At 35.3% G+C, this 72,089-nt stretch overlaps 2 protein-coding genes and 1 long non-coding RNA gene across 4 annotated transcripts in view; 1 reads left to right on the forward strand and 2 right to left on the reverse strand.

Annotated features, from left to right (window-relative positions):
* Nucleotides 1-4,485: 4,485 nt before the first annotated feature.
* LOC127803308 (uncharacterized) lies at nt 4,486-10,126 on the reverse strand. The gene is made up of 3 exons (XR_008023491.1): nt 7,098-10,126; nt 6,850-6,995; nt 4,486-5,527 (listed from the first exon to the last, which is right to left on the reverse strand). It is a non-coding gene; the product is annotated as an uncharacterized LOC127803308 (long non-coding RNA).
* A 514-nt stretch (nt 10,127-10,640) lies between these two features.
* Nucleotides 10,641-45,470, reverse strand: LOC127803305 (carbamoyl-phosphate synthase small chain, chloroplastic). Its single transcript, XM_052339430.1, has 10 exons — nt 45,236-45,470; nt 44,558-44,690; nt 15,100-15,188; nt 14,958-15,018; nt 14,362-14,429; nt 14,125-14,253; nt 13,933-14,042; nt 13,493-13,840; nt 12,054-12,219; nt 10,641-11,042 (listed from the first exon to the last, which is right to left on the reverse strand). Exons 1-10 carry the CDS (start codon nt 45,378-45,380, stop codon nt 10,993-10,995), a joined length of 1,299 nt encoding a protein of 432 aa, XP_052195390.1. The 5' UTR covers nt 45,381-45,470; the 3' UTR covers nt 10,641-10,992.
* Nucleotides 45,471-70,867: 25,397 nt separating this feature from the next.
* Nucleotides 70,868-72,089, forward strand: part of LOC127804260 (trihelix transcription factor DF1-like) — a 2,651-nt gene continuing 1,429 nt past the window's right edge. The window contains exons 1-2 of one of the 2 annotated variants that reach the window (XM_052341086.1): nt 70,868-71,381; nt 71,817-72,089. The exon at nt 71,817-72,089 is cut by the window's right edge and continues 1,429 nt beyond it. In XM_052341086.1, coding sequence (XP_052197046.1) covers nt 71,110-71,381; nt 71,817-72,089 — 545 coding nt within the window. In that variant the 5' untranslated portion in view covers nt 70,868-71,109. Of the gene's footprint in view, nt 71,382-71,558 lie in introns of both variants that reach the window. The other variant, XM_052341087.1, reaches the window with a different exon arrangement.

The raw sequence follows: 72,089 nt of genomic DNA on the forward strand, positions 1-72,089 counted from the left end.
ATCACGATGGCCAGGCCCTTTTACTATCACTTGAATTTTTTCTCATGGTGCAATTGAAGTTCAACATGGTGATAAAGTTTTCAAAGTTAATGGGCAGCATTTGAAGTCATACATCAATGGAAGTCTAATTCCACAAAAGACTTCCATTCAACTCACTTGAAAGCCAAAGCTCCAAAAGTCTAGCTTTAGACTATAAATTAAGCATATTTTTTTTTTTGTTTATTTGTTTCTTTGTTTTGTCTCTTGATTTTGTCTCCTTGTTATTATTTCTTTTCTCATTGATTTTTTTTTTTTGGTAGGTTTGAAAGTAGGAGACAAAAAGAATTTTTGCGGGCATTTCTTCGCATTTCAAGGGAGTATTTCTTTCATGTTCTTTTGGTTGACATTGAAGACAATGTGTTAAATAAGTTTGGGGGGGGGGGGGGTAACATTATTAATTGTTATGTATTATTTTTGTTACATATGTGTGTTTTGATGTGAAAATTTTGGTGGAGCTTATATCAAGTGCACATTTGGCCAATCCCAACCCCAAGCCTAAAAAAAAAAAAAAATAATAATAATAATAATAATAATAATAATAATAATAAATAAAAAAAATGAAAGATAAAATAAACAAAACTTGTTATTTGAAATCATGATTTGCATTTGGGTTCTTTATTGTGTTTAACATTGACTCTTTGATTTGGAATGAACAATATCTTATAAAGCAAGATTAAGCATACTTAGATTTTTATGATCGTTAAAATGCATGTTCTTTGCGAAGTTGTGTAAGTTGTGTGACTAGGCATGAAAGATAAATGCAATTCTTTTCTTGTGATTGTTCCCTTTGAGCTAGGCCTAAACAGGGTTTAAGTAAATAGGAAGAATAATGCTGAGCGAGATGGAGCATAAAATGCACTCGTTCGACGATTAAAAAAAAAAATGAGAAAGCGAGATGGAGCATAAAATGCACTCGTCAATAGTTAAAAAAAAAAACGAGATGGAGCATAAAATGCCCTCGTTAAAAATATATATATATATATATAAAACCCTAATTTGCTACCTTTGTTTATAGTAGTAAGACAGGACGGTTACAAAAATGAGTGTTGCATTATTCGATTGTGCTGGGTACATGACAAAACATGATTGAGTTGAGAATTTTGTATGAATTCTTGAGCTAGGAAATGTGAGTATGCTCAATTTCTCTTTATTTGCTATTGTTGCATTCTCGATTGAGGATTTAGATGTGGACATAAAACAGGCTTTTAATGTGATGAATAATTTCAAATACATGTTTTGTTTTCTTGAGTATGGAGTTTCTCTACTTTGCTTGAGGACAAGCAAAAGGTTAAGTGTAGGAGTATTTGATAGGGTTTAATTGTATGCATATTTTTATCTACTTTTCATCTTAATCTTGTGCTACTTTTTTTACAAAAAATGTGTGTTTACATAAATTTTATATCATTTTAATCTCTTTTTGTAGGAACCCAATGAAGGATATTATTTCGAAGATTCGGGCATAAAAAGAAAAAAATATTAAAAAATTAATTTCAAAATTAATATTTTAAATTAATATTATAATAAAAAATAAAAAATAAATATTTTATAATTATAGTTATTATAATTAATAATATATTAAATATTATATATTAAATTATAATATATATGTATTTTATTATATATTATCTTATATTATTTATTTATATAATATATGTGAAGATGGCGTGAACATGGAGGAGTAGGGTTGGCAGTGCCTTGCATTTGTATATATATATAATATAATATATGAGGAGAAAGGAAGGAAGGAGGGCAGCCGCCGTGCATGACATATATATATATATATATATATTTATAATAGGTGATAGAAAAATTGGAGACTTGGGGATGCGAGAGGACACAAGGCGGTGAGAATAAGACATTGAAAAGGAGAAATTGAGAAGGAGGCGCTTGAATAGAAGATGACGGACACAAGACAGTGGGCTAAATTGGCTGAGGATTCGTTGGAGCAGCAAGCACCCAGATCTGGAACAGATTTAGGCAGGGAGCTTCATCTATTTCTTTTTCTTCATTGTTTAATTAATTTTTTTTATGCTGCCACTATTATTTTAGATTTTAATTAATTTTATAATAAATTAATTTTATTTAACTAGGGGTTGAGATGAAGCTTGTTATGAATTATTGATTTTTATTGATTGAATTTTCTATCGTGATTTTAATTATTTATTACTTATTTTTAATGCGATTGAGTGATTTCATCATTATTTAATTGATTTTGTATTATGATTTGAGACCGAGAGGTGATTTTCATAACAGATTGAATTAATAAATTCCATAAGATAGATAGTTGATAAGGGATTTGATACTTGAATCTTATGAGGGATAATAAATTGAAACTTAACAATGAATTTCGGTTTGTTATAACTATTGGGAAATATGTTGATTGTTAACAAATTGAGATTTAATTAGGTTAGTAAATCTTGGAAAAAAAATTAACCAATTTAGATATTTATCCCATTGAATTGATAGAAACCCAATTAATTGAAAATTAAGACAAATTAATAAGTGGATTCAAAATACCCTGGTTGCCTCCATTTTATCTAAGTTAAGTTATTTTTTAATTTGTGTTTAATTTTAGTTTTCATTATTTTAATTTATTCAAATTCATCTCTTTTTATAGTCTAAATAATATTAAAGTTAATCTAATTTTAGTACTTAATCCAATCCTCGTGGGATGACACTCTACTCATTCATTATATTATTTGCGCAATTCGTACGCTTGCGAATTAGCCTAACACGCACGACCTCGGTTTGCGTGCCAAAATCACAAACACCTGAACTTATACTCAACCTTAAGCCACGATACTCCCTAAACACCATATTTAATTAAAGGAGCATTAAAATCCATTTTTCTTCAATTTTCCATAATTTTCTCTATTTTTCTCCTAATTTTCACCTCTATAATTCAAAAATAATTTTCTCCTCAAACTTTTTCCCACTTTTTTCAACACAATAATTCCTAAAGTAAATTTAGAAAAATACTGAAATGAAATAACAGGAATACCCCTATCGTACGCGCCATGCGCGTGAAAACTGGCACGTCCAGACATGCACCGGTCTTCTTCTTTGCTTCCGGCCGCCGGCGACGGCTTTGATTCCCAATTCGAGTACACCTCCTTGAAGCCCTCGACTAGTCGTTCCTAATGGCACCAATTTTTGGCCAAAAGGCCATCGAAAAATGCCCTAAATGGGCAGTTACAAGCAACCCTAGGTGGTCCACCTCGTGTCTCTGGCCAAGCTTCGAATGGCCTCCAAACTCGATGAAAACTCTCATAAAAACTCCAGAAATCTTCCCCTTGATGCAAGGATCAAAAGCCCCTTAACAAATCCCTCAAAAACATCCAAAATTGCGGCCAATTTGATGCCAAAATTTTGAAACCCTCGGCCCCCTTTTATACCAAAAAATCGGCCACCTCTCAGCCAATCACCGACCAAGCCTTGGCCACCAAGCTTGCCCACACCGTATACCACCTCCCCCAGTTCTCCCTCAGCTGTCCCATCACCGAAAACAGCAGCCACGTGCGATGGAAAGCGGCAGCCGATTTCTTTCTTGTATTCACACCAGATTTTCATTTATTACACTTTGGCCCCTAACTAATTTCCAACATCAGTTTACCCCTATCCTTGAGGCCCCTAATCTTTCCAACAATACCACTAAGGCCCACAAGTTTGGTACTCTTCATTTCATCCTCAAGATTTTTGAAAACTATCCTTTTGACCTCCCTCGGGCAAGATTAGAAAATTGTATTTAGGCTCGACTGATCCTTTTGACCATAAATCCCTTCTTTTCAACCCGAATTCGCTCAAGAGTTGTTCTACACGTAAAATATTGATCCTCAACACATTCTGTTGGCTCTTTGGAGGTTTCCTACATTGATTTGGTTTTCTCAGCCTGGTCGACAGGTATACCGAAAACTGTTCCCGATCTAACTTCTTATGATACCTTAAAGTATGCCTCGAATCACTCGTCGGTACTATCCCATTTTCCTTAGCTATCTAGGGTCCGGGGTACTCCATTCTGCTGATTCGATCGCTTAAGACTGAGATAGTGTACCCTACAATCTCTTTCTTTCGAAATTCCATTTATACCCTTAAGAATTTCCCTGATTTTACAGCGACCACACACAAGGATAGAGGCATCGAGGCCATTACCTACACATGCAAATACTACCAACATCATAGCATAGAACTTGCGAACATTCTTAACATAACCCACACACAGCCACCATGAACACATTAAACGTGCATGAATAGATTACATGGGTAAAATTTGTTATTCTATTGGGGTGCATCTTGTTATAACCATTTACAACTTCAAGGTTGCATGGCATTTCAAATGAAATATTTAACTGGCTTTCAATGTTACTATGAGCCAACCATTACCTTATCAAGGGATCAAAAATCAAAACCCCATTTTTTTATCCTGTATCTTACGCAAGCTAAGGTGATCTTCACACACTAACCCATGGAAAAAAAAAAAAAGTATTGCATCTTGGGGTTTGAATGTACAGATCACAATATTTGGTTTGGATACATTTACATTTGGATTCAATATTTTATTTGTATCTTTAGCTTCTGACCATCATGTGATAACCATGTAAGATAAATCGAAGTGACCATACATGAATACTATAACTTCAAAATTAATAAGAGTTACTTACATGTTTAATGTATTGTCATTGATAACTAAAAACTAAATATCTTTTAAGACTATGAATAATAACCTGCAATGGACTAGATCTTACTCTCATTTCTAACCCTAATTATCATGGCATGAAGAGGACCAGTCAGATATGACCATTGTTGTAAAGTGAAAAGGGAACCTATCATTTTTTTTATAATAACCCCATAAGATTCTCTCATCATGGACTCCGAATAAGATAAGAATTGACCTACATTCACCTTCTATCTACATATTTAAATTAAACATTTATCTTAAATAAATGGTGCCATAAGCTTTATCAAATACCAGAGTCAATAGCCAACAGTAACAAAATCTAAGAGTAAAATCAAAGCCGCGACAAAGCCTACCTACAATAAAGCCCCTAAGAGACTCAAACAGGATGCTCAGCCAAAAGAACAGATTTAACAAAACCTCTTAGCAGAGTACAAGCAAGTGATGGCAAAATAAAATGGGACGCATTAGGTCAAAAATAAAATGTGAAGTCTAGCACTTCCACACAACTTTAAATGAAATAAAAAATGGAAAATGAAAGGAGCAACCAGGGGAAAGAGATTAAACCTAATGATTTTGTCAATGGAAGAAAACAAGGAGAGAGACGGAGACAATGTGACTTTTGTGGTCAGGTTGATGGAGCCTAGCTACAACATCAAGAGACTTCTCCAATTAGAACTCACCTTTTCTGCAATAATATGTTGTTACAAGCTGAAGCTGTTGTGTACCGCTCTCCTGAGTACTGCCTCGATGCTTTTCTCCAATCTGTGCCAGCCTTCATCATTATGGCAAACGCATAACTTATACATGCCCTTCCTGCAAATGCATATCTGGAACTAAGAAATTATCCGAGGTAGGACAATGTGGTAAGATCTAAATGAACAGGTTTCTACTAACACTAGAAAATCCACAGTTCCAATCAATAACCATAAAGAAACGCGAACAGTAAGTGTGCCCTAGCACACAACACTCTTTGTTTTGCAATGGTAGGGAGGGTCGATTTGCAAAGATTTATTTCTGCAACTTAAACATGCGAATTTCAATCACAAAGCAACAACCTTATCCGTGTTTTGCAAAGAAACAAACCATGTAATAGTATTTCACTAATAAGGAAACAAATCCAGGATCTAGAATATAAGTGAACTTTGTGGTCGGCCCATTTATCCTAAGTTCTGCCATTGTGTAAAGCCTCGAGAGTTGGAAATTAGCTCTTTTGATGGGAATAATAACCCTTAGACCAAATCAAATCAACCTTTTCGGTCATAACCCAAAGCTTGAGCAACAGCTGGTTCAGTTTCTACATGGCAGAAAACAAAATGGTCTTAGTAGGCCAAAAAAATGGTCTTAGCAATATATATAGCTGCAATTATATAAACCCTAGAAAATGGAAATTCTCAATGGTGCATCCATTTATCGATGAAGAGGCTCATTCCATAAGGATAGATAGCCTGCAAGTAATAATCCTATTTAAGTGAAAAAAATTAAATTATTTATCATCATCTCATCTAAAAGTTTGAACTATATATTATATAGAAAATTAACTTTATCTTTTATATTATTATTTTACTCTAAAAAAAATCTAATTATACTACTATCACTAAAACACTTATCTGTCATCCTAAAAAAAAGGCATTCCATAAACGTCTCTGATACTTGGAATGGATGGTGTCCTTATTCTTCCCAAATCAGACTTCCAAAGACTCCATATCTACTTCTCTATGGAGGCCGGGGGAAAAGAGGGGAGGAAGCTATATGCCTTTTACTTCTTGCTGCTCATATCTTAAAGACAGCACAACATAAAATACAAAGCAACCCCACAATATGTCATCCCTTTAAGACTAACAAAAGCTACTGCCCTGGTTAGTCCACTTTATGGGATACAGGAAGCTGCATGTACTACATTCTATATCCACCCATTCTTCTGCAGAATTATCAAGCTGAAAGTTAATATAAAAATGGTCTTGCTTGAGTGCTTTGAACTATAAAGGCCTTGTATAACTCAGACGTACATTTTATTAACTCGGGCACAAAATTTTGTAACTTGCAAGTAATAATGTCTGCTGCAGAAACCATACTTTTTAGACCTGTATACCCAGGGAAGTGAAAAACACCATTAAATCTTTGGATCGCATACCGACCTGCCCAAAAAGGTGGGAAGCCACAAAGTAAGAGATACAAATGATTACTCCAACACTCCAGACATCTATTTCTGGACTATAGTTTCGTTTCAGCACCTCAGGAGCCATGTAGTATGGACTTCCTACAATCTCAAGAAATCTCACACCTGCAAAAATTAGAAAGTTTCAGCCAATGGTAAATGGAGAAGTCATTTACTGTTGGTGATAACAAGCATATAATTCAAGAAATGGATATTAAAAGGCAGTACTAGGCTTAAAGAAGACTGACAGCCCAAAATCAATTGCTTTCATAGGTGCCTGTTCCTTCTGGTCTGCAAACAGAACGTTCTCAGGCTTTAGATCCCGATGCATAACCACATGCTTTTGACACGTAAAAGAAAGAAAGGAAAGAAAAGAATATAGAAAAATCAATTTCTTTTTATAGCATTGTAGAAGCCAAAGTGAAACAACCCCTTAATGCAATTTTGACTACATTATTAGAAGAGAAACTACCCATGAGATGCACTGTTTTGATGTTTTCAAAATGTTCGTACTCCGAAATTTCAAGAAACTCTAAAACTATGATTCAAGACTGCTTCAATAATTTTAAAAACATTTTAAAGTCGTTTTTAAAATTTTGAAAAAATTAAAAACACGTTTCTATTTTGAAATGTGTTTCCCATATTTAGCTACTGCTGTTAGAGAATGATAATGAAGTGGAGGAACTTTCTTAAATTGTATTATATTTGATTTTTTTTATTTTTTTTTATTTTTTTAATTATTAAGTTATGATTCATAGATAATAGAATTTGCAGTTATCTTTATCTGGATAGATGATGAAACTTATGTTTATATTTGATTAAATAATTATTTTTTATAATTTTTATATTAAAAATTATATTTAAAAAAAGACTCCTATATTTTTTAATTTATAGATTTTTTTCACATACCTATTCTTACTTTTTTGAAAAATGTCATTTTTTGTTTCCATTCCCTATTGTATTTATATTTTATTTCTATTTCTAAAAAAACTAATACAAGAAAAACAGAATGAATTAGATGACATAAATTAAGAATAAAAAATAACCAATTTAACATCTAGCTTCACAAGAGTAAATAAAGTAGCCAATAGATGAACAAACCAAAGCCACTCGACATTTCCCCCTACCCATGCTATGCAATAATCGGACTTAAATTATAGAATACATTTTTGTTTCCAAGAAAACTACAATGAATTGGATGACATAAATTAGCTTCACAAGAGTAAATAAACTAGAAAATAGAAGAACATACCAAAATCACTCGACAAAACTCCCAACCCATGCTATGCAGTAATCTGACTTAAATCATTCAATACATTTAATAGATCAAAAGTAGATAAGATTTCAAGCTTCATGATATTGGCACAGAAATCCAACTTCTCAAAACCTTACCATGGATATAAGAATCTGGAATTTGGAGTGAGACTAAGATAGCCCAAATATGGGAGGTCACAAACTTATTTTCATATGGACAGGACAGAGCAGGATTGAAATTGTACTTCCAATAACCTAAGTTCCCATATACCAACAACCAATCCACAACACTAAATAAAAGCTAAAATCTACCGGTCAAAAACATTACTGTGAAAACAAATGAAACCAAATTAGAAAAAAATCCTAATGCATTCCCATCATGGCAGATGGAATTGAACTTTTCATGTCATAGCATTAGGATTCCCTTCATAGTCTCCTTGCTGCAAGAAAGTGTGCATATATATCTTAGATATGTTTATGTACATTTATCACCTTTATGCCATTAATCATGTCGACTTATTTATACACTACATATGTAAGGAAATGTTTATCAGAATATCAATTATTCTTCTAAATGCCATACTGTTAGTAACATGGATACGTACGGATCCAGGTCATGGATCCGAGTTAAACATTGTAGTCTGCAGACCCGCCTATAAGGACTCATGGGTTGTAGAAACCACCCTCAACTTCTACTTTCTGCAAATGGAGAAGTGGGGAGATTGGAAGTTATTTGTATATATTTAGTACATATATATATATATATATATAGATGAAGGCGAATTATATGACTCTCAAAACGAAATACAAAAAAGTTCTCAGGTCTTTTTCTGTATTAGCTTTTAGGTTGTAAAAATGCTATTGATATATCATGGGTTACACCTTGAACTACATAATGTAGCTAAAATATCTAAAATACTCCTTACCCTATGCGATGAAGTGAGATTGTGAGGTACATGATTAAAATATCCCTCACCCAAGGCGGTGAGGTGCGAGGAATATTTTTATCATTTATGATGCATTATGTAATTCAAGGTGTAGCTCAAGAAATACCAATAGCATGGTCCTTTAGATTGTGACTCATAATCGATTTTTAAAAGTGTGATTCTGTTTCTAATCGGTAATTCAAACGAGTCGAACATCCATGTTTCTTCCACGGGAAAAATCTCCAAATGCTCACTGTTTTTCAGCTACGTATTTACATGTTACATTTTTTAACACATACCCCAAACGACAAGATGCAATATTACATTAAGCAAATCTTCACCTGAATGACTTCAACAACTGTGAGTCACCACCACAGCTGCCCTTTCCATGTAATGCCTCCTCTCAACAGTTGAGAAAACAGCTTATTTGCAAAGCATCAAGCAGCACTAACCCTTTTTATTGACATGTCGTTGCTGGAGGCATTGTCCAATCATGTAATCTATATCTTCTGTCCATTGCTATTTAGGTCTCCAAGAAGAGACAATGGTGCTCAACAAAGGTTCAGAATACTTCCCCAATTTGAGTGGGAATTCAACGTATTTCACAGGAATTAAACGCAGGCCAGGAAGGTGAAAAATAGAAGCTACGAATGATAATGAGCCTTAAAAACCACAACTACATCTATTAAGCCTTTTTTTCTTTTCTTTTTATTTTTTTTGGCACTAATAGACCGTTCAATTATTTAATTCCAATTTCCAAAAACGAAACTCCACAACAAAGGGGATAATCAACTAATTACTAATTAAGTCAGAGTGATATAAGACCTTCAATATCCAATTCCCAAAAGCACCAACCACCGAAAGGCCTTCATATGCAAAGCCGAGAACATCAACAACCAAAATTGAAGTCCAAAACAACATAAAGAACACCTACAACCATCGGAATCTCCCTGGAACCAAGCTCTTCCAATCAAATCTAAGCAAAATTTGAGGCAGGCACAAGCAAGTGTAGGTCAAATAAAGAATGAAAGTAAACAAAAACCAGAGACTACCATCAAATAGCAGCAAAGGAATGAAAACTTACAGTGTAAATGCAAGAGCCAAAGACAGTCAAAATCCTAAATCGAAGATGGATTTGGATAAATGGAATATATATATATATATATGTATATATATATATATATAGAGAGAGAGAGAGAGAGAGAGAGTGGGGGGGAGCCAAAACCCTAAGTTGAGGATGAGAGATGGAAAAGGATTTGGGGAAATGGAACGCGAGACAAAAAGAGTATTTACAATTGCCAAATGACTGAATGTAAGAGAAATATCAGTGTGGGCCCTGGCAAATTTTTATTGAGTTTTTATACCTTTAATTTTAGCCAGTCGAACAAGTTTCCTTTCCATACAATTCAAAGGCTAGGATCGAGCATCACTAATCTAACGGTTAAAAGGATGGAGGTACCTGTACCCATAGCGTACTATAGAAAGCCCTATCAATTAGCATTTGTCATTCCCCAGACAACAAGATGGCCAGCTACAACACTAATAATGCATCATTCCAAGTCCAAACCCTACCAATTTTATGGAAAAGATCTCAGAACACCACATAGACGTTTATATAGATTTCCCAGTTGGTCTTGCATTCCAAGCATAAAAGTTAGACAAGATGCCAGCTTGAAGGTTTTACAAGGAGAAATGTAAGTTCTCAGTCGTATTCCTTGGTGCAATCAAGTAGTGTTTTATTCTTGCTGATTAGATGACCACACAAACTAGTTCTGATCAACAACTCAACAGCCAACAGTAGCATCCATTGAAACAATTTCCAGCCTATATGGTAGTTTTTCCTTTCACTGTCACCATCCCTTGATGTTTAACCAGGCTTTTATCACCACTGAATTGTATCCTACATGCATATCACCGACTGAATTAACCTGGAGAAGACTTTTCTATGCGCCTTGTTTTTCTTGTCGCATCAGCAGAATAAAATCCGCAAAAGCTGCACACAAGACAACAATACCTCAACATTCAGATGGAAGAAATTGTATAACAAATCTACACATCCTGTGTACTAATCTAGACAACAAATATGTTACAAACTTAAAATAGGAAGTGAAATGTGCTTGTAAGAGTGAATTTCCAGAATGGGTATGAAACCAAATTTTGGAGAAGCGCACCAGAAACTCAAGGGGGCAGCTCATGAAACTTCAGGAACATGTTTAGGATACATTCATGACACAAAAAACTGAAGAGAAGTTTGTAAAGAACCCTGCAAAAATTATTTGCACGCTTGATCTACTCCTTTTTATGTTTTTTTTTTTTTAGTTTCAATTAAACATATGTTATGACGTATCAAAATATTTATTAAAGCATTATCATGAGTTCAAATAAGATTGGCTAAGTGTTCATGTTGTACCATAGAAGTTCTACATAAGATTTATATTGAGTTTCTCCATTTGCTTCTTAATCATTTTCTCATATCTCATTTTCTTTTATCTTTTCTAGTCTAGATAGCTTCCCCCTTCCTATTCTGGCAACATGAACAAACGTAAAAAGGAATAATTACACGTGAACTTTAACAATTGTAATTATTTTGACAAATTGAATATAAAAGGACCTTGCATGACATCTAAGAATATTTTAACCACTGCTCTTCAAAATTTCATTTTCATAGGCATTTAAAAACTATCAATAGAACTGGCTCACCAAATAGATTGGTAAATTAAGAAATCAGTTAGGCAAGTCAATGCTTCAGGTAAGAATGCTCCCTCCCTCCCATTCTTTTCATAAATTAAGAAATTAGTTCATATACGTATCTTTTGCTCCATGCAGCAGTATATGTATCTTTTACATCTATATGCACTTCTAATAGTATTTTTTTTTTTTTAATCATCATATATGCAAATATAAATGTACCAAGTTTTGCAAAGAAATAATAAAATGTTCACATTGCATCAAACATTAGCATTTGTGAAAAGATCTTGTCCACGGGTTAAAAGAATTCAATTACCAAGATCTGAATCATGAGGTCCTGGGGATGCTTCCGGATGGTATTGAAGAGACATGAGTTTTAGTTGAGGGAAAGCAAGTCCAGCACAGCTTCCATCATTGAGATTAACATGAGTTACTTCCACGCCCTCGGGAAGTGATGCAGGGTCAACAGCATAGTTGTGATTCTGCCACATGACAAATTGAAGGTGAAAATAAATGAATATTTGGAGGAAAATGTGTGTTTTTCTCCTTTTCTTTAAGAAATTGAAAGAAAAGAACTAGTGAACATCACGAGAGTGATTTTCAATGAGCTAAATTTAGACACCACATCATAAACATCAGTAAATGGATATCAATCATAGCATAAAGAAAGGGTGTCTTCAAAGCAAAGGGCTCTCCACTTTGCGAGGATTAGGAGGAGCAACCCTATCATTACTACCAACACTCCCACTCATATTAGTCATAGCATAGTAATGAAAATCAAAATTGGGTTAAAAATATAATGCATCAACTAGAAGATTATGACAATTAAACTTTATGACTCAAGAAAAAGAGTCAGAATAGAAACTACCACTAGTGGAATTTAAAAGAATTTAGGTGCTCAACCTGTAACTGGATAAGATTCTCCTTTTTAAATAAATAAAGATAGCATGAAAAAGAAATTACCATACAGGGAGATGAAACCTGTACAAAAAATCACTCACCTAAAAGTAGGGTGGGGGAGGAGAGAAAGAAAATCTCTCAGAAACAGAGAAAAATGAAATCTTTTTATGTACTACATATTCTAACATCCTGGCAAGATAAGATGAGCAAGAGACATTTAAAAAGATTTGGACACGTGAAGAGAAGACGAATGGTTGCACCTATAAAAAAAGGGGATGGGGAGAGAGAGAGAGAGAGATGGAACAGTCCAGACAAGCAACTCAAAATTGAAAAGTTGCAGTATTGCTTATTGAGTATAACTAATAGCTGGTGATCCCAATTCATAAACAAGGAGAAACCATAGTTATAGTCATTCCATATCAACAGACAACAGTTGGAACTTTTGGAACTTTGACATTGCATTTATTTTATACAATTGGAATACCTCAAGTGAGCAATTTCCAATCAGACCAAGGATGATATATTACAATTGATCACAACTGGAATGCCAAGCCAAAACTCCCTGCCATAAATGGTGGACCTCCTAATCAAGTACATGGTTGTTCACGCATGGGTGAATGAAATCATTCAAGTTAAAAAGAAGTTAATTTAGAAATGGAAGAAACATGGGCATTTTTGAATCAGACCAAGGATGATCTATCACTTAATCATAATTGGAATGCTGAAGATAAGCTCCCTTACCATATACAGAGGGCCTAGGTTTAAACTTTAATCCATTGGCATGGTTGGTTGTTCACACATGGATAAATGAAATCATTCAAGTTAAATAAAAAGTTATTTTAAAATGGAACAAACCTGTGCACTGATCTCTACATGGCCACTTCGAAAGTTACGCACAGGATGATTCCCTCCATGGTGGCCAAATTTCATCTTAAAGGTTTTACCACCCAAAGCCTGACCAAGCAATTGGTGGCCCATGCAAATTCCAAAAACAGGAACCTTTCCAATTATTTGCTGGACTGTTTCTACAGCATAAGGAACTGCAGATGGATCTCCTGGACCATTGCTAAAAAGAACTCCATCCGGTTTCATCTTGAGAGTCTCAGATGCTGGCCACATTGAAGGGACCACAGTAATTTTACAACCATATGATGCCAAGCGCCTTAATATATTTTGCTTGATTCCAAAATCATACGCAATAACCTTCATTGAAATAAAAGCCAGATATAAATAAGCTTTCTTCTGCAAATATGTTTATAGACATTACAGCACATACTTAGCATACTCCTACTAACATGAAAAGTCTCTCCAAACTTCCTATTTGAGCTAAACTCCCACTCTGAATCTGTTTTGTCAATCCATTCATAGGGGGCATTACAGGACACCCCACTTATTAAATCCACACCTGCAAAATCATGTCAAGAAAGCTAAGCACTGGAATGTACTATGTTACCAAAATCCATTTAAAAGGTAAAAGGGATACTAACCAACAATGTCCCATTTACGAGACATTTCTAACAGCTCGTCATCTGTTTTACTTTCTTCTGTGCTCAATACACCTATAAGACTTCCATCTTGTCTTAATCTACGAGTGATTGCACGTGTGTCTACATCATCTGTTGCAGAAGCAACAAAAAAACAACTAAGAGCTTAGAAGCCATCCTGAGGTTAATGTTAATAAAATTAACAATGCTGATATACTTATAAAGCATAGCATAACTTACATATTCCCATAATATTCCGCTCTACCAGATAATCTTCAAGTGTTCTTGTGCATCTCCAATTTGAAGTGCTGAAAAACACGTGTTCACTAACTATTTTAATCCATAACAATATTTAAAAGTGAAGGTGGTCACTGGCCAGTTCTTTAAGCTACAATAAAGCGCATATAGCAAAATGGGTCAGATAGGGAGTCAGATTAAAAATTGCCCTTTCCTATGCTTTCCATGAAGGGAAACGTAAAGGAATTAGACAGAGGAACATGGTCTGGGTTTCCATCAAAAAGATGTCCATCCCAAGATTGATATGATTTGATGGGATAGAGAACAAATACATAATAGTTTATTTATCTTCATACTAAATTCTATCCATCCATCTTAAACAAAGTTTTCAGAAGGATACATGGTTCTAACTAATTTCTTTTCATTTCCTTTCTTAAACCCTACTACAGAAATAATATGCTGATTTAACCCATACCTTTTCCAAACAAAGGAAAAGAAATGATTCATGTACTGTTTTCCTTTTGGTAATTTTCATTATTCTCTTTCTAATTCCCTCATCTTCAGCCTGCAAAACGCAATTTTAACAGAAGGCAGCATACCTGATACTTAGGCTTCTAATTACTAAACCTGCTAGGAAACATTGTCTTGACTCTTCATCATCTGCAGATGAAGCCTTCCTAATTCAGGATTTAGGCATCCAATAAAGTAACATAATAGATGACAAATGAAGATATTACCCACCAAAATTAACACCGGTATTCCCAATATGTGGGTTTGTCATCAGGACAAACTGGCCAGCATAACTAGGGTCAGTAAGAATCTCCTGATACCTGCAATATAACAAGCATACCAGATAATGTTTGTTTTACTTGTGAACTCCTCCACCAGGCTGTTTGATGAATGTGGATGCTAAGTTTGCTTTGCCAGGACATGAAATACATTTACTCTATACTGTGAAAAGAAAGCAAAGATAAAAAAGTAGTTGCTAGAACAATTTCAGTTTATGTCACTAATATGGAAAAATATGCCACTAATACACTCAAACATTCAACCAGATACGCAAAAGCAAAACTAGTTCAAATTTGCTTTGATTACTGATAAAAACTAAGAACAAATGTCCTGGCTAATAAATAGATATTGCTCGACCTGAAAAAGTTGAGGAATAGGAACAGAAAATTTGACGTCAGAACTTAACCTGAATGATCCAGATTCCACAGTGGTGTCTGTTGAGAAAATAAAGCTAACGTACTCTAGCAATTATTTTAATTTTCTGAGTATTAAATTCCAAAAAGGATATAATATAAGTGTAACAGAGGTGCATTTGACTTTCCTTCACAAAACAGATTTATGTTGTCAAGAACTAAAACACAAAAGCTTACTTGTCAAAGAGAAGGAAAAAGGGGAGGAGGAACACAACAAAATGTGGAAACTTGCATGGAAATTTTGCTTGGTTAACTTTACAGGAAACTGTTTTGGACAAAATTTTCCTTGAAACGCCACTTTAGCAAATGAATTTAGGTTTTTTTTCAGAATCCTTGAAATCCATTCTCATAAAAGAAAAGAGGCAATTAAGTCCCATTTCTGCCTATTGCTTGATATATGTTACCATCACAATATAAGCTAGTGAAATTTTCATGTTCTAGGAGCTTGCCGGAGCTTGCCCAATATCTGTCTATCAGCAAACAAAAAACTACTATTTGAAATTGAAGAGTGCAGAAAACATAACTTTCACTTGACAAGATGCAACCAAAGGCAGTAGTCTCTCAACTTCTAAACCATGATTATAATAACTTGCAATTCAGAGTAGAGATAAGTGAAGGCTGCCAATTCTATTTCAAGTTGCAAACTATTATTGTCAACGAGAGAAGGAGGAGCCGAGAGCTTAGAGACTAAGAAGATAAGGATGCATACTACTATATCTAAGTTATTATTTTATTTATTTATCTGTTTGAAAATTAGTTGTAATCTAGTCCTAGTTCTTAGGAATGTAATCTAATCCTAAAACTTAGGAGAATTCTTAGGAATTTGTATAGGCTTAGGAGATTGTATTGTATCTATAAGTATGTGTACATCTCGATATGAATTCCCTGGAAGAATTATTCTGATTTTTACTACATGGTATCAGAGCCACTCGATTCCGACCTGATATACCAGCAACCCTAGTGCTTTTATTGCACAGCTTCTTACTCCATTCATCAAAACCTTCATTGTTCTTCTGTTTTCCGGAGATCATGTCAGAGTCTTCCAATGTCACTCCCCCTACCACCACAACTGAAGAGATAAATCCAATTGATCAATCCCCTATAGCTAGTGAATTGCCTAGTGTTCACTAGTCCTATCGGTTAGACAGTAGGAATTACCTTCAACGGACTCAACTGATCAAAACACTCCTCAAAGGACGTCAGAAAGGCAACCACTTAATTGGGATACCTCTGAAGGAAGCAGATCTAGCCTTCACAGCCTGGGATGTGGAAGATTCCTGCATCATGTCCTAGTTATGGAGTACAATGCAGCCAGATATTAGTAAGAATTTTATGTTCCTAAGCACAACAAGGGAGATATGGGAGACTGTCCAGCAAACCTATTCCAAAGTCAAGGATGCTTCGATGATCTCTGAGGTTAAAACAAAGATCAATTCCACCAAGCAAGGCCAGTTGACAGTCATGGAATATTACAATCAGATGAAAGAATTATGGTTAACGCTTGATCACTATCAAGCTATCAAAATGGTGTGCCAAGAGGATGCTGCTACTCTCAATCAAATTGTTGAAAGACACCGAATAATTGAGTTTCTAGCCGACCTAAACCCAAAATTTGATCAAGTGAGGATACAAGTTCTTGGTAAGGACAAACTCCCTAATTTAAATGAAGTGTTTGCTATCATTAAGAGTGAGGAAAATCGAACATGCGCCATGCTTACAGAGCATAACACCGAAGGGTCAGCACTACTAATTCGCAAACAAGGAGAGGGAATCAAGTCTGAAAAACTCGGAGTTCAAAACCCTAGAAAACCTAGATTTCATAATCATGGCCCCCTAACCATGAAGGGCAATGGCGCACTTTTTGTAAAAAGCCACGGCAAACTAGTAAAATATGCTTTAAACCATAGTTCTGAAAGGCGCGAGGCGCAGCGAGGCGCAAAGGGTCCTGGAGCCTGAGGCGCGAGGCGCACGAGGCGAGGCGCGCCTTTGCGAAGCGAGGCGCACCTTTTAGAAAAAAAACTAAAAATCTTGTAAAATCATAAAAAACTATCAAATTATCAATAATAACACATGCATATCATTAATGTTTCATTATCTTCAAATTCTAAACTAACAACATCAAAGTTAATTCATTCATCATACAATTTCTAAACTAGAAACATCATCAAAGTTCAAACTTAAAGTCTCAAACTCAAACAAGTACCAACCATCGTGCAAAGTTCTAAACAAACATATAAACACTACAAGTCCACAATCAATAAAGAAGTTTTAATCATCATCATCATCATACCCTTCACCAAATTGAAAATCATCATCTTACGGTGCCATATTTTGCTCATCCCTGATTCCCTGTTATTTTTCTTCTTTTGCATGTACTCTCCAATCTCTTGTTTTGTTGATGGAGGACATTTTGGAATAGCTTTAGTATTCTCCACAATCAATAAACACTACAAGTCCACAATCAAGAAAATGCTTTCATTTTGAAAAATGCTATTTTTCTAGGTCTGGAAGATTAGCGCATTTTTTCTAAGTCTGGAAGATTAGGGCATTATAAGGAGACATATAAGAAAATGTTTTCATTTTGAAAAACTAACTCCTGGTATTTTGATAGTTAATATTCATTGTTGTTAAAATGATTTTTAATGAATTTTTCAAGAAATAGTAGGTATGTATTTTGGGGGTGGTAAAATCGCTAAATCCTGAATTTGTACTAAAATCAAAATTCTATTTTCTTATTGTTATGGATTTTGATTTTTTAGATATTTTTATTGAATCCAAATGGGGGGTACTTTCTTATTTACATTTATGTATTAAAGTAAATGGAAGGTAAAATATAAATAAAAGAAAATGTGGACATTTACTTAAACTAAAGAAATGTAAATAAGTAGTGATGTATACATGCTGAAACTGAGAAGAGGGGATGCTGGAGAGGAGAGAAAAAAGTGATGCAGGCAGGATGCAGGCGCAATTTTCATAAGGCGCGCCTAGGCGCGCCTCAGCGCCTCACCTTGCAAGGCGCGCGCCTTGCAGAAACCGCCTTGCAGAAACCGCCTCGCCTCAGCCCAGGCGAGGCGCCAAACTGGCGCCTTAAGGCGCCTTGCGCCTAGGCGCGCCTTTAATAACTATGCTTTAAACTACATGGGAAAGAAGTAGTCTTGAGCAGGATTGGAGGTTTCAAAAATATGAAGCACCAAAGCTACTTATCCAATAAAGATCCAGAAGAAGAGGCTGATAAAGGGGACTCAATAGAGGCTGATCTTACCCAGTTAAACTAGGCAAACTAAAGGCCGTCCTTCGGACATTCCAAGATGGGCATCCTGCTCCCAAGTACAACAAGGTAACACTCTGTCCTATGAGACTTTCACAGCTTCTAAAACTGATAAGAACAGCATATGGATCCTTGATTCAAGAGGCATGGATCATATGACCCCTAATCTCCACTATTTTGAAACCTATGACATCCTTGAACCCACTAAACAAATCACCATTGCAAACGGAACCTCTGTCCCTATTTCTGGAAAAGGCAGAGTGTTTCTAAACCCTTGGCTGCCACTTAACCAGGTTCTCCATGTCCCAAGTTTAACTACAAGTTTGATATCTATTCATAAACTAACCAAAGACTTGAATTGTTTGGCTATTTTCTCACCTCACATGTATAAGTTTCAGGACAAGGACACGAGGAAGATGATTAGTGTGGCTAAGGTTCACAATGGGCTCTATATCTTGGAAGGGAAGAGTAATTATTCTACAAGGAGACAACACAAAATAGCCTACTCCTCCTAGTCAACTTCTAATCTTTTTGCTTTTTGGTTGCACCACTTTAGATTGGGTCATCCTCCATTTGGTTTGTTTCTTTCTGCTTTTTGGTTGCACCACTTTAGATTAGGTCATCCTACATTTGGTTTGTTAAAACAAATGTTTCCAGATTTGTTCAACTCTTTAGATCCTAGTAATTTTAAGTGTGATGAATGTATTATTACTAAACATTATCGAGTCTCTTATCCTATCAGCAATAAATTTTCTTCTAAACCATTTAATTTGATTCACTCTGATGTTTGGGGGCCATCCAAAATACCTAGCTGTTATGGGGTAAAGTGATTCATATCGTTTCATTGATAATTGTACTCGTATGTGTTGGGTATTCATTCTAAAGGATAAGGCTACCATTGGGTCCATGTTACCCTCATTTTGTAAAATGATTCACACCCAATTCAGTACCTCTATCAAAAAGTTTAGAACTGATAATGCAAGGGATTATTTCAACAATCACTTGCAAAATTACTTTCAACAAGAGGGCATTATCCATGAGTCATCTTGCATTGATACGCCTCAACAGAATGGGGTGGCTAAAAGGAAGATGAAGCATCTTCTCAATGTCACCCGAACTATCCTACATCATCATCACATGCCAAAACAATTTTAGGGTGAACTAGTGTTAACAGCCACCTATGTTATCAACAGGGTGCCATCTAGGATTCTTAATGGTCAAAGTCCTTTCCAAAATCTAGCATCATTTTACCCTGATCTCAATCTCCATACACCATTACCTCTAAAAGTGTTCGGGTGTGTTTGTTTTGTCCATATACTCAAAATACATAGAGACAAATTGGATCATTGGGCTCTTAAATGTGTTTTTCTTGGATATTCTCCTACCCAAAAGGGGTATAAATGCTATCACCCTGTAACCGTAAGTTCTTTGTCTCAAAGGATGTAACTTTCATTGAATCCCAACCATTCTTTGATCCTATTCCAGCCAGGCAAGACATCATTGGACAAGCTGATATAGACTAGGAATACCTTAGTCCTATTCTTGAAATAGTACCATCAGGTTCTGGTCAAGCCCATCAGAATACTAATTCTAGTCTCTCTCCTCACCCAATGCATGCCTCCCTGATGCCATACGTTTCTCTCACTGAGCAGGAAGACTCTAAGCTCATCTCCCCTATTAGATACAAGGGCTCTCCCTATGTTTACAATCATCCACACTTAACATTAGCCCCAAATCCTAGTTTGGAAATAACACACTATGAGGACTCTCCCAACACTTCTAACCCATCTCAAACCCGACCTAAGCCTACAGATTTGGACTTACCAATTGCTATCCGAAAAAGGGTTAGAACTTGTACCAAACACCCATTGGCCAATTACTTATCTTATCATCGTCTATCACCTATCCATAAAAGCTTCCTGACTTCATTGGATGCAATTGCTATTCCTAAATCAATAGATGATGCAATAAAAGATCTCAACTGGAAAGAAGCCATGTTTGAAGAGATGAGAGCCCTAGAAAAGAATCATACATGGGAGTTGGTACCCAAACCAAAAGGGATAAAACTGGTAGGCTGCAGGTGGATTTTTAATGTAAATACAAAGCTGATGGGACACTTGACAGGTATAAGCCACAGCTTGCTACAAAGGGTTATACACAATCCAATGGCATAGATTATCTAAAAACATTCACACTTGTAGCCAAAATGACTACTATTAGAGTTCTCCTAGCATTGGCAGCTACTTATGGATGGAAATTGAAACAACTTGATGTCAAAAATGCTTTCTTACATGGAGATTTAGAGGATGATGTCTTCATGGAAATACCTCCAAAATTTCAACATGAAGGAACAGGGAATAACCAAGAGTGTAAACTTAAGAAGGCCCTATATGGGCTCAAGCAATCTCCACGTACATGGTTTGGCATATTCTTAAAGGCCATGTCATCTATGGGATACCACCAAAATCGAGGGGATCACACCCTATTCATCAAATACAAAGGAGAAAAGGTAACCGATCTACTTGTATATGTTGATGATATTGTGGTAACAGGGAATGACTTAAATGAACAAGGCTGCCTAAAGCAAAACTTAGCTCAGGAATTTGAAATAAAAGATCTTAGACCCCTGAGGTACTTCTTAGGCATCGAACTAGCCCACTCAAAAGAAGGCATCTTCATGTCCCAACAGAAATATGTCCTAGATCTACTCGTTGAAACTAGGTTACTAGGAAGAAAAGGGGCGGGGATACCGATTGATCCCAACACAAAATTGCAAGCAAATACTGGTGAAAATGAGGTTGACAAAGGGAGATTCTAGTGCTTAGTAGGAAGACTAATATACCTTTCTCATATTAGGCCTGACATATTCTTTGTTGTCAGCCTAGTAAGTCAGTTTATGCATAACCCTACTGAAGAACACATTAATGCAGTGAGGAAAATCCTGAGTCATCTCAAAGCTACACTAGAAAAAGGAATCTTATTCACTTTAGGGGCAAACTTGAAGATCCAAGGCTATATAGACGCGGATTATGGCAATTCTTTTGTGGACAGAAGATCCACAACTAGGTATTGAGTATTCCTTGGGGGGGGGGGGGGGTGGATTTAGTATCTTGGAGAAATAAGAAGCAAGTGGTGGTAGCTAGATCAAGTGCAGAGGCTGAATTTCGAGCCATGGTCTTAGGTGTGTGTAAGCTTTTGTGGCTATAAATTGTCTTAAAAGATTTGAAGATCCCAGTGAAAAAACTTATTGAGCTTTTGAGAGACAACCAATCAGCTATCAGTATAGCTCATAACCCTCCTGTGCAACATGACAAGACAAAGTATATTGAAATTAGCTAACATTTCCTGAAAGAAAAATTGGATTTTGGACTTCTACAAATTTCCTATATTCCATCCAATCATCAACTAGCAGATATCCTCACCAAAGGGCTGCCTAGTACTCAATTTGAAGCTCTAGCAAGCAAGATGCAGATGATTGACATCCACTCCCCAGCTTGAGGGGGAGTGTTAACGAGAGAAGGAGGAGCCGAGAGCTAAGAGAATAAGAAGATAAGGATGCATACTACTATATCTAAGTTATTATTTTATTTATTTATCTGTTTGAAAATTAGTTATTGTAATCTAGTTCTAGTTCTTAGGAATGTAATCTAATCCTAAAACTTAGGAGAATTCTTAGGAGTTTGTATAGGCTTAGGAGATTGTATTGTATCTATAAGTACATGTACATCTCGATATGAATTCTGTGGAAGAATTATTCTGATTTTTACTACAATTATCAAATTCAGGCACTTATTCATCCATAACTGGCACAATCTACATTGTTGTCATAATGACTTGAACAACTTCCTATTTAAAAGGTTAGCAAAAAGTTGAGAGCTAGTTGCTGAAAGTTTACATGAAAGTCTCTTGCTTATGCTCTAGTCCCTCAATAGAAGCATATAAAAGAGTTCTGGTTGAGCTGGTGTTGGGTATTGAGAAGTAGATCACACAAAACACCCGTTTTACCTTTAGCGATATTTGCACAAGGTGGAAACCCAAATACTAAAAACTGATGTTTTCTCACTGAATGCATGGAGCTCATGGAAACAAACAATGGACCCTATCTAGACTAAAGATCAATATCTTTCTTTTATTTAAGCCAAGTGAAACCTAGGGTACAGTAAACCTCTAACATCATTTACTAAAGAATTGGCACCCATTTGAGAAGGAGACGGATGCTGAACAGACCAAAACTCATATTCATGCATGGTATGACTTATATTGACCAGGAAAGTTATGAAAAATACTGATAAATTGTCCCATATTTTTCCCAACCAAATCTGAATTATGAAATCTTTGAAGACAAATAATCAGCATTATTTTTCCAACTACAATGCACACAACAAGCAAGCACATGCTAACATAATGTGTATGTTCATTTACATGCACTTTAAACCAGATCAGTCATCAATAAGCATGGCTGCATGTGCAACTTCCTCTGCTTGAGTAGTGTACAAAATAAGGGTGAGCAACATAGTGTTCCCAAGATAGTGAAGGACGAAAACCTTATATCGCCCGATGGCACTAAAAAGCACTTGCTTGACCAAAGCAAGGTGCTAAATTTAAAAAAATAATAATAATAAAACATATATTTAATATGAAAAAGATAATCAGACAATATATATAACATTAACACACAAAATATAAGTTACATAACAAATGTTCAATATTTATATAAAAATAAACAATGTTAAAAGCTAATAAAAAAGCAAACAAACATACAATATATTATAAATATTCACACAAAATATATAAGTTACATAATTTATATAAAGTTTTATAATATATATAATATTCATGTACAAACAATATTATATATGAAGTTACAAGATACACGGTTACAGGCTTACAGTTTTAGCCAATATATATAATTCTTTTATTAACTGAATATTGACTAAAAGTTTAAAATAAAATATATATATATATATATAGAGCAAAACAGTTACTGCCAAGCAACAATTAGTAGACTCTGAAAAGTTAAAACACTGAGAAAAAGTGCAACAGTGACTAAAAAGCAACATCAACAGCATACAACACAAGGAGGAGCCAGGTGCATCTGCTTTTCTTTGTTTTTTCATCTTACTGTTCCTATTACACTGTGAGACCTTTCACATTCCTTCTGCATACAACCCTTCACTTTCCCTCAATTTTTCTTCTGATTTTGATTCATTACAACCTAGGCAAGTGTTTGCAACGCTTGATGCCTCAGCACTCGCCTAGGCAAGGCAGGCACTCACTTTGACTACACTGAGCGTTCCATATTGATAGTTCATATTAACTGCAATTTGATAATACAATTTCCAAAGAAGCAAATGGAAAGAAAATAATATTCTTTCTATTGTTAGCACAAATAATAAGCTAATTGTTATGCTGAGAAGTGGAATAAAATAGATGAAATGTGAGAGAGAAATTATCTTTCTATTGCTTGCTCTTTGATATATTGTCAGATCTTAGAGATTTGACAAGAACTTTCAAGAATTCTGTAGGGAATTCTAGAGAAGAGGGGAAAGAATTGATAGAAGAACAGAGAGAGAGAGAGAAATGAGAGAGAGAAGAGATAGAATGAGGGAGAAATTCATAATGAATTTGAATTCAATGTCTTGATGCCTCAAGCAGATGGGATCGAGTACTTATATACTGGATCCCGCATCCTTCATTCCACCAAAATTGAAATCACAATTTACATATAAGCCCACTCTAGAATCAACTAATAACTTCTGTGACTACTTGCACATGTAGACTTGCCACTTGCACGTAGGCCCCCTCTAAGTACTTAGAATGTGACAAATTCCCACCTGCTTGAAAATTTTCTTGTCCTCAAGAAATGTTGAGTAGGCTGGCTCCTTGAGGAAATTGCCTCAGTAAATCAGGCAAGTACTCCCAAGTACTATTGTCTTGATGAAGATTGGACCATTTCACCAATACTTGCATGATAGGGGCTCCATGTTGGTATATGACTCTCTGGTCTAATACAGCACTAGGCTCTGCAGTGACATCCACCTCATTAGAGAATTGTGGTAACCTAGAGTTCACTAGCTATGCTCCCACTAATTTCTTGAGTAAAGAGACGCGGAAAACAAGGTGAATTCGTGATTCTTCGAGCAACTGCAATTTATACGCCACATTTCTAATCTTAGCCAATATTGGTAATGGCCTGTAATACCTGGAACTTAGCTTGGTCACCTATCCTTGAGCAATGGCTTTAAGATGGGCTGGTATGAGCTTCAGGTCCACTTTCTCCCTTACATTGAACTCCTTTTCGCTTCTCCTTCGATATGCAAATTGCTTCATGAGGTTTTGAGCCATTGCCAACTTGTCCTTTTCACACACTGATTCACTCTCTTAGTCTGGCCATCCGTTTGAGGATGGTAAGCCGTAGACATCTTGAGTTTTACCCCCAATGACCTCATCAACTCCTGCCAAAACAAGCTGGTGAATATTTTGTCCCTATCGGATATTATTGAATTGGGAACCCCATGCAATTTCACCACCTGGTCCAAGAAATTTATTACCACTTCCTGAGCAGTATAGGGCTGTGTGAGGCCTAAAAAATGTACAAACTTAGTGAACCGATCCACCACCACCACAATGCAGTCCTTCACTTCAGACTTAGGCAACCCTTCTATAAAGTCCATTCTTACACTCCCCATGCCTATGCAGGTATTGGCAAAGGCTGTAACAAGCCCAATTGAGCCACTGTCTCATATTTACATCTTTGCACGTGTCACAAGACATCACAAATTCTGTCACATACCTCTTGAGTTGGGGCCAATAGAAAAGTTGTTTCACCTTGTAGTACGTATTTTGGATTCCCCAAAGGGGATTCATGGAGTGAGTATAGTATCTTCTTCATGAGTGCCTCACAGTTCCCAATTATCAATCTTCCATTGTATCTGATCACCCCTTGGTTAAGTGTACACCCAAGCTTCCCATTGGGATCCAATATCAATTGCTCCAATAATTCTTTAATCTTCTCATCTCCTTCATAGCTGGCCACTACCTCCTAATAAGTGATACCAATCAGGAGTTATGACTGTAATGGTAGCTAATAATCCCTCCTCATGGCACATGGATAATGCATCAATTGCTACATTCTCTTTCCCTTTTTTTATACTGTATAATGTAATCTAAGCCCATCAGTTTAGCCATTCATTTCCTTTGGAGGTGGGTATGGAGTTTTTGTTGTAGCAAAAACTTTAGGCTCTCATGATCTGTCATAATTATGAACTGACTCCCCTCCAAGTAGTGTCTCCACTTCTCTACTGCCATCAAAACAACCAATAATTTCTTTTCATAAATACTCAACCCCAAATATCCAAGGGACAAAGCTTGGTTGATATATGCCAAGGACCTCCCTTCTTGCATCAGCACTACTCCCACCCCAGCGCTGCATGCATTGGTCTCCAATATAAAGGGTTTAGCAAAGTCTGGTAATCCCATCATTAGGGCCCTACTCAGGCCTCTTGGGTTGTACAAAAGCCTTTTCTGCTTCTGGACCCCACTTAAACCCCTCATTCTTTAATAATTTTATTAGAGGTCAACTTATGATTCCATAATGCATCACAAACCTCCTGTAGTACCTAGTCAACCCCAAAAACCCTCTGAAGGCCTTAATGTTAGTAGGCCTCAGCCATGCCATCATTGCTGCCACCTTTCTTGGGTTGGTACTCACCCTTGCACCAAAAATTACATGCCCAAGATATTCCACTTACCTTTGACCGAAAGCACATTTGGACCTCTTAATGTACAATTGGTTAGACCTATGAATCTCAAATGTAGTCCTTAGGTGGTCTAGATGCTATTTAAAAGTTTATATACCAAGATGTCGTCAAAGAAAACCAAAATAAATTGGCATAGGAAGGGTCCAAAGAGTTGGTTCAGGTTCTGAAAGCTGTTTTGGGGATGTCATCAGATTTCATACAAATTTGATGATACCCTGAACATAGGTCCAACTTAGAAAAGATTGTGGCATTTTTCAATTCATCTAGCAAATCTTCAATGATAGGTATAAGGAACTTGTCCTTAATAGTCAAGGCGTTGAGTTGACAATAATCAACACAAAAACGCCATGATCTGTCCTTCTTCTTGACAAGTAGGACAGGGGATGCATAAGGGTTTTGGCTGGGTTTGATTAAGGATTTGTGCAACATCTCCTTAACCATATTTTGAATCTCTGTTTTCTAGTTGGGAGGGTATCTATAGGATCTAACATTGATAGGTTCTAAGTTTGGTTTGAGGTTAATGGAGTGATCCAAGGATTTCTTAGGGGGTAGGGAATTAGGCTCTACAAAGAGATCCTCAAATTTAGCCAAAAGCATATTAAGCCAGTGTAAGTGATGTACCACCAATTTATTTTGATCTGGGGTGTTGATGGCTAGTTGTAACTCCACTTCTTGCTCCATACCTTCCTCTTATGAAGCTTCTTTCCCGCAATCATCTTACAAGTCCCTGTCTCCTTGTTACCCGTAAGAGTAAATTTCTTACCCCCCTCCTCAAAAGTTACTTCCATCCTATTGAAATCAAAGCTTATGAGACTCAGTTTCTTCATCCAATCCACACCTAGCACCACATCATAACCCCCAGCTTAAGCAACCTTAAGTCGGCCTCAAATAATTCTCCTTGCATCTCCCAGCAAAACCCTACACAAGCTGATTTACTCAGCACGTTATTACCATTGGCAACAGTGACTGTCAATGGATGGGTCCCCGTGAGTCTACAATGAAGCTTCATAGCCGTATTCTCATCCAAGAAACTATGGGTACTCCCACTATCAATTAAGATCATAAGGCTACACTCCTATACCTTACCCTCAACTTTTATAATCTTATTATTGGTTAGCCCCTTAAGGGCATGTAATGAGATCTCCCCATTGTCCTCTCCTTCCAATTCCACCGGTTCCTTCGTTTCCTCCTCTTCTACCATAATTCCATCCTCCCCTTTGAGCAAGAGCAGTTGCCTCTTGCATTGGTGTCCCGAGAAATACTAATCACCACATTTGAAGCACAATCTTGCCTGCCTCCTTTGTTCGGTCATTCTTCCATTTTGCATGGCTATGGAGTTAAGAGGGGCAGGGATCACCACCCCTTTTAGTCCTTGGTTCACACTAACCAATTCCTTGCCATACCCCTTACCTACTTGTGTTATATTTCCAGTGGCAACCCCCTCATCTGCTGCCTCAGTTTCTTCATTATGACTACCATTATCTCCTACAGCCTAGCACTCTCGGCTGCTTGTTCCACCGTTTCCAAGTGTAACATCTTCACCATAGGTCTAAGCTCCTCACGAAGCTAGAAACAAAGTATGTTTCAGAGAGGTGGGGGTTGAGATTGAGCATGAGGGACTTCAATTCTTCAAATTGAGCCTGGTATGATTGCACTCCTCCTTCTTGCTTAAGTTTGTTGAACTCTTCTACCACATCTGTTGTTGGAAAATCGGATCCCTCAATCTATGGAATTGATTATTAATCACAGTTATGCCATAATCTATGCGATTGATTATAATTAATCTTAATTATTGGAATTGATTGATTGATTGATGTAAATTAGCAATTAGTGTAATTAGGATTCCTTTTTTTCCTTAGTTATAGGGATTTGATTGATTTATTTCTCCTATATATTATAACCATTCTTTGTGAAGTTGAAGAGAAATATATACTATGTTTTCAATTTTCTTCTACAAGATATCAAAGCCATCTTCTTAGGGTATTTTTCCAGCCTTCACTGCCTTCCTTTCCAACTCCCTTCGTCTCTCCGACCTTCATTGCCAACTATTTTGCCTTCATCATTTGGCATATTTCTTGTTAGCCTTAATTGTTGCTATCGCGTTCCCTGGTTCTGCCATCGTTGCAGTTCCACGATGTACATCCCTCAATTGCAAGCCTTTATTGCTAGCACTCCTTCATCCTCGTGCGTTACTCATATTCGCCATCACCTCTATCCACCCTAGCCTTGGTTGTTGCGTACATCCTTGTCTCTCTCATGTCTGGTTCCAGTGTCCCTCGTCAATCGTTCATCTCCAGCATTGCTCTTGTTAGTCGTCGTTGCCCTAGAACGAGAAGCTTCTCAGGCCGTTGTTTGGTCTTCCTTGTTTTGTTGTTCACCTTGACATCTCCAACGAGCATCCAACAGCTGCTGCCAATAGCCATCCAGCTCCCTGCACCGTTGCAAGCCAAGGGGAACAGCATCGTTTGCTATTGCTGCTTCATTACAAGTTTGTCAGCAACCTTTCTAATGCTACTCTCAGAGACAGTTGCAGGGCCTCCTCTGCACTGACGAAATTGGCAAGAACTATCTCTAACCCTAGTAGCATTTTTGTCAAGAGCTAGGTCAATGAACTGATTAACCTTGCTAGCATCACGAGGAAGTGTTATAGGTGGGGAGCCTTCTCAGATCTAGAAAAACTACTCATAGCAAGTGAGTTTGAGAGTTTTTGGATAGATTTTTTCCGCAAAACTAGTCACTGGCAAACTGGTTATTGATGGTGAAGACAGGTATGTACCTTAATTCTGAGTCCTTTAATGTCTCATATACAACTAGAAATAATCTTTGGAACTTAGATTCTGGAGCCACCGATCACATTACACCTAACCTAAAATTCTTTGAGACCTTTGAACCAATATCTAGCTCTAGAAAAATTACAGTTGCCAATGGCCAAGCTATCCCTATAGTTGGACAAGGAAATGTATGTTTGAACTCATCTCTACCTACCCAACAAGTACTTTATGTGCCTAGCCTCTCCACCAATCTACTTTCAATTCACAAGCTTGCCCAAAGCCTTAATTGATGTGTAATTTTCTCACCTCATGATTGTGTGTTTCAAGACCTAGCCACAGGAAAAATGATTGGTGCTGCTAAGGTACATAATGGGTTGTACTATCTACAAGGGAGCAATGAGCCACCTGCAAGAGAGCATCCTAGCTTAAGTCACTCCTCTTCTCTGCATACTTCCACTCGGTCTAATATCTGGCTTCAGCATTTTAGGTTAGGTCGTCCTCCTTTCCTTTTGTTAAAATCTATGTTTCCAGACTTGTTTAAAGGGGTAGATATCAATATGTTTCATTGTGATGTGTGTGAATTGTCCAAACACTATCGAGTACCTTATGCTAACGGCAATAAACTTTCCTTGTCTCCTTTTTCTTTAGTGCATGTGTGGGGGCCTTCTAGAGTCTTTAATCATTCTAGGGCCAAATGGTTTATATCCATTATAGATGACTACACTAGGATGACATGGGTTTACTTACTCAAAGACAAAACAACCATCAGCGCATTCTACCCTTGTTTTATAGAATGATTCTAACTCAATTTGGGGTTTCTATTAAAAGGATTAGGACTAATGATGCAAGGGACTATTTTAACCATCATCTCAATCATTTTTTCCAACAAAAGAGGATTGTTCATGAATCCTATTGTGTGGAAACTCTCCAACAAAATAGGGTTGCTAAAAGAAATATGAGGCATCTCCTAAATGTTGCTAGGGCTCTTTTGCATCTTCATTCAGTTCCCAAAACCTTTTGGGATGAAGCAGTACTGATCGCAACTTATTTAATCAATAGGGTTCCCTCAAGAGTGTTAAATCTGTTAAGAGTTATGCCCCACAAGCCAATTATATTTTATGTAAATTGATCATACTTTATATTGGGATTCTTTATCTTCAATCAATTGTTATTGCAAGGCACTATGTTTTTTTTTTTATTTGTCATTGATGGTTGTTATTATTTATTGCAATCCATACTTAACAAAGTCCATAAATCAAATAGGCTCATGGAATATGGCCGTGCATACAGATGACGATCATGAAACATATTCCTTATAAACCTTGATCTTAAATGTTCCTAATCATAGAGTTATTAGGAATGGACAATAATAACTCGAATAGACAAGCACGTGTGATGCATGCTCAATCAAGAGAATATTCTGTTTCATGGACATTGGTGTGAGGACACTAGTGCATATATGTGGACACTTATTATAAGAATAAGTACACTGAACTGACCCACTACAGAATTCCTAATGGTTATTGTTTAATGTCAAATTGGAATTCGTGTGTTGCAATTGTGCATATTGATTCTTAGACTTGAGACATCATAGTAGTCTTATATTTGACTGGTTAGGCCTTGGTGCTTTTTTGGATTCTAATGGAGTCGTTTACAAACTGTCACTGGGTGTGGCCTTGTTACATATGAAAGCTTATGAGTGTCGATACAGGATTCATCACTTATCGTCATGATGAGAGGATGTCCTATGTATTCCGATGGTTTCGTGACTGAGGAAATTCTTGGCCAAGGTGAGGTAGAAATCAAAAGATGTTTTGATTTCACCTATCAAGTCATGAATCTGGAGTGGATACATAGTTATTGAATGCTTAAGGTTTCGTCATAAAACCATACCCTAAATTCAGTCAGGACATAGATTGATGAAAAGATTTTACTGCATGATAATTGTAATTGAAAAGGTCCGTGTTTTCATCATTGGCTAGGTATTCATGGCATGTTGCTAGACATTAACCATGATATGTAGAGATTTTAGAATTAATTTGATTAATTCTAAAACTATTAATTAAAGAGTTTAATTAAAAAGCCCATGAGATGTGTTTAATTAATCCAATAAGTTGGGCCCTAATATAACCCAATAATTGGCCCTACATCTAGTCTAATGGTGGACATAAGGGGTCACACACTTAAATCGATCCCATTCCACAATTAAAAATGAGAGAACCGGCCCAATGAGATTAAGGGTCAGGCCTAAAGTGTTTAGGGTTTTCTATGGCGTTATTAAGGTTTTTGAACTCAATTTATATGTCGCTTAAGAAGCTGAAAACGAGAAGAAGTAATTTCGGATTCTCTCAAAGCCGTCTAGGGTTGCTAGAACGACCAAAGATGAAGTGGAAGGATCGATCGTGTGGACTGACTTGGAGGAGATCGCGCTTGCGTCTCTGCGGATCGAAATCGGACAGAATCGAAGCCTACACGGTCACGGTTTCTAACAAAATCAACTCTCCCCATTTCAGTGTCTCTCTACTCATTTTCCAAAAATTGGTCTGCATACTCCTCTCCCTCTTAAGATATTTGGTTGTGTGGCTTTTGTCCATGTATCTAAACATCATAGGGATAAATTTGATGCCCGAGCCCTTAAGTGTGTATTTCTTGGCTATTCTCTTACTCAAAAGGGGTACGAGTGCTATCATCCTCATACCCAAAAGGTCCTTGTATCTAAGGATGTAACATTTGGTGAAAATTAGTCTTTTTTTCAAGGTTCCTACTTCTGGTCCTCAGGGGGAGAGTGTTTCTATTGATCATGGTCTTCCTATCTTAGAAGAGTCTCAACCCTATCAACTTTAATCTTCTTTGGATCCTAACTCTTCTGATTCTCCTATTTATTCTAATCCTCAGCCAGCAGATTCCGAAGACTTGGAATCCTCGTCTGACTCTCCAATTCTTGTTCAACCTAGGATATCTCCTGTTCGATTCAAAGGCTCACCATATGTGTTAGTGTTGATGCCCTAATACTAGATTTAGATAGAATCTAGCAATTGTAATAATGGGACCAATGATGTAATTCTTGCACGTATACATATATATATAACAAAATGTGTTTTTATATTTTGAGGTCATATCTTCATTCATAACTTTCCAATCATTATATATGAATGAGTCATTAGATTTCCTATTAAAGGTCTTACTCTTAAGTGTTAAGAATATGTGACTAAGGACCTTTGTATTAAGGATATCTTAATGATAATTCCCAGTCCTTCGACTTCTGAAAAGAGTACTATGATTAGTCGAGTACAAACTAGCACATAGGATATTACCTCTAATTAGTATGAGATACTAATGATAAAGGATGGTGAGTCGCATGCCATAATCCATGAGATGGATATAGTATACAATGGGTAGATGTTAGTGGAACATCTACTGAATGTGATGCACGTGATAGATCACGTGGCTGAGAGGATCTATGGTCTATCATAGGTTTCGATTGTGTTACTAGTCCTTAGACTGGAGGCAACACAGTTGTCTTGTATGTCGGTGTTACGCTAACTAGTTAGTAGAGAAAATAGTATAATTGCATTATTAGAATGTAAATAAATCTTTGTGCTTAGCTGGAAAAACTGTCCTAGCAAGCATAATCGAGTGAAAGCGTATCCAACGCGCACGGAAGCGACTTGTAAGTGCACATGGCCACTTGTGCGTTCACATGGGCGAGCCCAACGGCTTTTAGCGCCTAATTGAGCTTGATCGGTATATAAACTGATCAAGGCGCCTTATTTGAGTATGTTAAATGAAATCAGGAAATCAGTTTCCTCAATTCATTTCCCTCCTAAATTTCTCTCTTAATTTCCCTCCAACCTCTCTCAAGTCTTCTATTTCTTTTCCCTCACTATTCTCGGATTAGCTAGTCAGATCTGAAATCTGACAATTGGTATCAGAGCAAGCTCCAGGCCAGATTGTTTGAAGGCGATCGGATCAATGGCGGATGGTACGAGGATACGTCAGATGGAGATGCAGCTCCAACAAGTAACAGCAACAGTATCGGAAATGCAAGGAAGAGTTGATACAGTGGAAGAAAGGATCGGATCGGCGGTGGATAGGAAGCTGGAGACTCTAACCGATCGACTCAGAGGGGATATGCGCTTGCAAATCCGAGAGGAATTGCAAGACGTTCGAGATCAAGGAAATTTGTTGCAGGATCAGCTGCAACAATTTATGTTGATGTTTGCAAATCAACCACAGGTAAGGATCTCCCCTGATTTTCCACCTAGAGAACGGACGAAACCAATTCTACAAGGAATTGGTATACCACACCGACAGGCGGGAATTACCGTATCGGAAGAAGAGCCGACGGTTGGCGATGAACCGGTAGTAGACCGGAGGCGAGGATTTCCAATTCCTAAACTAGAACTCGCAACCTTTGAAGGTACTAAACCGCGATGGTGGTTGAGAAGGTGTGAGAAATTGTTCGAGATTCACCAAGTACCAGAGATTCAGAGGGTGGCCTTGGCAGTAGCATATCTTCACGATGAAGGAGATGTGTGGTTCCAAGGGTGGTCCAGGGTAAGAGCAAACTATAATTGGGAGGACTTCACTCAAGGCCTCAATGAAAGATTCGAAGAACGGGAACGGTTGGATATAGTACAAGAATTTAATCGCTTCAGACAGGAAGGCTCAGTGATGGACTATCAAGCGAAGTTCGAAGACCTCAAGTTCTTGATGCTCAATCGGAACCCTGGCCTCACTGAAAATTATTTTGTATCCAGCTTCATAGGAGGACTTAATGAGGAGCTTCGATCATCAGTCCAAGTTCTTAGGCCCAGGACGGTTCTGGAGGCAGCAGAGGGGGCTTACCTACAGGAAATGACGTTTGACGCGTTGCTAAAGAAACAAAGGGGACAGATCAGAGGAACCCAAGGAGGAATGGTATATCATGGCGGTTAGACCACCAGGAAGAGAGGTAATCGGGACGGGCCCTAATACCAGGTATTCCACGTTACCTACAACCCCTCTAAATACGTTGAGTAGAGACAAGCTGTTGGAGCAAAGGAGGATAGCAGGACTGTGTTTTAAGTGTGGGGAAAAATACACACCAGGACACCAATGTAGAAAAAAACTGTTGTTGTTGGACGGTGAAGAGGAAAGAGATGAAACAGAAGAACTAGCAGCAATAGAAGAAGACGAGGACGAGGGCAGTGGCGCCATATCCTTACACGCTATTAAAGGAGTGGCTAACAGCAAAGTTATTAAGGTAGAAGGGAAGGTGCACGATAGTTCTCTCATGGTGTTAATCGATAGTGGGAGTACCCACAGTTTCATTGATGAAACAACGGCTAAAGGAATGGGGTGGCCAATAGCAAGGACAGCCATTATCAGTCACGGTAGCTAATGGAGATAAAGTTCTCAGCAAATCAGCTTGCATGGGATTCTGTTGGGAGATACAAGGGGAAGAATTCCAGGCTGATCTTAGACTACTCAGATTGGGGGACTGTCATATTGTGTTGGGGGTAGATTGGATGCGGGAAGTGAGTCCCATTAGCTTTAACTTTAATAACATGGAAGTAACGTTGGATAAAAAGGGGAAAAGAGTGCTACTGCAGGGCCACATGGAGGCAGGAGCATGCAAATTGATAAAGGGCAAGAAGTTACAGCGAATGTTCAAAAAGAAGTGGGCACAGGTGGCTCATCTATTTTCCATTGAGGCCAGCGATCAGCAAGGGAAACAAATTCAGACAGTAAGCTCAAAGCCTTCGCAATAGGTACTTGAACTGACCCTTTTAGATTCATTGCTGAATGCATATCAAGATCTCTTCGTAGAACCTAAGACTTTACCTCCTAAACGTTGCTTAGACCATACTATACCTCTCATACCCCAGGTCGAACCTGTTAACATCCAATCTTATCGATATCCACCTAAACTCAAATCCGAAATTGAGAAAATGGTCAGGGAAATGTTAGATCAATCCCTAGTCTACCCAAGCCACAGCCCTTTTGCTTTCCCTGTTCTATTAGTAAAAAAGAAATATGGAACTTGGCGTTTTTGTGTTGATTATAGATAGCTTAACGCCATAACTGTTAAGGACAAGTTTCCTATTCCCATCATTAATGATCTACTTGATGAACTCAAACATGCAACCATATTTACTAAGCTAGACTTAAGGGCTGGATACCACCAAATTAGAGTCCATCCTGATGACACTTTCAAGACAGCCTTCCGAACACATCATGGGCATTTTGAGTTTACCGTATTTCCATTTGGCCTCACGAATGCCCCAGCTACATTCCAAGCCCTCATGAACCAGATTTTTGAACCATACCTCCGAAAGTTTGTGCTGGTTTTTTTTTATGACGTACCAATATACAGCCCATCCGCTGGCCAACACCTTAACCACCTTAGGGCTATATTTGAGATCTTGCGATTCAATCAACTATGTATCAAGCGGTCGAAATGTGCCTTTGCATAGCCCCAAGTCGAGTATCTCGGGCACATTATATCAGGAGCTAGAGTGGGGACTAATCCCAAGAAGATTGAGGCAGTTATGGCTTAGCCCAAACTTGCCAACATACGGGCCTTAAAGGGGTTTTCTGGGGCTTACTGGTTACTATCAGAAGTTTGTGAGGAACTATGGCTCTATAAGCAAACCGCTGACAAAAATGTTAAAGAAAAATAGATTCCAATGGAGTACTAAGGCAGAAGAGGCCTTTGAGCAATTAAAAGCAACTCTAAGCAGCGTGCCTACACTAGGGTTGCCGGATTTTGATAAGCCCTTTACATTAGAAACAGATGCAAGCAACATGGGCATAAGAGTGGTATTGACTCAAGATGGAAGACCCTTGGCTTTTCTTAGCCAAGCCTTGGCCCCAAGACATCAGGGCCTTAGTATCTATGAGAAAGAACTGATGGCAGTGCTAATGGCAGTAGAAAAGTGGCGCCACTACTTGGAAGGAGGAAAGTTTATAATCAAAACAGATCATGAGAGTTTGAAATGCATTTTACAACAAAGGTTGCACAACCAACTACAGAAAAAAGGTATGTCTAAACTCATGGGCTTAGATTATGTGATCCAATACAGGAAGGGCAAAGAAAATGTTGCAGCAGATGTATTATCTCACTGTCATGAAGAAGGAATGGCTGCAACCATATTTATAGTGGTACCCGATTGGTTCCAAGAAATTACTGACAGCTACCACACAGACGGATGGACCAAGAATCTTCTAGAACAGCTAATCGTGAGCACCACCAGCAAACCAGGGTACTCACTTACCAATGGAGTAATCAGATACAAAGGCAAGATAGTAATCGATGATTGCAAGGAGCTGAAGGACAAGATAATTCATGCGTTGCATGGATCTCCAATCGGAGGACACTCGGGTATCCAAAACACATATCACAAAGTCAGACAGTTATTTTTCTGGCCGCAACTAAGGAAGTATGTGTGGGAATATGTATTGAGGTGTGAGGTTTGTAGGCGTTGAAAGCATGAAACAGTGGCCCACCCCGGCTTGATTCAACCTTTAGAGGTTCCAGATCAGGCTTGGACTAATGTTACTATGGATTTTATTGAAGGCCTACCAAAGTCGGAGGGAAAGGATTGTATCCTAGTAGTTGTAGACAGATTCACCAAATTTAGCCACTTCATTGGCTTAACCCATCCGTTCTCAACTCAGAAGGTGGCTCGGATCTACTTGGATAATGTGGTAAAGCTACATGGCGTCCCTAGATCAACTATCTCTGATCGAGACAAAATATTTACCAACCTGTTTTGGAAAGAGCTAATGAAAGGCCTCGGAACCAAACTTCTAATGTCTACCGCATACCATCCTGAAACGGATGGCCAAACCGAACGCGTTAACCAATGCCTGGAAGGTTACCTACGGTGCTTCAGTTTTGTGCAGCCCAAAGGATGGCATAAATGGCTGGCAATGGCACAGTGGTGATACAACACGAGTTTCCACAGCTCACTTAAGATGACTCCATTCGAGGCCCTTTATGGTTACAAACCCGATTTACTTCCTGCCCTAGGAAGTCACACAACAGTAGCCACTGTGGAAACCTACCTACAGCAGAGACAAGAAGCATTAAAATGGTGAAAGAGGAATTGGCCAAGGCACGTAACCGAATGAAACAACAAGCTGATCGAAAGAGGAGCGAATGAGAATTTGTTGTAGGAGATGAAGTCTACTTGAAGCTCAATCCGCAACACTACAAGGCATTGACTAAACAACCCACTTCAAAGTTGAATCCTAAGTTTTATGGCCCTTTCAAAATTTTAGAGAAAATCGGTGTTGTGGCCTACAGACTAGAACTATCGGCTGAAGCAAGAATACATCCAATCTTTCATGTATCCTTGCTAAAGAAGTCAGTGGGTAGCCATAGCTCTACACCAAGCTTACCTCCTATAGTGAGCGAAATACCACCGGAGGCTGTTCCCATGGCCATCGTAGACAGACGGGTGACACACCACAATGGCGCTCCTATGATTCAGGTGTTAGTTCAATGGTCTTCTTTGCATTCCGACAACAATACTTGGGAATACTTACCGAAACTTCTCTAGCAATTTCCCAATGTGGCCAGCCTACTACATATTTCTTGCGGACAAGAAACATTTTAAGGGGCCAGGAATGTTACGCTAACTAGTTGTTAGTAGAAATAATAGTATAATTGCACTAATAGAATGTAAACAAATTCTTGTGCTTAATTGGGGAAACTGTCCCAGCATGCATAATCGTGTGAAAGCGTATTCAGCTCGCGCGGAGACCACTTGTAAGTGCACATGGCCACTTGTGCATTCGCATGGGCGAGCCAACAGCTTTTAGCGCCTAATTGATTCTGATCAGTATATAAACTAATCAAGGTGCCTTATTTGAACATGTTGAATGAAATCAGGAAATCAGTTTCCTCCTCAATTCATTTCCCTCCTAAATTTCTCTCTATTTTCCCTCCCATCTCTCTCAAGTCTTCTATTTCCTTTCCCTCGTTGTTCTCCGATTAACCGGTCAGATCTAGAATCTGACACCTACTACATATTTCTTGTGGACTAAAAACATTTTAAGGGGCCGGGATTGTTACGCTAAATAGTTGTTAGTAGAGATAATAGTATAATAGCACTATTAGAATGTAAATAAATCTTTGTGCTTAGCTGGGGAAACTGTCCCAACATACATAATCGCGTGAAAGCGTATCCAGCGCGCATGGAAGTCACTTGTAAGTGCACATGGCCACTTGTGTGTTCAGATGGGCGAGCCCAACGGCTTTTAGCGCCTAATTGAGCTTGATCGGTATATAAACTGATCAAGGCACCTTATTTGAGTATGTTGAATGAAATCAGGAAATCAGTTTCCTCCTCAATTCATTTTCCTCCTAAATTTCTCTCTTAATTTCCCTCCAACCTCTCTCAAGTCTTCTATTTCTTTTCCCTCGCTATTCTCAGATTAGCTGGTCAGATCTAGAATCTGACAGTCGGTGCTAGGGATTTGCTATTGCTAAGAACCATCCGGTTACCGGATGGGAGATGCATTGTGTGGTCCATGTGTAGTGGTGTATGGAAGCAGGTGATTGCTAATGGGATCCATCAAACTCCCACGTGAGGTGAATATCCTATGTAATCAATGGTAGTCTTGATTGAAGAAACCCCTGGTCAAGGTACACTTGATTGGAAAGTGTTCCAATGTCAAAAGGAGTTCCGATATGCCATCTCAATCTCACCACACTGATCTTGGCATAGTCATCGAGTTAGTGAGTTTTCAGTCCATGACTCTCACTCGATCGGGATGATAATCGATGGAAGGATTATAGTACACGGGAATCGAAAAACCAAATAGATTCTATTATGAAGTAAGACTTTATTACTAGTAGGATCGCCCTAAAATAATGCTAGTTGTCATTCAGGGTCTTTCGGGGTACATCGAGGAGATGGAGAGATTCTCGTTGTAAACCAAAATGTTTGGTCCACATCAAAGAGTTTGATTCGTCCTGATTGCTACTTAGTAGTGAACTTAAAATGTCACACGCATATCCGAGTGTGGTGGTTGACAAAATGATTAAAGCTGAAATCGTCATTAAGAGTTAATGACATTACCGTTAAGAGTTAACGGATCGGGTTAAATGATCAAATTAATAAGGAGCAAATGTCAAGAGTTGATAGGCATACCATTAAGAGTTAACGGGGGTCTCGGTTTCATCATGGGATGGTGAAAGGGTCATTAAGTATTATTGGCAGGCCTAGATGCAATTTATGAAAACTTGGTCGAACAGAAGAAAAACGGGTCAACAGCCTTTGAAGGCTGTCAATCAATTCTGTCAATTAATCAGGCAAAGGCAAAATGTTCGATAGTTCATTTGGAACTATCAACCGGTTCTGTCAACCAATCGAGTAAAACGAAAAGGAACTGCCGACCATTCCTGTTGCAGAGGGTCATGAATCCTCGATTAGTTTGTCATATATGCAACGGTTTTCGGGGCACGTGGCACGAGAGAACGATGGGAGGACGAGAGGGGCAACGGCACGTGTCTTTCTTGTCACCCATTGGTCCCCTTTCTCTCTCCTAATTGATTTTGTCCGATTGGGTGGGTTTTGGGCATCTAGGGTTTATGTATTTCATATATAAGCCAAAGGGGAAGAAGAACGAGAGAGCTTCGATTTTGCAAGCTGTTGCATCCTCTCTCTTGGCCTCTACTCTTTCTTCTCTTCTTGATTCTAGAACCTTACCCCTTCCTTTATTGCTCCCTCCTTGATTTCTCCATTGCTATTGTAGCAACTCAACCATATAGATAGTCTATATTGGTTTGGAGATTATTCTTTGAACCCATTTCCAGTCCAATCTCCCTCACTCTCTCTGGCTAGCACATAGAGTGAGTTCAGGGATTCAACCATTCACTGGAGCGTGGACTAACTAGGCCTCCCGTGTTTTCGGAAGTCAATTTGGTCTAACCGAAAATCTATTTGGGAGCAAGTTGTTGCTGTCCAGTGAGGATTCCAGCCTCTATATCGGCCTTTTAAGTGACGTGAGGTATATTTACTAAACCCTCTATAGAATGGTTTAGTCTTGTATTGCATATGGTCATTGGAAACGAGTCTTGCAAAGTGGTTTTGATCTCCATTTCAGCTGCCTTATGCGTTTTCCAAAAATGTTTTCGAAAATCGGTTAAAACTTTGCATTGATACTCCAATAGTTGGTGTTTCCCTTCAATATGTGTATAAGAGGAAGGGACATTGATACTCCAATAGTTGTTGTTTCCCTTCAATATGTGTATAAGAGAAAGGGACAGCCTAACCCAGGTGCTATGCTGGATCCATCATCTACCCATCGGCCAAGTTTGGAACTCACTCAACATTCTGATTTGCTTAACCCTACTGATTGTCCTAACCCTGAAATCTTAGACCTGGATTTGCCTATTATTGTTAGAAAAGGTGTGAGGAGTTGTACAGAGCATCTTATAGCCAAATTTGTTTCTTACCACAAATTGTCCCTGAAACAAAAGTTTTTTGTCCTCCCTTGATTCCATAGCTATTCCTAAGACTATAGAAAAGACATTACAAAACCAACATTGGGTACAAGCTATGCAAGAAGAAATGAAGGCCTTAGAAAAGAATAATACCTGGGAAATTGTGCCTAGACCAAAGAGGGTTCAATCGATAGGGAGCAGATGGGTATTTAATGTGAAATACAATGCTAATGGTACATTGGAAAGATACAAAGCTCAATTACTGGCTAAGGGCTATACTCAAACATATAGCATCGATTATTTGGAGACATTTGCACTCGTGGCAAAAATGACTACAGTAAGGGTTCTCCTATCTTTAGCTAGCTGTTATGGTGGGGAGTTAATGCAGCTAGATGTGAAAAATGCCTTCCTACATAATGACATGGAGGAAGAGGTATTGATGGACCCCCCACCTGGTTTTTCTAATGAAGTTGCAGGTTATGTTTGCAAATTAAAAAAGGCTCTGTATGGATCAAAGCAATCCCCAAGATCTTGGTTTGATCGGTTCTCAAGGGCTATGAAGGCAATGGGGTATTGGCAAAGTAGAGAAGATCACACCTTATTCATAAAGCATTCCAAGAAAGGTAACAGCCCTACTTGTTTGTGTTAATGGCATAATTGTTAATGGCAATGATGATGATGAGAAGAAATTGCTAAAACGAAATCTGGCCTAATAATTTGACATCAAAGACCTTGGTAGGCTTAAGTATTTCTTGGGAATAGAGGTTACATACTCAAAGGAGGGTATATTTCTTTCCCAAAGAAAATATACCGTGGACTTATTGGAAGAAACCGGATTGCTAGGTGGCAAGGCAACAAATACTCCCTTGGATCCTAACCTGAAATTAGGACCAAGTGACAATCCATTGGCGGATAAGGGGAGATACCAGAGGTTAATAGGAAGGCTGATTTACCTTTCCCATACCCGGCCTAACATAGTTTTTGTTGTCATCTTAATAAGTCAGTTTATGCATAGTCCCACTAAAGAGAATATGCAAGTTGTATGAAAAATTTTGTGCTATATGAAGTCAACACTTGGAAAAGGTCTATTGTTTTAAGTCAAGACAAAAGTTGGAAGTCAAGGGATACACTGATGCTGACTATGATAGTTCGCTTGTGGACAGGAGGTCCACTACTAGTTACTGTGTGTTTTTTTAGGGGAAATTTAGTGTCATGGAAAAGCAAAAAACAAGGGGTTGTGGCCAGATCTAGTGTTGAAGCAGAGTTTAGGGCAATGGCCCTTGGATTGTGTGAGTTATTTTGGCTGAGAATTGTGCTTAGTGATTTGAAAATACTTGGTCTGGTCCTATGGAATTAATGTGTGACAATCAATCAACAATCAACATTGCACATAATTCGATGCAACATGATCGCACTAAGCATGTTGAGATAGATCGCCATTTCATCAAAGAAAAGTTAGATGCTAGGGAAATTTGTTTATCTTTTGTTCCCTCAGAAAAACAATTAGTTGATTTGCTCACCAAAGGTTTACCTCTCAAGCAATTTAAAGAACTTGTACGTAAGTTTGGAATGATCGATATTCATTCACCAACTTGAGGGGAAGTATTATTGGAAAATCATATCCCTCAATCTATGGAATTGATTATCAATTCCAATTATCCCACAATTTATGGGATTGATTATAATTCATCTTAATTGTTGAGATTGATTGATGTAAATTAGTAAATAACATAATTAGGATTCCTTCTTTTCCTTAGTTATAGGGATTTGATTGAGTTCTTTCTCCTATATATATTATAACCATTCCTTATAAAGTTTGAGAGAAATATATACTATGTTTTTAGTTTTCTTCTACGACATCCATTATGTTTCTATCACTGAACCTTTCACATAACTTGTCCGCAAATTCTTCCCATGGACACTACTCCCTTACCTTCGACCACTCTTGATACCAAGCATCCCTAGCATCATTGAGCTAGGCAGCTGCCAAAGCAACCCTGTGCCCCTCTAGTACATTATACTAGTTGAACATTCGCACACATATTCTCACCCACCATTGCGAGTTAACCCCATCAAACAAGGGTATCTCCATTTTAGGCATCGAGAACCCTGGCTGGGTTGGGGCAACCAGTCCTTCTCTCCATCGTTCCATCACAGTATCCTCTACCTTTGTTGGGGCCACCTTAATTTTTGAGGGCTCTACATTCATATTTCCTACCCCATGACAAGTTAGGATCGATTTTTTCCTTTCTCTAGCAAGAAAATTAGGGGAGAGCCTTACTTGATTCTACCGGGTAAACATACACTTGAAACTTTGAAGCTAATCTCGGATCTGAGTTCCCACTTCCTCTCTGATCTGTGAGATCGCTCCATCCAACTGTCTCTCCAATCCTCCCATAGAATTATCCATCACCATGATTGTTTCATGGTTCCTTGTTGATACAATCTCCAACAATTCCACCTAGGCTTGCAGATCAGAAGCAGTAGAGGTGAACTCCTGTACTTGTGACTCCAAGTTCTTCATCTGCATCCCTTCCGCCATCCCAAACTCCTCTAAATTATCACTAGCCCGGTCGTGCTCTGATACCAAATTGTCAGATCTTAAAGATCTAACGAGAATTCCCAAGAATTCTATAGGGAATTCTAGAGAACAGGGGAAAGAATTGATAGATGAGCAGAGAGCGAGAAATGAGAGAGAGAAGAGATAGAATGGGGGAGAAATTCGGAATGAATTTGAATTCAATTTCTCAATGCCTCAAGCAAATGGGATCGGGTCCTTATACACTGGATCCCACATCCTTCATCCCACCAAAACGGAAATCACAATTTACATGTAAGCCCATTCTAGAATCAACTAACAGCTTCTATACCTACTTGAACATGGAGACTTGCCACTTGCACGTGTAGGCCCCCTCTAAGTACTTAGAATGTGACATATATTTATATTCCCTATAAATTTAGGAACCAGACAAGATGGGAAGATAATCTTTTGGTCCACTTGGTTATCATTCCAGACATTTTTTTTGTAGTTTTGTAGATAAACTTAAGAGAACGTGTTTGATGAATTGACAGAATTTTTTTCAAGAAATTTCTCTTGAAGCATCATAATCTTTTAGGAGACAAACTTGTTTTCACAGGTTTTGAAAAACTCACAAAAATGAAATAAAAATAAACAATCATTTTTCTAAAATTATCATTATTCTTTCTTCCAGCAACAATCGTAAGGACGATAAACACAACTTAAAGGTCCCTGCAAACTTTTCTGGCAAAATTTTCCATTTATGCATTTCCTACTATTCAAATTTGATATTTTAGACAAGGATGTACCAATGGTTAAATACAGTAATGACGCCAAAGTCCTCAAATCATATCATGCATCCCAACTTCATCAGGAGATTTTATTTCTATCTGGGTATTCACAAAAATAATAATTACTTTAGCCTTCATCCACATCATTATTGATGAATTTAACTAATGAAGTTAGCCTCCATAACTACATCAATCATTCACAAACAACATAACTCCAAACCTCAAGTTCTCAAAGGAGTAATTTAGTGGAAGAAGTTACAGACAGTTTTTAAGAACCAAACATGCATAAAGTATATTGAGTATGGATTATCTAAACTTCACAATCAATCAATTATGATGAAGATATATCACCACATTTTCTCATGTTAAAAACAGAAAAAACCATTTGAAATCAAAAAACCAAACAAATTGGTTCACTTGACATTTTTGTGATACCATTACAATCATACCCTGTCAACGATGTGTTGAAGACCACTTCACCAACTTGGGTTCCTGAAGCCCCAAATGATTTGGCCTTCCAAATTGAACCATCTTCAAGCACAAGTCTTGCATCTGCTATTTTCCAAGGCCTTTCCCTCAAACCTGCAGGCTCAGCAAGAAAATTTCCATCAACTCAATTCACGTTAATTTTTCTTCAAACAAAAATGAACTACAGGTATGGCAAAGAGTTATAGGGCTTTAATCAGCAACAAATAGACTTCCCAAATAGTACCAAAACGTATGACTGCAACAGATGGCAACAACATCAGATATGTCAACAATCAGAAAGCTACCAATTTTCTGTTAATAGGATATTGAACACTTAGAATCAAATTGTCCATTGCTCATAGATGTTTGATCAAGTGGAAAATGATACGTGTGTGTGCGCGCGTGCAAACGAACATATAGAAGCTTGCAAATTTTGAAGGTATTTGCACAGTGATCTTGAACGATTTGTACCATCAAAGTTGAAGATCAAAAGAACCGAAAGAGCAAAGCAAGCGGTATCTATCGATCCCCGGCGACCGGATTCGTGCGGCTAGGCCGATCGGAAGCCTCGCTTATTTATATGCACCCTAGCTCATTTGTATCAACATAGTCATATCCATATGAAGAGAGAGAAAGAAAGAGGATGAGGAGGAGCTTACCAACGGCAGCACCGTCTGTGGAAAGAGGAACAGAGGAGCACCTCACAGTGAAAGCCCTAACCTTCTTCAGTGATTTTGAAGCGAAGGAAGCCGCCGGAAATCCATGGCTCCTCAAACCACAATCCATTGATTTCGCGACCGCCATGCTTTCTTCCTCTCTTCACTCTCTGTCTCTCTGTCGATCCCCCGAATGCCTCTATATTAATAAGAACGTTAAATTCCAAGTAGCCGAACTGGAACAAAAAAACACGACACTCCGCAACCATGCACTAGGTTATAAAAATGGCAGGGTATGATCCGCTGCACCCGACCCAACTGACAACCGTTTCGAGAAAGGGGTAGAATTGTAAATTGACCACCCAACATAAAAATCGGTAACTAAGAAACAAAACATTAGAAATGATTAATTAAGATGTTAAACTCGACATCGACATAGTTGAATTGAATAAATTATCTCAATCTAATTGTGAACTTAATGACTACTATGGGATTTATTTTTAAATATTACAAAATAATTACAAACTATTAGAGAAATCTTGATTATTTGTCATATGATGGGTTTGTTTTTGTACAGAGCATGTCACCTCAAACAAAGTCGCAAGGAGACACAGAATTAGAATCCAATAGTGGTTGCAGAATCATCATCCAATAATGCTGAGGGGTAATCGAAGATGCTCATGAATGAATAAATAAATAAATAATGTCCATACGTGGCATTAATGTGCTTGAAGAGTCACCATCCATCCATCCATTGTAACTTCCGAAATATGCCCAACCCAAGCCTGAAGGGTCATGTTCCAATATATTTTTTCAATTTCTTTCTTTTGGTTGGTTGACAATCACATACCCTAAGACAAAGGTTACTATATAATTTAAACCTTTCAATTTTGGAGAAAAAAAAATAAAGTTTTAAATCATTGTTACTCTTTAAGAAAAACTGTTAAAAGTGTCAAGGTGGCATGTCAAAAAATTAAAATTTTATAAATATATAAATAAATACATAAAATAAATTAAATACATACAAATACACATTATGCGTGTATATAATTAAGAACATGTCAGCGGTAATTAACCGCAGTCTCAATAATAAGAACACTCAGTCACCCATTGTGGAGGAGGACAAAAGGTTATGGCCTATGGGGTGATCGCTGCGTAATAGCAAAGGAGGCAGAGACAAGAGGGCGCTACACTAGAACAAGTCTTCAAGGATACGGTAGATGAATCAAAGAAACAAAGTGGCAATAGGGTCACTTGCTTTAGTAAAAGGAGTGATCTAACGATGGTCAAGTCAGCTCTTTAGTTTAGGCAAATTAAGTTACATGACTGATAGTAGAAGTGACAAGAATGTGAAGGTTATTATCTTTAATTTGATGTGCAGAGAGAGCTTTTGAAGTTGGTGATAGCTAGTTTTGTGCAAAGAACACCGAATGGGAAAAAAAAAAAAAAGGATCGTTTTCTCCATCCAGAGCCAGCAATGAAGTAAGGGGCAAGCTTGAGTGACCAGAATCTCTTTGAAGAACCAGCGGCAGCAAGAGCAAGTGCTAGAACTAGCTAGAGACCTCAATGTGATGGTCTCCTTCCCAACTGAGTCAATGGTCGAGATGTACGTAGCAGTAGCTGAGAGGGAATAGTCTTCTCTAACAATGAGGGTTGCAACGACAACATTATTGCAAAAAGAAGGTAACTGCAACAACAATGGTGGTGGTGTTGACGATGAAGATAAGAGGTGATTATGCAATGAAACAGGCTGTGAAATCTAATGAAAGCTCAACGTCAATGGTTGGAGGGGCAAGTTATGCATCAGAACTCCTTTTCAACCCCACAACAGAGGCATAACTCCTCTTCTTAACTGGCGAGATCTAATTAATTAGGTTACAACCTAGTAAGCATACCCATTTTTTATGGGGATTACCGCCACCGGGCCGGAGCTTGACCACCACCGTAACGGAGCACTACTAGTTTATTCTTTTTAATATATATATATATATATTTAGTTTAATATATATGTGTATATATATGTTTTTAGTTCTTTTATTTTTTTAACCTTGAAATGACATGCCACATTAATTAGCATTTTTCAACATTTTATATAAATGGGCGAGTAATGGTGATCCAAGATTAAAAAATATACTTAAAGGTTCATAAATATTTTATACCCTATGATTATTTTGGTAAATATCATGGATTATCAACATAATTATTACTCTTAAATGATCAAAACCAACATAATATGTTCATGAATTGACTGTTCTTTCTAATGTTCATTGTCTTTTCTATTGGTTTGGGCTTCCTGTGCACCTTACGTGATTTTTTATTTCTTTTTTTGTGAATATCTTAGATTTGACAATTCAATTGTTAATCTTGGATGACCAAACTCAACATAATCCTTAGAAAAGTTATTTTATCTTAATGTCTTGACATTGATGAAGATTTTCCCCATAGTTATACATATTTTCTCTTAATACTAGAAGGATTGTATATTTTTATTAATTAGTTTAGATTTTCTGGTATAATCTTTTGTTATGAAGCTCGGGATATGCCCAACTTTAAAACTATAAGCACTTTTTGTTGTTTTCAATGAAATTCTTATTTAAAAAAAATAATAAAAGTTTGATTTTTCTAATTATTTTTTAGTTTCATCTTTCTTCAAGCATGAGACTACTTCTGGACAAAATCAACCATTGTTGATCCCCAATCCATTCTTTCCTCTCTCTGTCCCTATTTTTACTGCCTTCATTGTTTACTATCCTTATTGTTGATTACTCTAAAGCCACGACCACGGTCTCCACTTTTCCTCACCAGTTACAATTTTGTTTAAAAATGATATGGCCTTGAAAATTCCTACAGACATGAAAGAAGAGTAACTGTCTCATAAAAGAAGAGTAACTGTCTTGGGGTTCGACTAATAAGATATCACTCTAATGCTTAAATCAACAAAGAATTTTGGAGATAGTTTATGGATTTGGGAGCATAGTTTATAAAGTTATACCCTTGACTCACATCTCGAGGTGTTTTTATACCTTTTAAATCGAGGTTCATGATAAAGATTATGATAATGTCAACCCCTCCTATGTGTAGTAGAGGATGAGTTGAATCCTCTTAATTTCAGGAGTGATTTCAATTGGAATTGTCAAATAAATGTGAAATATTTTGTCCCAATTAAGTTTATTAAGTTTATGGAGATTAGAACATATGGTACCAATAGAATTTGAAATGTCTATCTTGCGTTTCTCCATACAATACTTAGATTTATCTATTCTTTAAATTAGATGGATTGTCTCATGTTGAAAACTTATCATATGGAAATTGTCTTAAGGGCCTAGCAGATAAATATTTCAAGACATTTTTCTACTTGAACGGTGCTTTGTAAATGTTATCCTTATTATAGTCGAGAAGATACATCGATGCCCATCTTTTACCTAAATTAGATTTTTTTGGATTATTCATCTTTAGGCAATTTAGAAGCATGACTAGTTTGGAATCTGGATTCTTTGTTGTAACTAGGCATTCATTTGGTCAACCCCAGTGTTAACCAAGTGTTTAGACTTCTAGTGTGGTTTTGGAATATGAAATTTTCTATTTTCCTAAATATCATCAATGGTTTTTTTATTATTATTATTAGGCTATAATTTGGCAACCCTAGATTGGATTAACTCCATTAAAGGTGGAAAAAATTAGAATAAAAATCAAGGTTTCCTAGGCTGATTGCCATCATTAAATACCAAAATAGTAATGAACAGAAAATTCACTCTTTGCTCTTAGATTATTGGGGCTATTAAATAAGATTAAGGAGATAAATTTTATGTTAATTAACAAAGAACTTGAAATAACAACTATATAACATAAGGAAAGTAGAAATTTTTAGAAATAATGTGTACATTAATAGATCAAAACACATTGACACACTTTCTTAATAATAGATATGCCCCTCCTTTTGCACTAGATTGGTGTTCTCTACCCTAGTTACAACGATTACTATGACAAATTCTTGTGTAGTAGATCCGATTTATGAGAGACAACAATGGTGATTTGTGCCTTTACTTCAATTTCTTTCTCTTCTTTTAACAAATGATGAGGAATAACAATGACGATGACAATTTCGACCAATAAGACTGATGTTGGTGAGCCAACCAAATGATAGAAAAAGAATTGGGGATTAGGGATTTTTTTTTATGTAAATTTCAGATTTATTTAAACACATATAATTAATTTGTCATTTACTCAACCAAATTGATCTTCTTCCATGTAACCTACAAACCATCAAAAAATAAATTTAGAAAGAATAGTTTTTTGAAAAACATTGCTGGAAAGAGCTTATAAACTCTTCGATCTATAAATCAAATAACAAAATAAAATGAGAGAGCTTATAAGCAATTTAACACCGATGAACTAAGTAGACTCCTAGTCAACTACTAAGAATACTTTTGAGAAACAGGCTTTATATTCTGCCATCATCATCCACATGAAACAAATTCACCTACAAGAGCTCGTTTGATTATAATTTTGTTTTTGACCTTTTTATTATTGTTTTTAAACTTTTATAAACAAAATTTCCTGTTTTTAACAAAATTTAAAAAAAAAAAAAAAAAAAAAAAACGAAACTGTAATCCAAACGTTGAGAAGAGCAATTAAGAAGCAAGAAGTATACATGCCATCCTGCAGCTGGCATCATCAGCAAGCCAAAAACAGACAACAGAGGTTTGCTGGGTAAGTAAAAGAATGGTACTTGCTTGCATATGGAGGACTTGCTTGCCCATCCCTCCAGCAGTTGAGTTATCTCTCAATCGAAGCATTGGGGATGAAATTTTTGGCATCATGATCAGATGTATAAATATGTAACAATTTACTATGATGCGATCGAGTACACCAAAAATGATAGGAGATCATCCACTACTGTGTATTGCAAAACCATATATAATAGGGATAAACAAGACAGATATGATGGTGAATATCATGATATATGCACAACCTGAAGTGTAGAATATTTGACAGAAAATACGTACTATGATAAGCAGCAGGAGCAAGCAATTGGGATGGATTTAGCTAGGAGAGTGATATATATATGTTGCTAGTGCTTAGTTGAGCATGGATGCTGTTCATCTTCTCTGCCAATGCCCCTTTCTTTCACCATTCGGTGTCTCTCCTCTCCAGCACCCCCTTTATTCCCTTCAAATTCTTTCTGATAATAAGATCTCCATTTTCCCCACATCTTAATTATGTCACATCAATACAATTTACAACGCACTAATAAGTGAATATATATATATATGTGTGTGTGTGTGTGGAAGATCTTATTATTACAAGGTGGAGTTACCCTCTAAATGTATTGATTACTTCCTGAAAATACCCAACAAATATAGAGACGTTAATCCATGAACAAGAAGCTTCTTCAAATACAAAAAGTACTACATATAAAGAGATAAACTGAATATTTAACTTACTGAAAAATATAAACTGGATATATATTTTAGAATACAGAATAAAATTAAGAAAGAGGCTAAGGTATATATAGTGCAAATAGAGACTAAGTACAATCGATGTAACAACTAATTATTTTTTTCATTTCGATTCTAAATATAGAAAGTAGTTAAACAAAAGAAATGAGATACATAATTTTCTTTCTCCAATGTAGTGCACAGTTACGTCCTCTATCAAATTGTGCTCGTCGCATACATACCCATATCTCACGTGATGCATGGAACAAGAATTGCTCGAAGGTGAAGTTTCGATATTTTCGAAATGTTTTTCGGTTTAAAATTTTAAAAAATGTCAAAAAATATTTTTCAGACTATTTTTATAATTTTAAAAACGTTTTAGAGTTGTTTCGTAATAAGTTGAAAATACGAAAAACACATTTCTAATTTGAAAATGCATTTTTATATATTATACTTATAGTTGTGCATGTAGTATTTATTGTATAAATATATGTAAAACTTATAGAGTATTGATCGTTAATGTATGTAATACTTATATAATTTATATTTATATTTATTTAAATATACTAAAGAATTGATGTTTATTTTTATATTGAATAATTATTTTTTTATAATTTTTTATATTAAAAGTTATATTTACAAAAATCCTCTATATTTCTTTTATTTATGTGCTTCCCCTGTGTTTTTATTTCTTATATTTTTAAAAAAAATATTATTTTTTCATTTCTAATTTATATCATATCCATTTTTTATTTTCATTTTCATGAAACCTAACCCACATGTTATAGTCTTAGGATACAAGTCTTATCAGAAATTTATCCCAACTTATGTAATTGAGTTGTTTTGGTTTGAGAGTTCTATTTTTCATAATTTACTATTTTATTATAAAATTTTAATATGATTATATAGATTTTGGAGCTAAAACCCAACCGAATCAAACTCAAAATTTAAATTTGTTGGCTTAATTCAATTTTTCTTTGTAATATTGGCTTAAATTTTTCTTTGAATCTAAAAATTCAAATTTGATTAAATTAATTTAGGTCCAAATTTATATCAATCACAAACCAATTTAACTCATTAACACCTAGGTTACACACGGAAACAAATATGATATGAAATAAAATAGAAAAATAATATTTTTTATAAATTTAGCAAATCGAAATGCAAGGAAAATGTAAAAATAAAAATATAGAAATTTTTTTATAAATATAAATTCTATTATTTATTTAAACAAATATAAACATAAATTACTTCTATTTCTAACATAATCATCGAGATAACAGAGATAAAATTATTTATGTCTTTAATGTGGTAGTGAAACGTATTTTTAATATTATTACAAAACAATCTCAAAATGTTTCAAAAATTATAAAAACGTTTCAAAAAGCTTTTTTTGTATTTCTCGGAGTTTTGAGATAAGCAACAACGTTCCTTATCAAAAATGTTGAAACAACACTATCTTGGTGTTTCTGCGCATTAGAGATTAAAGATAGCAATATATGTTAGCACAGCTATTGCTTTATAGATTACAATGAGCACCTATATTGGTTTAACATCTGAATGGTTTTAATAATTATGTTTTGAAGAAATAATAAAAATATATTTTTAGTAATTTTAAAAAGAAAATTTTAAAAATATATCACTTTCTATTTCATGCAGTAATCATTTTTTGAAAATTTTAATCTAAAAAAAAAAAGGCAGAAACCAATAACAAAGCAAATCAAAAACCAAATGGATGGCATTTCTTCCCTCACAAAACCCTCTTTAATTTGTTATCGCATCTATATATTATGAGGTAGCGATCATGTTTTGTTGCAACGAACCATTAATTACACCCTTTAATTCATAGCATAGGTCAATATTATTATAAGAAATAGAAAGAGAAATCAAGGTTGTTAAAATTGTAAAATCGTAAGAGCGTCTTCAACATGTAAAATCGTAAAATCGAGTGTAATTTAATTTTAAAATCGTAAGAAATTTTAATGCAAAAGATCGCAAAATCGTATCAGTAAAATCGAGAGTTTAACAATTATGAGAGAAATTAAAAACAAAAGTGAAGTTACAAGATCAGAAGGCTTCCACTTTGATCCTAGAGCAGATTAGATATACAAGGGTTAATTATTAAAAGGTAAAGTACACAAGCACCCTGAGTTTTAATAAAAAAAAAAGATATACATATCTCTAATATTTAAAGAATGGAAATTACTTCCCATGAGATTATTAATTATACATCACTTTCTCCTTTATTATTCAAAAAAAGTCTTTTTTTTTTTTTAAATAACAAACATGCCCTTTTATCACTTGTCTCATTATTCTCTCTCAAAAATTATAAAAACAAAAATAAAGAATAAGAAATTGTTGACAATGATTGGCCATCTTGTTAGCCATCGATTGCCTCTATGAGGGATAAGAAACCTAGATCGTTAGGTTTATCAATAGACATGGATGGAACATTGTAATTTGGATTCTTTATCGATGGAACCCAATGATTTAGATTTCTTCTAGAAAAACATGTGCGTGCGCATGTGTGTGTGAGAGAGAAAAAGACATAGAAAAATAGAAAGAAATAGATAAAGATTGGTTGTTAAGTAAAAAGGGAAAAACTCATTGACAATTGAGTTTCTTTCGGTCATCACTAATAGGGTGGCTGAGAAAAATAGAGAATGAGAGAGGAAAAAAAGACACTAACAAAAATAAAGTAAGATAAAGGAAGGATTGTTGTGTAGAGAGGAACGAACACATCAATGATGGGGTTACCATCAACCCCATAAGGTTGTTGAGAAAAGTAGAAAGAAAATTAAAGAAAAGTGAGATAGAGAGAAATAGTAAAAGACAAAGTGAGAGAAGAATCAATGATGGTGTTGTAGAAACAACACCATCATCGATGGATTTTTCTCATTGCTTAGAGATAGCGAGACATATCTTTGTTATTGACAAGAAAGATCGACAAAATAACAGTCATAATCATTCAAAAATGGTTGAGACAAAATCATCCAATAATGCTTACGGAAATGCTTGGAGAGGCTAACAATGCTTAGCTTTGTTGTTGAACCAAGTGAGAAAACAAATAGAAACAAGGATGGAGAAAGAAAAGAAAGAGACAATCGTGATTGTTCTTATGTGACTAGAAAAACTTATATGATAGATAGGTGGTTGTTGTTGATGAGAAAAAAAAAATAATTAAAATTATAAGGGTAAAATAGTCTTTTTACTTTTTTAAAAACAACAATGGGGCTTTGTCATTTCACAAATATTAGGGGAGTGTATATCTTCTTGCTAAAACTTAGGGGTGCTTAGCCTAATTTACTCTTATTTGAAAAAAAAAATAATAAGTTATCGTGTTTTTTAATTATGTATCAAATTTTTAAGTTTTATAATATTAAGACTAGATTTTCAACTTATATTAAATATGTATGGTCATCAATCTAGTGTTTAAAGATGTTAATTGTTGGTGTGTTATTCTCAACTAAATGCCCTGGCTTAAAAAAAGATAGATTAATCAAATAAAGTGACATAAAATGCCCCCTCGCTTCACTCAAAAATCTTATTCGTAAAATAAGATGGACCAAATTAAATATTTAGATGCTACCAACCAAAAATTTGGTACTTTATGCTAAATAAATATACATAGAATTCAAAATTATTATACTTCTTAAAATCATGTCATTTAAGTTAGAATTGTTGTACTTCTTAAAATTGTTACTCCAGCAATTGTTAGATTATAGACTTAGAACAAATTAAAAGTTCAGTCTTAATATTAGAAAACAAAATTAAAAAATCAGTTTATAACTAAGTGTCAATTACACCCCCCCCCCAAAAAAAAAAAAAAAAAAAAACTCAATTTTGACTTGAGTATGACTTTTATAAGGAACATAAAATTATATCAATTTTATACCGAAACTTTTAAAATTATATCAATTTCATAGCACCACAAGTTTTCAGTACTCTTGTTCTTTTCTTTTTCTTTCGAGCTTCAACCAATCCACAACACAAATAGCAAAGAAAGTAGGGCAAAAAATAAAATAAAATAAACAATTTTTTTTACGAATTTAGAAATTTATTCAAACATTTTAATTTTAAAAATTATATTCTAATTAATTCAATTATGTGCAATTTTATCTAACACTTTAAATTAATTTAGGAGACGTATGTAATTACTAACGTAACAAATCACTTGTCATAAAAAAAAAATTATAAGAATGGAACTCACATATACATATATGAGTGGGACTTATATGTATAATTTTATTTTTATTTTTTTATATGTGTATATGTGGGTTTCATTCATATATTTTGTTATAAGAGATGGTATGCCACATTAGCAATAATACATGTCTCCTAAATTAATTTTAGATATTAGAATAAAATTATATTTAATTGAGCCAATTATGATACAATTGTAAAAATTAAAAGATTTGGATGAATTTATAAATTTGTAAAAAAAATTGATTTTTTTGCTATTTACCCAAAAAAATAAATAAATTTGCGAGAGAAGAAGAGAATTGGGCCTAACTCAGTCCCCAAACTGTTCATATTATGTTGAGCATTAGGTTGTCGGTGAATTCTCAATGGATCCACTCTTGTGGTGAGCTATGGTAAGGAGGTTATCATCATCAATGGGAAAAGAAGAATCCTGATCTCTTATGTGGTCTTTCCATTCATCACCCCTCAAGAAATATTAAATTAGGGGATTACAATTATTGCGCAATTCCTGATATTTGTGTTTTTAATTATATTAGAAGAGCTAATGTAACATCTCATATCGAGTGATAAGAAAAACCAAAATAACTTTATCTTAATGGATTTATACAAACTTCTAAGGGGGTCACTTATCCTTGAGCTGTCACATCTCAAGCACGCTTAACTCGGGAATTTTTTGTTTACATTCAGTTTAAAAGGTATCCAGTTTGTGTGTTTCCTTTTTTACACTATTCTCGATATAAACTAACTTCTCTAGGCTTTCGGGATATTATATTCTCCCCCCTTAAGCACATGACGTCATTGTTATGTGATCTTATAACTGGTCTCAGATCTCTCCGGTCTAATACCCCCAGTCTTGAACTAGTACACGATCCCCAGTCCAGTACCCCTAACCTTTGGCTAGTACACATCCCAACACATGGTCCGAGTCAGCTCTAATGCCACCTGTAACATCCCGTATTGAGCGATAGGAAGGATCGGAACAACTTATCCTGATGGATTTACATGAACTTTCCAATGGGTCACCCATTCTTGAGTTGCCCCAACTCAAGCGTTTAACTTGGGAATTCTTTACCTACATTCAGTTCAAAAGGTATCTAACTGGTGTATTTTTTTTCTTACACTATTCTCGATATAAATTAGCTTTTATGGACTTTCTGGATATTACAAATAAATCTCAATTTAAACCTTTGAGCTTTGTATAGAGTTTTAAACTCACAATCCATCAAATTAGTAATCACATATTGACATCCAAGTGCTTAACCTTTAACTTAGAATCTTTCTTCCCCAATTCTTTTTCCATACAAAGACGTGTTCAATGGTAAAATGATTATTTATAGATGGGAAGATCTTGTACGGAAGGATAAAGATAAAGGTTTAGATGTTATAACAATAGAACACTGGCATGCGATTAGGGTAAGGGTTTTTTAAATTATTAGGGTTTTTCCATTTTAAATTTTTCCTGTTTAGTTGATCGATTTTGCCATTAAGATGTTTATTTCCCGTTTAATCAAATTTTTATGTAAGCAAATTAATTTAGGGGACGTTTGTTAAAATAAACAAGATAAGATGGTATCAAGATAAAATTGCGATGTTTTCCAGACTAAGATATGAAATGATCAAGATAAGCTCGAGAAACATTCCAAGATTTCTATCAGACTATTTGTTAAATTTTTTAGAATCCATTTGTAACTATATTTTTTCTTTTTATGTGTTTGTTAATATATATAATAAATACCAAGATAAGAATTTTTTATCAAAATATTTCTATTACCAAATTTATGATTAAAATAGTATTTTATGATTAATATGAATTGTCAAAAAAATTAAGATTAAAATAAAAAATAATATTTTATTTTCTAAATTCATGTTTAAAAATAAATTTTAAAAGAGTTAAAAAGTATAAATAATAATTGTTAGAATTACAATAATTCCACCTAGATAATTAAAAATGGTCAAAACATATTTTCATAATAGATAATAAAATATAAAATTAAATAAAATAATTTAAAAATTGATGAAAGGAATTATATTAGTTAATAATATATATATATAGAGAGAGAGAAATTTAAATTTTAAAAATCAATAATGTCATTTAAATTTTAAAAATTGTCAAAACATATAATAATTTAAAAATATATTAAATAATATTAATTATAAGAGTTAAATAAATAATTTTTTTAATAAATTTAAATCTTTAAAATACATTAAATGGCATTAATTATCTTACAAAGGGAAGATAAGTAATTGAGTCTTATCTTGAAGAGTCAAATAAATTTATTCGAGGGGGAGGTCTCTCGGATAAATTTATCTTGAAATGGAGAGATAAGAGGTCACGTGAGATCTTTTTCAAAAATGATCAGATAATCTTAACAAACATGTTGAAAAGACCAAATCTTCAAAATACTTCTTATATCTGATATTTTCTTCCCCTTATCTTAATTAACAAACAACCCCGAGCTCTATTAGTCTCCCAACGCCACTCTCCAAGAAGACTTTAAGGAGAGTTTCTCGAGAAAATCCAAGCATATCCCTCGATTGAGTCTCATAACAGAGTCTCTTGAGTGATTAGTTGTGGAACATCTTGCGAATAAACATGCAATCTATCCTTGATGTTCACTACAAGAATCTCTCAACAGATAAAACTTATTTATTGTTAATTCTTATCCAACAGGAACAATAACTTCTACTTCTTTTAAAAATTCATTCTTATAAACAGAAGATGATCTATAACCTCAAGATAAGTCATTCTTACTGATATCAAATATTTTGTAAACTTTTTAGTAATTGACCATCTATTTATTTAAATATCAAAATATTTATGCAAAAATTATCATGCAATCTCTGACAATATTCTTGCAAACATTTACAAAGTTTCAAATTAAATTCCTCAACTGGTCAGGTGAAAAAGTTCAGCAGCCAGAGATTATCCTGAAAATTAGAAAAATATCAGTCTGTCCTCACATTGGTGGAGAGAGATTAGAGATAAAAATTGACTGCTAGGTTCCCTTATTTATATCTCCTGCTGAAATCGTGGAGCCGAGCAACAAGAGACGTTTGTGATTATACGTTAACAAAAAAAAAAAAAATTAAGAACATTTTCTGCTGAAATCGTGGAGCTGAGCAATAAGAGACGTTGGTGATGATACATTAATAAAAAAAAAAAAAAAATTGAGAACATTTCCTTGTGAAATCGAGCAACGAGAGACGTTTGTGATCATACGTTAAAAAAAAAATTAAAAATTGAATTCCTAAAGCCTCTTATTATTGTTATTATACCCAAAACAACACCACCACCACCACCATATTTTTGTTATTATATTCAAAACAACACCACCATATTTTTGTTCCTCAACTAATTATTATGATGTCTGTCGCTTTCAGAGGCAAAAGATTTGAGAGCTGCGGCATGAACCTCTTCCCACATGCCCACCAATCGGCCTTGGTCTTAATTGCAATTAAGCACCTACAAATGTGGACCGGAGATGGTGAAGATAGGAATGGCATTTCATTTTCACAAAACTTCTCTCTTTATCAGAATATTATTAATTCTGTGACACACCCACACCCACATATGTATTGTATTATATTTGAATCAAATTAAGAAGACGTCAACAAAATTGGCTAGTCAAGATCACTACTTGTAGCTAAGGTAGGCCCATCACATGCCCCGTCTTCATAATTTGATCAATTAGCAACGCAATATGAAGCCTAATAGTTGTTTTCACATTAGATTTTGATTATTTTTAATTAATACAGATAGCACTTGCTCTGATCTAAGCTGGGTTGGGTTGCGCTGTGCGAAAATGACTTCTAGAGAATGAGATTACGTACACTTAAAATTATTTCATTTACAGCTGCGTGACATGACTCTGGCAGCCATTTGATTACTTACGGCCCCTTATGTGATTTGACAATAATTATTTATGAACACTCCACAAGGAGAATTTTTGTTCTTTTTTGGAAATACAAAAAGTCTCTATTATTTTAATTCACTAGGATTAATTATTTTTATCATTTAAAATTATAAAGAAATAAAAAATAACTTAATTTACTACCCAAAATCATGATTATTGATGATTAGTCATTGGTTTCTTTTTGATCATTTACAATACGTCATTGTAAAAAGAGAGAACGCAACGTGAATCCTTTTAAAACTAACTATTGTGGATTTTAGTGGATTTTAATTGAAATCCATTGTAACGATTCAATAACTCACACAGTATAACGATTCAATAACTCACATAGTTGGAGCCTCCAGTCACCACCCATTGTGGGTTTTAGTGGGTTTGATTGAAATCCATTGTAATGATTCAACAACTCACGCACTCGGAGCCCTTACTCAATGAGTTTGTTTTGATCAAAATCAACTATGTGAGTGTTTTTATTATAATATAGCAAGAGATAGAGATGGAGATAGAAAGCGAAGAGAAAATAGACAGAGTGAGGAGAAAAGACCAAAAAAAAAAAAAAAATAGAGATAGAGATAGAAAGAGAAGAGAAAATAGACCGAGCGAAAAAAAAAAAAAAGAGGTAAGAGAAATACAAAAAATGGTTTTAAAAAGAAGATAAAATAATCAATTTATATGGTTCCTAAATGGCAAGAGAGATTAGCTATATTTTTTAAAATAGGAGCCCCAGTTTTTTAGCTAAATTTTAAGAATGGTAATTGTAATTTATCTCATATTTTTATATGCACCCAATAAAGTCACTAACACATGCAATAATTCACAAACTATACCCACTAGCTAAATATACAAAATTTTGCATTTAGACCCTTTCAAAAATATTTAAACCTTAATTATAAAAAAAATCATTGTGAAATGATGTTCTTTATTTTAGTATCAATCGTTCTGTATAAGACGAATTGTGTTCATTATACATTAATCGAGACTTAACCTAATTTTTTAATTAGTCACCCTATTCTAATAATTGTTGATTTGAGTTAATTTTGACATCGCTTTTGACTCGTTTAGAATTTTTAATCGATGTTAATTTTTTATTCTTTTAAAAGTTTTATTTTAAATTATTAACTCATTTGATTTTACCATTTATCAGGAGTAAAAAATCTAAACTAATCAATGAATAATTGCAAAATTATCAAATCATGACTAATCACCTTTTTTTTTTTTAAATCACTATCTAATCGATTCAAAATCATCAATTGAAGTAATTTAATTTTTTCATACTCATCCCTGCACGATAAACAAATGCACATGAGATTGCAGGTGTAGGTGTCGGTGACGTCTGGTAACATGTGCCAATCATTTTGAACCACCCTATTGACTTTGCTCTTTATATCATACCTTGTGTCTTATATTGCACCCTTTTGTGCCAATACTACTTAAATACTAATACCTTAAAAGGAGGTCCCATATTATTAACAATAAATGAAAACAATCAATAATACGAGAATAAATGTGGTGATACCCAAAATCCAATTCAGTTTCAGTCAATATGAATACATCTTATTTAGATTATTCTTAGCTTTAACCTATTACTCAAATCACCCTTGAGATCAACTTGCCACTCTCGATTTCAGTATTTTACATAATTTTTCTTAACTCAAATAAAGGGATTTTATGCAAGATTTGGTGTGAAACTAATTTTACTTAGGAAATAAATTATCTAATTCAACTAAAATTTTATCTTAGAATTAAAAAATAAATTTATAATTATAGAGTTACTTCTTACAATCTAATGATTTATCTCAATCTCAATGAACTTGGGATAATTAAATATATTTTTTAAAATTTTTGAAAGGTACTTTTTAGGAGTAAAAGCGTATTTTCTCTTAATTGCTTAGAATAACTATTCTTAAACATTTTCTAATAAAAAAAATCGAACTTTAGGTTAAGGAATATTTTTGCACTATTACAAGTATAAGGGGATCTCTTCTCTAAGAAAAGTCCCCTCAATTATAATCTTAAACTCACTTATTTTTTCTTTATTGCTCAATCTTTTTCTATAAATATATTTATAGACTTAATTATATTTGTGTATCATCAACATTCAAATGAGTATCTTGGATATATATGTAATTCAAGAGAGGAATTGTGACACAAGGCCAAATGAAAGTAACACAAATAGGATAAAGTGCATGATTTTTGTTAACCATACTAGAGAAGCCTAGTGCAATTCTTAGAATTTAAGTAGCACTTTCAAATTTTAGATAATGGTTCTTAAAATTTCATTCGGGATAAAATAATTATACAAACAAGTCACTTTGTAAACACGTTTCTAAATTAGTTTAACTTATAGAATATGAGAAATTTATAATTGTATAATGTAACACTCGATTTTCTTTTCTTTCGTAATTTTCTTTTATAGTTAAACTATTATTTTTGAAAAAAAAATGAGAAATAGCAAATTAGAGTAATTGGCTAATTTTGGGTACTTTGAGACCCTGGTGCAGTTCAAAACCCAAAATAGATTTGAGTGTCGTGTGAAAGAATGGGTATCAAATTTGGACTCTTTGCCTTGGGACGAGTTGAATGGTACAAAATTTGGTAAATTTCGAAAGAAGGTGCGATTGGACACAAATATTAAAATAAAATGCCCCCAAAGGCACGCAAAATAAGAAATTTACGAGTAAATTGTGAATTGACATAACTGATTTATAGCAAAAAGAAAAACCATGTCTTTCATGACTAGATTTGATCCAGAGAAGCTTTCAAGTAGGAAAAAGTTTTAGCAAATTTAGCAAGTGATTTGTTAGTATTTTGTTGATTAATATTTAATTTTTTATAAACTCATTAAATTTCTCAATCACTATCAATGTAAAATAATATTTAATATGCTTGAGTATATAAAAGACAAGAGATGACGTGGGATTATAATTCTACTTGAGAAGTGAAAGGATTGAGAAGTTTGGTTTTGATTTCTTGAGCTCATGACAAAAAATTATAGTATCAATATTTGAATTGATGGAAAATATTATGATAATTAGAACTGATGAATGTTTTGATATCAAACTGAGGTTTGAAACTAAACTATTTCTCAAAAATGATATGATAATTAGAATAGAAGAGAGAATCTAAACCTTCATATATTGAGAAAGAGTTAAAATTAAGGTTTAAATCCACGCTATTAATAGATGACTGTCTTTTTCATCTAAGCTTATAGATATGGAGAGGATGAGCTCGAGCTCGGCCTCTTCATCAAGCTCGAGCCTTTTTAGTTTTTGAAACCTATCTAACGTTGTTGTCCATGAGGGGTAGTGAAGTCCATGAGGACTTTGATGCCTAAAGTTAGAAGAACAAAATGACAAGTGTGGGATAAGATGGGGCCACCGCCCTCGTATAAGCCCTAAGGGAAGGCCAATCGATGCCTCTTCCTCTAACACTAATGAGGTGGCACCCCCTTGTTCATCTTCTTTCAAAAATAGAAGGGCAAGAACAATTCCCTTTCTTCTAATTGGAATATGCTAGCTAATGGTTGAACTTAATAATAAATATACCAAGGAGTGATGGGCAAAAGTTGAAGAGAGCTTTATCTTCGACCTAAAAAACAAAGGGTGGGAATTAGATAGTCTCATCCTCAGTCTTGATAGCAAAATAATTTATAGAAGTAGAAGGCTAGGGAATTGAAGGCAAGTGGTGGCGAGCGCTATTACAAAGACCATAATAGCCTAATTTTGAGAGTTGTGTCCCAAGACAGAGAAGACCTAAAAGGGGCTAGACCTACATTCGAGCCCTACAATAGAGAGCCCAAAGGTACCTCACAAGAGGTCAAGGCCCAACTTGGGGCCTATAAGCTATCCATCTGGCCCCTCCAAACAATTTAATCCAATCGTTCACATGACCTCGTCTTAGCTATCCTTATGAGTGAATCACTTATACAAAGACATAATACTCATTAAATGAGGTATAACATTTATTTTGTATTTATTATATCACTATTATATCATTTTCAAATATAGTGATTAAGTTGAGCATTGAATGATTCATGAGAGACGAGACCTCACTTTCTTTTCTTACGAGAAAGAGGTAGGTTGGGACATGCTTAGGCCCAAAAATTGATAAGACAAGGTTGAAATTGAGGAGAACCTAAAAAGAACACAAGCACATCGTGGATAGGTTGGTGATTGGCCCTCCAACCCTTTTCAAGTGTACTTGATCAAAGAAATTAGTCTAAAACGTGTGTGAAAGAAGAAAGGTAAAGAAAAATAAAAATTAATAAATAATAAATAAAAGGGAGCTTAGCTGGCAAGCTTAGGTGTATGCATGCAGTCAAAGGAATAGGTTCCTTTGGTTATTTTTTCAAAGTTTTATTTATTTTAAAGTTTTCTTTTTTAATATAATTTCACCAAAAGTGTAACAACAATTCTACTTTTTTTTTTTTAATGATTCTCTCCTACTCTCAATTATTCTAAATTTAAATTAAAGGGGTTAACTATATAAAAAAATAACATTTTTAAAAATAAAAATAAATTATAAATTTCTTCAAATTTATTTGCCTCTCAATGAAAAATTAGGACACAAATTAGAACCTATATAAAGATGAAGAAGGCGTGGTGTTCCAGCATTTCTTTGGAGAAGAAAAGTGTTAAGTGTGTGAGCTTGAGAGAAGAAAGAAGAAAATGAGAGACAAGACATCTCCACTATAGCATTTCTTTGTTAGGTATTCATTAATTCTTGGAAACTTGTAAACCAAAGGTAATGGTTCATTGTTAATTACATGTGCATCAATACATGACACATGTGAACATGGATCTGTCCCTTTCCAGCTCTTTGTCCTTTGCCTACCCCCACGCGATCCACTGTCTACATATTTTCTGGATCTGTGATTCTTAAAATATGCATAAAAAATTAATGATTTTTTCTTTGCATACATGATTGTTAGGGGCATGGGGTTGTCATGGTGTTAAAGGGAAGTGGTACATCCTTTAGTGTAGGTGAATTATTAGATTACACCTCGATATCAATATTACAAATTGGTTAATTTATATAAAGATTATTCTCTATACGTTTTTAAAATGTCAATGAAAATATTTATGCATATAATATGAATCATGCACGAAAACGATATTTTTAGATCACTTATTTTTGCACTTTCAAATGTATGATGTCACTACAACAAATTTTGGATTAAGAGGCATTTTAACTATTATGACACTAATAATAATGCCTCATGTAACTGTGCCCAAAAACGTATTGAGACACTTACAAATGACTCAAAAACAACTATAAATTTAAGTTTGTTGCGATACTTAAAAATGCCTTAAAAATCACTATAAATTTATTTTTCATATCCCCCACAAGGCCATCTCTTAACTCTAACTTACTTCTCCCTCAGCTCGAACCTTGAACCTTTCCTTCTTCTTGCATACGCATGACCACCTAATCTACACATTATCTTATTAATATATGTGCCTATATTTATTTTATAGTATATCTAAGTTTCATTAGCATTATTCTATTGGGCCACTTAAGATTTGTCTATTAGGGTACTTCATTAGAGTGTCTTGTTAGAAATATTTTAATGGGGCATTTCAAAAATTCTGCCCTATTAGCCTCATTAGAGTTGTTTTATTGGGGCACTTCTTTAAATTGTGCCTTAAAATGATATTTTATAGGGAACTTAATTGTTGTGCTTCATTAAAGTTATTGTATTGGGCACTTTTTTAGATTGTGCCTTAAAATGGTATTTTAGAGGACACTTTCTAAAAAATGCCCTAAAAAAGATGTTTCAACGAATCATTTTTGTTGTAGTGTGTGGACCAAGTTAGACTAAAGACAAGAAAGGATATTGATTGGAAGAAAATTAATTTTTAAATATAAAATATAAATAGAAATTTTATTTAGTTTTGGCTACACATTGTAAGTTTATATTCTTGTAAAGTTTTAAACTACATATATAAATTTCATTTTGGGATTTTTTTGTATAAAAATTAATCCTTATGTAGACCATTAAAAAGTTAAGATATAAGCTAATTTTGTCTTGAAAATATGTAGAATGAGAAATTAGCATATGCCTATATGTTTAAGGACACTTACCATTTCGCTTTAAACATGATTCCTAGTGTATGGTTACTTCTTTTAACTATATTTTTCCTAGAGACTATGATGTGTTTCTAAAGTTTTAGCATAAATATCATTTGAAAAATGATTTTTCTACCTTTTGTTGTGAATTTTCTCATAGAACAATACTATAAACCAATCTCTTTTAATGACTTCTTGGGAGTCATAGACAACATATTAAATTAGAAAAAATTATAGGTTATGCCTAAACAAGTCTAGTTTTTAGAAAACTTGGGTTCATTTCCATTTGATTTTTGAAAAAATAAATATGTCTAATTTGATAATAACTGCACAGTATAATCGCTTTGTTAAACTAATAATTTTGAGTTAAGTTTGAAAATGTCAAACCTTAACAAAATTAAATTAATTTGAGACGTGTTTTAACCCATCGGGTGATCTTTCCAATGATATACGTCACTTGAGAATAGATTTAGATTTGATGAATCAAATACTCGCAATACAAAAAAGTGTCATAATAGGAGCAAAACTCTAAAAAAATAATTTTATATAATATTCTAAATGATTTTCTCTAAAATTGATATTTCTACACAAGGTTAGCTTATGAGTAATCTAGTTTTTAAAAAGTTTTCATATAAAGATTTGGCTCTGATGGGATGTTAAATAAAAACTATATATTAAAAAAAAAATAACTTTGAGAATCTCTTCAGCCTAAGTGTGAGGTAAAGATAGGTTAAGAAGAGTATAAAATGACAATGTTACTAAAGCTTAATCTAAATACGTTTAGATTCATTTAAACTTTGATTATCATCCTTAGTTATGATTTTAGAATAGATGGATGTATTATCAAATGGATTAAGAGACAAATTCTCTACTAATTATTCACTGAATTTGAATTAAGCAAAAGAAAATGAGCAAAAGGATTTACTAAATGAGTACAAGTGGGTTACTAATTTGTTAATAAAGTAACATGGTATTATGACAAGAGTCTTATGATACAATATTGTATAGAGAAAGGTTCCTTTAAAGGAAAATGGTTCAGAATTTAGAAAATTGAAAAAAAAAAGTCATAAAATTGTCCTCGTGGCTATACAAAGATATTTACATCTTGCCCCGCAGACATAGCATGAATGGCAGCCAGATAATAGATTACAGATAAGGATGTAGATTTGAATCATGACAGCCGCAATGTGAGAGTTTTACCCTCATATAGGGGTGGCTCCTTGTGCGCACTATGCACTATATCTCCTACTTGGTGCACCGCCGTGTACCGTGATTAATCTCTTCTAAGTGCGTAAAATAATGTGTAGAGCCCTTAAGATGAGAAATTTCACCTTTTTACATACAACGATATTTACATCCTTCCTCGGACAAAATCATATAAGTACTAATGTCTTCCACGTGGATGATTGCTTAAACGACCCCCTTTTCTATCCCATATCAAATTAAGGACGTACTACCTCCACTCTTGTTGGTTTCACATTCAATGAAAAGCCTGAAATGAATTACAATAACTGTGTGGTGAGAAGAGAAGCACCATTGCTGGGGTCCACTGTTGAAATCATAGCTTGAACAAGACAGGAGTCCCAGCCAAACCCATATTTTGGCTCACCTTTTTTTACGTTTTTTTGTGTTGTAATTCAATTTTTTTAATTATATTTTAAAATTAATTTAATCTCTCTACTTTAATTTTTTTTATATAAAAATTTGAAATTCTTATTATTTTGATTACACACTAGATTTATATTTTCAAATCAATTTAATCCACATAATTTCAAAATATAGAGATTAAATTGACTTAAAAATACAGATTTAGAGATGTAATTGAAATAACAAAAAAATTGAATTATCATATATAAAAAAAATCTAAGTGCTAAAATTAAACTAACTCAAAAATCAAATTTAGGGCAGAAATTGTCATATAGAAAAAATGTTCAAATACAAAAGTTAAATTGATTTAAAAATTAGATTTAGTGACCCTTAGAGCATTCAATTGACAAAGGAAGAATCGTGGGGTGTTGCTCTTTAGACCCTTAGATTCAATGTTCGAGCCCTAATAGAGCAAAAAAGCTCAACAATCAAGGACTATTATAAAAATTAGAAAAATGTCAGGCCGTCCTCACGTTAACGGAAAGAGATTAGGGATAGAAATTGACTGCTAGGTTTCCTGATTTACATCTCTTATTGAAATCGTGGAGCCGGACAGTAGAGGGTGCTCGTAATGGTGCGTTAACAAAAAAAAAAAAAAATTAATATAATTAAAATAATAAAAAAATTGAACGAGTATAAAAAAAAAGGTTGAAAGCATGGCAACAAAAATATAGATTTGGCCGAGAAACCCCTGTTTACACCATCACGACAGATATATACATACAGAGTGAGAGAGAATGAGTAAACTTTGTCTACCGCCATCGTATTAGCATTGTTAGGGAAATCATCGGTCAAATGCTCTCACAAAGCAGCAGCCCATTGGAGTCGTTGGATGAAACAATTTCTTTTTGACTTTGTTCTAATGGAATGAGGAAAATGAAGGGTGACACTGACAGGGAGAATGGATAAATGAAAAGGGGGTGAAAGAAATAAATAAAGAATAGATTTAATTTTGGAAAGTATATATTTTGTCAGTTTCCTTGTTTTCTTGTACGGTTTCACTTCCATTTTTCGGAAAAATTAAGATTAAATCGAATAAATATTGATTGATTTCATTTTAGTACAGAATAGACTTAATTTTCTTGCTAAATGAGTTCATTAAATGAGTAATATATTTCGATCGAGGAATATATTATGGGCTATGAAACATGGAGCAAACAGAGTGTTTAGTTGGCGGCATTCTTTAATGGGAATGGGAATGGGAATGAGATTCTTAAATGATAACGATCCGTTATTTCAAATGAATGGAAAGATAAGGATGGAAATGTATCTTATTTCATGGAATGGCCAAGTGTGCAAATTAAATTTTTACCTTTTGTTTTCTTTTTTTTTTCCGAATGACACATTGTCATATATGTAAAAGTGCCCTAAATCATTTTGCACCTTTCCATTAGTTCTTTCCCCCCAAACATTTTCTACCGCCACTAACTATTATCTTCATCATTATTTTTCGTCGTTTGTTGAACCTCTTCTTTATCTATTTTTTTTTCTTCTTGTTTTTCAACTTATTTTGTTGGGCTCCATTGTCTTCCGTCCAAAACCACCACCATCATCAATGTAGTTCACTATGATCGTTGGACAACAATATCTAAAACCATGACGAGTCACCCCCTTTTCCTCCACCATTGGAAACTAGCCCCACCAATCGTGATTGTTTGTTTCTTATATCATATATATGGTTATTCTCATCACGAGTCACCATTCTTCGCCACTTTCAACCAATCCCAAGTGACAACCCATCTCTTTCATCCCAAATATGCCCATTCTCACCATGAGCTACTCTTCTTTGCCATTGGAACTAGTCCCACCAACCATTACCGACTGTCTCATCCATCCTAGATCTAGTCATTCCCATTGCGCCTCATTTCTTTCTACCGTTAGAAACCAACCTCACCAATTGCGACCGTTTATCCACTCCATCCCAAATTTGACCATTCCTATCGCGAGTCACCCCTTACCACCTTCGACAACTAGCCCTATCAACCATGATCGTTCGTCTTCTCCGTCCCAAATATAGTCATTTCTATTGCGAGCCACCCCTTATCACCTTCGACAACTAGCCCTATCAACCACGATCGTTCATCTTCTCTGTCCCAAATATGGCCATTCCCATTGCGAGCCACCCCTATTTGCCATTGGAGACCAACCCCACCAATTACAAATTTTTATTGAATTACATATTATTAGATTAAATTTATATTTATTTTTTATCCATAAAAAGTTAAAAATTGATTTAGTAAGTTGTAAGTTAAAATTGACTATTTTTTTCATTCCATTCCATCAAAATCAAGTGGTACTAAACATAACAAAAGAATAAAACTTACCAAATATGACAATAAAATGGAATAACTATTCTATTTTAAAACCATTCACATTCCCTTTTAAAACCATTATGTTTAACCAAATATGACCTAATTAGAGTGAATAGTGTGAGATTGAGAGAGAAATTGGCAGATGGCCAATGAAGGAATTACTTTATTATATAATTAAATATAACACCCATTTGCTATTTGGATTAAACAGTGATGAGATCAAGTTAAGCATAAGACTAAATAATCCTATTCCATGTTTGTTATAATAAATATTGAATGAGGTATAGATATCACTAATTGCTACATGACTAATTTATCAATTTTGCCTTAATATATAAAAAAATTTTAAAAATAAAATCGAAGGGTGATTGATCTTGGGGCATAGAATTAGAAATCTTGAGATAGAGGAAGTTGTTCTCATGATCTAAAGGTTGCTTGGCGCTACAATCTTAGAATTGCATGGTGTAGTTTTGAGTCTCATTGATTGCATATAAATGGTTTGACTTGGTGCTCTACCTATCACGCTATATGATGAGATTTGCGTAGCTACTGTATGTCTTTTATAACTGTTGTGAGGCTCCGTCACTATATGGTGGAGCTTTGCTTGACATACATGGATGGACAAATTACATACTTTTGTGATAATTAATTGAGTTAAAGATGTGAGTACTCATGTTATTAAAAAAAAAAAGAAGAGAAAATGAGTGATGATATATACATGGAGAAACACAAAGAAATTGATAGGGTAGTTAGGACTAGAGATTGGGGTAAAGAAAGAAGTTCAAGGAATGGGATAGTCATGACTAGAAAGAGAAGATCGACGAGTATGAGAGACTTAAAAATGGAGAGAGATGTACCAAATAAGTTTAAATTGTAATAAATGTGAATAATTTATTTTTTATATTATCAATTTATTTTTAATAAAAATATATTTATATATAATATTGAAATGACATCAATAAACCATACATACATACATACATACATACCAAAAGAAAAGAAAAGAAGGTGCGTGCTATGAAGCAAAAATAAACACAAACAAGAAGCATAACAATTTTGAATATATACCATATCCCATATATACTCAAAGCATAATTTCCACTTTCAATGTGTTTTAGATAGATATTTGTGGGCCCCAGGCTCACCCTAAATATCAGAGATTATTTTGGAATGTCAAGGTCAGTAATTTTGAATGCCAAAGATGAAAGACGTAGACAGACGACGCTGCCAAAGCCCCATGTGATGTGGGAACACAATTACAACGTTCAAACCCAAGGTGGGCTGTAATTTCTAAGGCACAACACTTAGGACAAATCAACTTCTTATCCTAACTCGTTCTCATCTCAAATCTCCTACAGTTTATCGAATACTATTTTTACTATTTAAATTTGTAACATTTTATTATAACCCAAAAAGAAAAAAAAATCTTTCCTATAATTAATATTCATTTAAAACACACTTAAAAGAGTCTAAGATTGTTACTCTATTGATGTGATTATTTGATATTATGATAATAATATTGCTCACCAATTGTGCTTTCATGAAGGTTATAGCTATTGTCAAATGGGTTTAATGTGGGGGTGTGTGTGTGGAAGGGTTTACATCGTTGCCATTAATGCCTAAGAAGAGATATTTATATAATACTTTTCACAAGTAAGTTAAACTTAATCTAATGAGTGAAAGGAATGGTACGTTTGATGATGTATCTCTAAATAAGATTTTTTTAATATTAAACTTACTTTTTGCCTAAAAACAAGGGACGTGGACACAAGATTAACCTTACAATCTATTCTCCATATTTTGACCTTTTACTTTTCAGACTAATCCCCCAAAGAATCATCCAACTTGAAGAAGCCCATTCAGTCAACTTGTGTAAACCGTGGAAACCTTGCAAGTGTGTAACCATTGGCCCAAATCATGGAAATCAAAAGAAGCGTAAAAGAAAACTCGACCAATCCACCAATGATATTCCAACATGTCACCCAAACCATCTGTCTTGACCCCACATTATCATTCCACACCCCCTTTATCTTTATCTCTCCTAAAGCAAAACCCTAATTCACCACTCTTTCTAGTTACTTAACCCATTATAATTTTCAAGTGGTTGAGAAAGAAAGAAAGAGAGGGATAGAGAGATAGAATCAGAGAAGCCAATCCCAAAACAACCCAGAAAACCCAACAAATTTACCATAACCACGCCCCTTCACCACCAAACCCTAGAATTCACCATCTTTTCTAGTTAGGCTTCCTGGCAATTATAATTTTTGTTCAGCTGTAATTACTGAGTGGAAGTACTGATGCCCGAGGCTTCTGGGTTGCTGGAAAATTCTGCTGCCGGTGAAGGCGGTGGGGGCGCCGCCGCTGCGCCTATCAATCTGCAGAATGAGGAAGGCGGCGGCGATGGAGGGGAAGAAGATAGAGTTGTTAGAGGGGAAGAGGGCGACCGGAATTTCGCCGGGAACCGGTGGCCTCGGGAGGAAACTTTAGCTCTGCTGAAGCTAAGGTCCGATATGGACCTTGTATTTCGGGACTCCACTGTCAAAGCTCCTCTCTGGGAAGAGGTTTCGAGGTATGATTTTTCCTGATTTATTTATTTATTTATTTTTGGTTTTTCTGGAGCTGCAAATTGGCAGTTCAAAAATTCCCAATTTTTTTCATTGATTGGGGGACGGGGGAACGCTTGTTCTCTAATGAAGATTAATGGGTTTCGCTTGTTTTCTCGTCTCCTTGATTTATTGAATTGCAGCGCTTTGAAGTCTCAAGTTACAAATGGTTGTCGCTGTTGATATGTTTTTGTATCATTTTCGTTTTGTTCTTTCATAAATCCAATGTCTTCTGTTCTGGTTTTCTCTTTATTTTATGGGAATTTTGTAGATACAACATATCTAACTATACTTGGCGGCTGCATAGCTTGTTTTTGTAATCGAAATCCATTAATTATTGGTAAATTTAGAAATTGAAGAGGAGAAGAAACGGGTTTTTGTCTGGAATTTGTTGTTGTCAGGAAAATGGCCGAGCTTGGGTTCCATCGAAATGCCAAAAAGTGCAAAGAGAAGTTCGAAAACATCTCCAAGTACCACAAAAGAACCAAAGAATGCCGGTCCAGCCGACAAAATGGCAAGCACTACCGTTTTTTTGAGCAATTAGAGCTGTTAGATAGTCAAACATCCTCACTTCCATCGCCTTCCCAAAACAAAATCCAGCCACGCCCATCGGAAACTACTATGCCGATGGGAATGGCAGCTACGGCCACGGCCACCGTGACAATAAAGCCCTC

The sequence above is a fragment of the Diospyros lotus genome, chromosome 6, assembly GCF_014633365.1.
Source record: "Diospyros lotus cultivar Yz01 chromosome 6, ASM1463336v1, whole genome shotgun sequence".
Taxonomy (NCBI): Eukaryota; Viridiplantae; Streptophyta; class Magnoliopsida; order Ericales; family Ebenaceae; genus Diospyros; species Diospyros lotus.

Coding starts and splice junctions, on each gene's coding strand:
- LOC127803305 (XM_052339430.1), bottom strand. CDS start 45,380: ATGGCGGTCGCGAAATCAATGGATTGTGGTTTGAGGAGCCATGGATTT. Junction 14,254..14,361: donor GCGGAATATTATGGGAATAT/GTAAGTTATGCT, acceptor CTTCTGCAACAG/ATGATGTAGACACACGTGCA. Junction 14,043..14,124: donor TCGTAAATGGGACATTGTTG/GTTAGTATCCCT, acceptor ATGATTTTGCAG/GTGTGGATTTAATAAGTGGG.